The following is a 72089-nucleotide window of genomic DNA, read 5'->3' on the forward strand; positions in this document are numbered from 1 at the left end:
AGTATTTGTTCACTATAGGCAACTGGGTTAGCCATCTGCAGAGATACCAGTGACTGGGTCCGACGGAGGGGCAAAGTGGGGAAAGAGACAACAACCTTCCCAGACTGATCTATTTGCTAGGTAGCTCCTCCTGACTCCACGCAGCACTGGAGTAAGCCATATCACAGGAGTCACCAGACCTCTGTGATCCAGTTCCCAGAGACCTCTTGAACTCTCCCACCTGAGACAGGTGCCGAATGAGACAATCGATTTGGACCTTTTGAACTGAACTAATAGACTGAGGACTTTTCAGGCGGTGGCCTGGGTATGCAGTTGTAGGAAGGTTTGATATTCCTTTTTCTTTTCCAATTGATGCCAGAGGTGGGCGGGTGGAGTGACTTAATTCCTGGTTTTTCCACACAGCTGAGACTTCAAGCCAGAATAAATGTTACAATAGGATCGAACAGAAACCAGCTGAAAACAAGACAGAACAACTTAGCTCCACCACACAAGACAGGGCCCCAGTTTCTCAGGCCACAACACTGTACCGGCCCTTGATAAAGCCCCAGGGGAAAAATCAAAGGGAGTAAAATAACCATGCGACGGAATCAGCAGAAAAACCCTGGTAACATGAATAACCAGAATAGATCAACCCCCCCCAACAAAACATATGGCACATGTGATTGAAGATCCCATTCATAAACAACTGGCTGAGATGTCAGAAATAGAATTCAGAATTAGCATTACAGACAAGATTAATAAAATGGAATTAGGAATTCGAGGAGAAATTAAAAATTTGTCTCAAGAATTTAACGAATTTAAAGACAAAACCAGCAAAGACTTAGACACACTGAAGAAAGAACTTACAGCCCTCAAAGATATGAAAAATACAGTAGAATCCCTCAGCAACAGAATGGAGCAAGCAGAAGAAAGGATTTCTGACATTGAAGAGAAAGTCTTCAAACGCCCCCAATCTCTCAAAGAGGAAGACAAATGGAGAGCAAAAATGGATCATTCACTCAGAGAACTCTGGGATAATTCAAAGAAAAGCAATATACGAATAACTAGGATTTCTGAGAATGATGAAGTGGCCTCGATGGGCACAGAGGCCCTTCTGCATAAAATTATGAAAGAAAATTTTCCAGACATGCCTAGAGATTCTGAAATTCAGATAGCAGACAGCTTCAGAACCCGAGCACGATTCAACCCCAATAAGTCATCCCCCCGGCATATCATAATTAGCTTCACTAAAGTTAATATGAAAGAGAAGATTCTCAAAGCAACCCGGTAAAAGAAAACCATTATGTACAAAGGAAAGAATATTAGAATAACTGCAGATTTCGGGTGGTCATCGGCTTTTAACTTCCTAAAGCAAAATAACTTTCAACCCAGGATCTTGTATCCAGCTAAACTGAGTTTCATTTATGATGGAGAAATTAAATACTTCAATGATATTCATATGTTGACAAAATTTGCCATAAGTAAACCAGCTCTTCAGGATATTCTCAGACCTATCCTCCACAATGACCAACCCAATCCTATACCACAAAAGTAAACTCACTCAGAAACTTCGGATCAAACTCTAACTTCCACACTGGCGAAAAGATTAAAAATGTCCACTGGACCTTTGAAAAACTTGATACCCAAAATTCCACCAGAATTATCAATACTCTCCATTAATGTGAATGGCTCAAACTGTCCTCTAAAGAGGCATAGGTTAACTGACTGGATACAAAAACTCAAGCCAGATATTTGTTGCATACAAGAGTCACATCTTAACTTAAAAGACAAAGGTTTTGGCACAGTAACTGAGATAACGCCGGAAAGGCTATGTTAACCACTGTGATAAATATGTGTCAAATGGTCTATGAAGCGAGTGTATGATGCCCCATGATCATATCAATGTATACAGTTATGATTTAATAATAATAAAAAAGACAAATACAGACTCAGGGTGAAAGGATGGTCATCCATATTTCAGGCAAATGGTAATCAGAAAAAAGGAGGTGTTGCAATTTTATTTGCAGATACAGTAGGCTTTATACCAACAAAAGTAAGGAAGGAAAAGAAGGGTCACTTAATATTAGTTAAGGGTAATACTCAATATGACGAGATCTCAATTATTAATATCTATGCACCCAACCAGAATGCACCTCAATTTATAAGAGAAACTCTAACAGACATGAGTAACTTAATTTCCTCAAGCTCCATAATCGTCGGAGATTTCAACACTCCTTTGGCAGTGCTGGATTGATCTTCCAGCAAGAAGCTGAGCAAAGAAATCTTAGATTTAAACCTAACCATCCAATATTTAGATTTAGCAGACATCTACAGAACATTTCATCCCAACAAAACTGAATACACATACTTCTCATCAGCCCATGGAACTTACTCCAAAATTGACCACATTTTAGGTCACAAGTCTAACTTCAGTAAAGTTAAAGGAATAGAAATTATTCCTTGCATCTTCTCGGACCCACATGGAATAAAACTTGAACTGAGTAACAACAGGAATCTGCAAACTCATACAAAAACATGGAAGTTAAATAACCTTATGCTGAATGATAGCTGGGTCAGAGATGAGATTGAGAAAGAAATCGCCAATTTTTTGGAACAAAACGACAATGAAGACACAAACTATCAGAACCTCTGGGACACCGCAAAGGCAGTTCTAAGATGGAAATTTATAGCAATACAAGCCTTCCTCAAGAGAATGGAAAGAGAGGAAGTTAACAAGTTAATGGGACATCTCAAGCAACTGGAAAAGGAAGAACATTCCAACCCCAAACCGAGTAGAAGAAAAGAAATAACCAAAATTAGAGCAGAATTAAATGATGTTGAAAACAAAAGAATAATACAACAGATCAACAACTCAAAAAGCTGGTTTTTTGAAAAGGTCAATAAAAGAGATAAACCTCTGGCCAACCTAATCAGGAAAAAAAGAGTAAAATCCCTAATATCATCAATCAGAAACAACACAGACGAAATAACAACAGACTCCTCAGAAATCAAAAAATCCTTAATGAATATTACAAGAAAGTTTATTCTCAGAAATATGAAAATCTGAAGGAAATTGACCGATACTTGGAAGCACGTCACCTTCCAAGACTTAGCCAGAATCAAGTGGAAATACTGAACAGGCCCATATCAAGTTCAGAAATAGCATCAACCATTCAAAACCTCCCTAAAAAGAAAACCCCGGGACCAGATGGTTTCATGTCAGAATTCTACCAAACCTTTAAAGAGGAATTAGTACCTGTATTACTCAACCTGTTCCAAAAGGTAGAAAAAGAAGGAAGACTACCCAACACGTTCTATGAAGCAAACATCACCCTGATCCCCAAACCAGGAAAAGACCCAACAACAAAAGAAAATTATAGACCAATATCATTAATGAATATAGATGCAAAAATATTCAACAAGATCCTAACAAACAGAATCCAGCAACACATCAAACAAATTATACATCATGACCAAGTTGGTTTTATCCCAGGGTCTCAAGGCTGGTTCAATATACGTAAATCTATAAATGTAATTCAGCACATAAACAAATTAAAAAACAAAGACCATATGATTCTCTCAATTGATGCCGAAAAAGCTTTTGATAATATCCAGCATCCCTGCATGATCAGAACACTCAAGAAAATTGATCTAGAAGGGACTTTTCTTAAACTGATAGAGGCCATCTACAGCAAACCCACAGCCAATATCATATTGAATGGAGTTAAATTGGAATCATTTCCACTCAGATCAGGAACCAGACAAGGCTGCCCATTGTCTCCATTGCTTTTCAACATTGTAGTGGAAGTTTTAGCCACCGCAATTAGGGAAGAAAGGCGATCAAGGGTATCTATATAGGGTCAGAAGAGATCAAACTTTCGCTCTTCGCAGATGATATGATTGTGTATCTGGAAAACACTAGGGACTCTACTACAAATCTCCTAGAAGTGATCAAGGAATACAGCAGTGTCTCAGGTTACAAAATCAACATCCATAAATCGGTAGCCTTTATATACACCAACAACAGTCAAGTTGAAAAAGCAGTTAAGGACTCTATCCCATTCACATTAGTGCCAAAGAAGATGAAATATTTGGGAATTTACCTAACAAAAGACGTGAAAGATCTCTATACAGAGAACTATGAAACTCTAAGAAAAGAAATAGCTGAAAATGTTAACGAATGGAAAAACATACCATGCTCATGGCTGGGAAGAATCAACATTATCAAAATGTCCATACTACCCAAAGCAATATATAATTTCAACGCACTCCCTATTACAGCTCCACTGTCATACTTTAAAGATCTTGAAAAAACAATACTTCGTTTTATATGGAATCAGAAAAAAACTCGAATAGCCAAGACATTACTCATAAATAAAAACAAAACAGGAGGAATCACACTACCAGACCTCAGACTTTAGTACAAATCAATAGTGATCAAAACAGCATGGTATTGGCACAAAAACAGAGAAGTAGATATCTGGAACAGAATAGAGAGCCAAGAGATGAATCCAGCTACTTACTGTTATTTGATCTTTAACAAGCCAATTAAAAACATTCAGTGGGGAAAAGATTCCCTATTTAACAAATGGTGCTGGGTGAACTGGCTGGCAACCTGCAGAAGACTGAAATTGGACCCACACCTTTCACCTTTAACTAAGATAGACTCTCATTGGATTAAAGATTTAAACTTAAATATGAAACTATAAAAATACTAGAGGAGAGTGCAGGGAAAAGCCTTGAAGAAATTGGTTTGGGCGAGTATTTTATGAGGAGAACCCCCTGGGCAATTGAAGCAGCTTCAAAAATACACTATTGGGACTTGATCAAACTAAAAAGCTTCTGCACAGCCAAGAACACAGTAAGTAAAGCAAGCAAACAGCCCTCAGAATGGGACCAGATATTTCCAGGTTATATCTCTGACAAAGGTTTAATAACCAGAATCCACAGAGAACTCAAACGCATTAGCAAGAAAAAAACAAGGGATCCCATCGCAGGCTGGGCAAGGGATTTGAAGAAAAACTTCTCTGAAGGAGACAGGTGCACGGCCTTCAGACATATGAAAAAATGCTCATCATCTTTAATCATCAGAGAAATGCAAATCAAAGCTACTTTGAGATATCATCTAACTCTAGTGAGACTAGCCTATATCACAAAATGTCAAGACCAGAGATGTTGGCGTGGATGTGGAGAAAAGGGAACACTTCTGCACGGCTGGTGGGAATGCAAATTAATACATTCCTTTTGGAAAGATGTTTGGAGAACACTCAGAGATCTAAAAATAGATCTGCCATTCAATCCTGTAATTCCTCTACTGGGCATAAACCCAGAAGACCAAAAATCACAACATAACAAAGATATTTGTACCAGAATGTTTATTGAAGCCCAATTCATAATTGCTAAGTCATGGAAAAAGCCCAAGTGCCCATTGATCCATGAATGGATTAATAAATTGTGGTATATGTACACCATGGAATATTATGCAGCCTTAAAGAAAGATGGAGACTTTACCTCTTTCATGTTTACATGGATGGAGCTGGAACATATTCTTCTTAGTAAAGTATCTCAAGAATGGAAGAAAAAGTACCCAATGTACTCAGTCCTACTATGAAACTAATTTGGGGCTCTCACATGAAAGCTATAACCCAGTTACAACCTAACAAGAGGGGAAAGTGGGAAAGGGAAGGGAGGTAGGGGGGTTGTGGGTAGAGGGAGGGGGATTGGTGGGATTATACCTGTGGTGCATCTTACAGGGGTATTTGCGAAACTTGGTAAATGTAGAATGTAAATGTTTTGGCACAGTAACTGAGATAATGCCAGGAAGGCTATGTTAACCATTGTGATGAAAATGTGTCAAATGGTCTATGAAGCGACTGTATGATGCTCCATGATCATATCAATGTATACAGTTATGATTTAATAAAAAATAAAATAAACTTCATTTCTTAAAAAAAAAAAAAAGAAACACCATACTTAATGGTTAAACATCAAAAGCTTTCCCTCTTAGAAAAGGGAATGAAATGAATGACAGAATGTCTACTATCTTGCCTACTCAACATTGTGCTTGAGGTCCTGCCCATTGCATTAAGGCAAGGAAAAGTTATAGATTAGCCGAGAAGAAAAAACTGGTATTATTTACAAATAAATACGTTGTGATCAAAGAAACCACTATTAATACAGTTTCTTTCTTTCTTTCTTTCTCTCTCTCTTTTTTTTTTTTTTAAAGAGTCTTACCATGTTGCCCAGGCTGGACAAGCAATCCTCCCACCTCCATTTCCTGAGTCACTGGGAATACAGGTATGAGCCACCATACCCAAGAATAATTTTAAAGCATTTAGCAAGATTGCTGAATAATAAAACATAAAGATAGAATTTATTTTTATTCACCAACAATTGTTAGAAATAAATTTTTACAAGATGCATGATTTTGATAACATCAAAATAGGACAAATACCTGGAAGAAATTTAACAAAACATGTGCAAAACATTACTAAATATACTGAGCAAACAAAGGCTGACACAAAAATATGTGCTCTATTAATACATTTATGGAAAGCTCAACAACAAGCAAAACAATATTATCTGTAATTTAGACATTTACGTTAATAACCTAAGAAAGTTCTATCCAAACAGCTACACCAAAATACCATATTCAGTACCATGGCAAAATCACATTTTTAAAGGGAACTAGCACTTGCTGGCAGTCTATTTATTATTTATAAGGTAATGTGCATCAAGCTTTCCAAACAACATTTCTTTTAATCCTTCCATTTCATGGAAGAGGCACCTGAAGATAGAGCCCCTTGACAGCCCCTGCCCAAGGTCAGAATCTGGATTCAAAAATGACCAGCCTAGCAATATCAGCAACTTCTATTTATTTGCATTTTTTATGCTCTACCTCTTATCATTTCATTCCCCTTCAAATGGTAGATGGGATATTCCCAACTATTCTTATCCCCATAATAGGATTACCACCCCTGCCCATTGTCAGGTTTTAGCCCTGGGACACACTTTTACCAATGACAGGTGAGCCGGTGAGACACCAGCCACAAGTTTTAACTAAGCTGCATTTGGATCAGGCCCTCTTTTTCCAGGTCTCTGACAAAGGCACATGCCAGACAGACACTCTTCTTTCTGACACTCTTCTTTAATTAATAGTATTACTAGTATATATTATATATTACTAGTATAATAATATTATTAGTATTATTAATAGTATACTAATTAATAGTATTACTTTAATTAATAGTATTACTATTAATTAAAAAAAAACCTCTGAAAAACAACCTATTGTCTATTAAAGATAATAATTACAGACAGGTATGCATGGTGGCTCACATCTGTAATCCTAGCACTCTGTGAGGCAGAGGTGGGTAGATTGCTTCACCCCAGGAGTTCAAGACCAGCCTCAGCAAGAGTGAGACCCATCTCTACTAAAAACAGGGAAATTAGCTGGGTGTGGTGGTGGGTGCCTATAGTACCAGCTACTTGTGAGGCTGAGGCAGGAGGATTGCTCTAACCCACGATACAAACTTATTTTCAACTTTGAAAATTCAAGGAAAGACCTTTTTTTTTTTTTTTTTAAAAAAGACAGACTCACTCTGTCACCCTGGACAGAGTGCTATAGCATGCATCACCTTTCTTCACAGCAACTTCAAACTCTTAGACTCAAGCGATCCTCTTGCCTCAGACACCTGAGCAGCTGGGACTAGGGCACCCCGCAGTGCCACACCTAGCTAGCTTTTCCATTTTTAGTAGAGACAAGGTCTTGCTCTTGCTCACGCTGGTCTCTAACTCCTAAACTCAAGGGATCCTCCTGCCTTGGCCTCCCATAGTGCTACGATTATAGGCATGATAAATCATGTGCATGTCCTGGAAACCTGTGAAAATATCAAACCTCAGAACTTTGCTCTTTCTGTGCAATAAAATCTCAGGGTCCTCAGTTCTGAGTAACATGACCTTGTGTAACAGACTCTGTGCCTATTTCCTCTTCCACTGAAGAATTTAATACTATCTACTTCTTGGGCTATTTAGTACATTAAATAAGGTGACATATATAAAGCACATGACCCAGTTCAGTGCCCATAGCTCAGTGAGTAGGGAGCCGGCCACATATACCAAGGCTGGTGGGTTCGAGCCTGGCCTGGGACTGCTAAACAATAATGACCCCCAACTGCAACCAAAAAATAGCCAGACATTGTGGCAGGTGCCTGTAGTCCCAGCTACTTGGGAGGCTAAACAAGAGAATCACTTAAGCCCAAGAGTTGGAGGTTGCTGTGAGCTGTGATACCACAGCACTCTAAGAGGGCTACATAGTGAGACTATGTCTCAAAAAAAAAAAAAAAAACACGACTGATAAACATCCAATAAATGTACCTTTCATTATAGCTATTATGACAGAAACCTAATGTAATTTTATCTATGAGAGAAAGGAATACATCATCAATGAAGCACCACTAACCACACCTCAGATTCCGGGCCATTTAAGACCCTCAGTCCACAGACTCAACTATAAAAAGACCCTACAGCACTTTTAAAGCTCCTCACAATTATATTAGGTACCACCTGGATAATCCAGGATAATCTATTTTAAAATAAACTGAGTGGCAATCTTAAATTACATTTGCAATTTACCTTTACCTTAATTTACCTTTATCATATTAACACATTCACAGGCTCCAGGCATTAGGTTAGTATAGATATCTTTAGAGAATATCTTAGTCTTTGTATAACTATAAAAGAATATTTAAGGCTGGGTACTTTATAAAGAGGAGGTTCATACAGCTCACGGTTTTGTAAACTAAGCAGTTAAGTGGCATGTGGCCTAGACCTGGCCTCTGGTGAGGAGTTTGTGGTGGCGGAGAAGAGCAAAAGAGAAGAGAACACTTGCAAGAAGCCAGGAATATCCTGGCTTCACAACCAGCTCCCACAATAAATGACCCATCCCCGCGAGAAAACTGGCCCGTCCCCGCGAAAGCAAAATCGCACTACCACAGAGAACACCAAGCCATTTATGAGGAATCACCCCCAGTAACCTAAACACCTCCCACTAAGCCCCACCTCCCAACACCAACGTACTGAGGATAAATTTTCTTTTTTCTTTTTGTGAAACAGAGTCGCACTAGCGCCGTGGCGTCACAGCCCACAGCAACCTCAAACTCTTGGGCTTAAGCGATTCTCTTGCCTCAAGCCTCCACAATGCCTGGCTGTTTTTTTGTTGCAGTTGTCATTGTTGTTTAGCTGGCCAGGGCTGAGTTTAAACCCACCAGCCTCCAGGCATGACACCAGCGCCCTACCCACTGTGCTACTGGCACTGAGCCCTGAGGATCAAATTTCAACAGGAGCTCTGGTGGGGACAAACTCTGTCCAAACCATAGCAAAGGGCCATTATTCTACTACCTATTATGCTGTGGTACTTCATATAAAATAATTCAATATTTAATGACCTGGCTAAAACCCACAGCAGAATACACTGTGAACATCTCTTTTCTAATCTTTTTTTTTTTTTTTTTTTTTGAGACATAGTCTTACTATGTTGCCCTCAGTAGGATGCCATGCCATGGCATCACAGCTCACAGAAACCTCAAACTCTTGGGCTCAAGCAATTATCTTGCCTCAGCCTCCGAAGTAGCTGGGACTAAAGGTGCCTGCCACAATGCCCGGCTATTTTTTTTTTTTTTTTGTGAGACAGAGCCTCAAGCTGTCACCATGGGGTAGAGTGCCATGGTATCACAGCTCACAGCAACCTCCAACTCCTGGGCTCAAGCAATTCTCCTGCCTCCACCTCCCAAGTAGCTGGGACTACAGGCACCCGTCACAATGCCTGGCTATTTTTTGGTTGCAGCCGTCATTGTTGTTTGGCAGGCCAGGGCTGGATTCAAACCCACCAGCTCAAGTGTATGTGGCTGGCGCCTTAGCCATTTGAGCCACAGGCACTGAGCCACAATTATTTTTGTTGTTGTTGTAATTGCTGTTTGGCAAGCGCGGGTCGGGTTCAAACCCACCAGCCCCAGTGTATGTGGCTGGTGCCCTAACCACTGAGCGACAGGCACCGAGCCATCTTTCCTAATCTTATACTCTGACTTTCCCTGTGACTGATCAACATTCAGTCTCTTAAAGCAGAAATGTCCTTATCTATAGGAAGTGTACATAAATGAATAAATGCTCTCCATGTTTATTCAGTACTGCCTGAGGGCCAACTCCCATGGAAATGCATCAGACACAGTTTGTCCACAAGGCACCCACCCACTAGAGGTAGGGATGAAGGAGAGGGTACAAAATGGAATTCCAAAAAACTGAAATCAGGGCTACTTGAGGGACCTTCGAAGTTCTGCGGAGCTGCAACTGAGGTTGCTGGTGAAGACTTTCCTGAAGAAGGCATTCAGGTAGAATGTTTATGGATGAAAAGAGGATCAAGGGATGAAGGCATAAGGCTCAGCATGGAGTACAGGGTGTAAGGAAGCAGCCATCAATGCTAGTGTGCATAGATGGAGACAGAGTAAGGAAGTGACTATGAGTTGCTGCATTCTACTGGAGAACATTATTTAAGAAATTAGAGGGAAAGGTAGAAACCAGCCTAGATGCTGAGAAGGGACCACAAAATCTAAGAGGAAAGAAAAAGTGGCCAAAAATGGGCAATGAGTTGAAAATAGGCAGATTCCATTAAAAATCAGCCTCTAGTCACCATTAAGTCATGATGAAAAAGGCAAGATCAGTGTCACTAAGAGAGGCCAGAAAACAAACTGCAACAAATTGGGGGAGGGGGGGATAAGAAAGAGAATGGAAGAAGGGAAAAAGAAGGAGCACAACAGGGAGATAAAGGACAAGATGGCAGGAGATGAGTGAGAGGAAAGGGAAAAGCAGGAAGGAAGGAGGGAACTTTTCAGAGCTCCACCAGTAACTGTACTTGTACATTATTGTATAAGAAATGAATGTTAGTTAAAAACTCTGTGACTGTTTATAAGATTCTCTTTTTAGTAGTCAAGTATTGAAAAGAACCAGTATGTAGGATGATCCTACAACAGGTCAGGCGTAGTGGCTCATGCCTGTAATCCTACCACTCAGGGAGGCCAAGGCGGGGGGAGTTCTTGAGCTCAGGAGTTTGAGACCAGCCTACACAAAATCAAGAAAAATGCATCTCTACTAAAAACAGAAAAATTAGAAAATTAGCCAGGCATTTTTTTTTTTTTTGGTGTTTAGGAATTTGTTTCTTTTTTTTATTTATTAAATCATAGCTGTATACATTAATGCACTCACGGGGTAGAATGCGCTGGTTTTATATACAATTTGAAATGTTTTCATCAAACTGGTTAACATAGCCTTCACAGCATTTTCTTAGAGGATTCTTTCTTTTTTTTTTTGTATTTATTTATTTATATTATTATTAAATCATAGCTGTATACATTAATGCAATCATGGGGCACCATACACTGGTTTTACAAACAGTTTGACACATTTTCATCACACTGGTTAACATAGCCTTCCTGGCATTTTCTTAGTAAATGTAGAATATAAATGTCTTAACACAATAACTAAGTTTCACATGTACCCTTGTAAGAGGCACCACAGGTGTAATCCCACCAATCACCCTTTCTCTGCCCATCCTCCCCCCTCCCTCCCCTCCCTCTCCCCCTTTATCATATTCTTAGGTTATAACTGGGTTATAGCTTTCATGTTAAAGCCATAAATTAGTTTCATAGTAGGGCTGAGTACATTGGATACTTTTTCTTCCATTCTTGAGATACTTTACTAAGAAGAATATGTTCCAGCTCCATCCATGTAAACATGAAAGAGGTAAAGTCTCCATCTTTCTTTAAGGCTGCATAATATTCCATGGTGCACACATACCACAATTTATTAATCCATTCATGGATCCATGGGCACTTGGGCTTTTTCCATGACTTAGCAATTATGAATTGGGCTGCAATAAACATTCTGGTACAAATACCTTTGTTATGATGTGATTTTTGGTCTTCTGGGTAGATACCTAGTAGAGGAATGATAGGATTGAATGGCAGATCTATTTTTAGATCTCTAAGTGTTCTCCAAACATCTTTCCAAAAGGAATGCATTAATTTGTTTCTTATAGGGCTCATCACCACAGGTAAACTCACCTCCTCTTCAGGCTTCCAGCTGTGAGATCTGAATCTGAGGGCTGGAAGCACTGCTTCTCAGTAAGGAGTCTCCGCATTTTACAGCTTACACAGTGGCTCCTAAGGCACACTTGTGCAAAAAGAGCACTGCCTTTTTTAGATAGTGTATCCTCTTTCTTGAAACCATGGCCTTCCTGTATTCTGACAATTTGTTCTTCAGAAAATGGTACCTCCAAAGTCATAATTAATTTCTGGAGCACTTTTCATGTATTTGCCCCATTCTAAGCATATTCCATGTGTTGGGTCACACGGTCTTCACAACCACCTTTTGAGGTAGCCTTTATTCCCATTGCTGTGAACTGTTTCGGTGTTCTTGGAATTGGCACTCAGTTGAACTGCCTTGGGGAGAGCCTGAGCAGGAGTGCGGAGAACCTTAGGCATTGTCTGGGGCCCCAGACTGAGCCACTGAGCTGGGCGCAGGAAGCCATTGTGAAAGAACTCTAGCCAGGCATTTTGACAAGTGCCTATTGTCCTGGCTACTCAGGAGGTGAGTTTGACGTTGCTGTGAGCTATGATAACACCACGGCACTCTACCCAGGGCAACAGAGTTAAGACTCTGTCTCAAAAAAAAAAAAAAAATCTACAATCATCTTAGACACATTTGTAGACCAAGGAAGGAGAAGAACAAGCAGAAATAGATGTTAAACAATATAGGACATGAACAAAATGCTAGCTAAAGTAACTTCTGGAGGAGGTAAAATGGGTCAGAATCAAGAACACAGGTGGAAGGGTCAGCCTTGAGTGGGCTGTGGAGGATCCTTTTCTATAGAGTGGGTAGACATACCACTACCCAAAAAACTTAGAAGGGAGGAGGCCAGGAGCCATGGCTCATGCCTTAGAATCTTAGCACTTGGGGAAGCCAAGGCAGGTGGATTGCTTCAGCTCAGGAGTTTGAGACCAGCCTAGCAAGATCAAGGTCCTGTTTCTACTAAAAACAGGAAAAAGTAGCCAGGCATTGTGTCAAGCACCTGTAGTCCCAGAGACTTGGGAGGCTGAGAGGTAAGACAGTCACTTCAGCCCAAGAGTGTGAGGTTTCTGTGAGCTAGGACACCACAGCAGTCTACCCAGGGAGATAGAGTGAAACTGTCTCAAAAAAGGGGGGGAAGGAGAGGAAATTGCTTTCTATTCTTGGAGGCAAAAGGTAGATTCAGAAGGGGTAAGTTCCAAAGCCACAGATGCTGGTGGGATTTCAAACTAATACAACCTTTTGGAAAAACAGTATGGACAATCTTCAAAGAGCTAAAAAAGTAGACCTTCCATTTGATCCCACAATCCCATTACTAGGTATCTATCCAGAAGAAAAAAACTTACTTTTAACATAAGACATTTGCACTTGAATGTTTGTAGCAGCTTAATTCATAATCACAAATATGTGGAAATAACCCAAGTGCCAGTCAACCCATGAACATGAATGGTAGTATGTATAACATGGAACACTATGCATCCATAAAAATGGAGACTTTACACCTTTTGCATTTTCCTGGTTGGAGCTGAGGAACACTCCTCTTAGTAAAGTATCTCAAGAATGGAAAAAACAGGCTGGGCACAGTGGCTCAAGCCTATAATCCTAGCACTCTGGGAGGCCGAGGCTGGTGAATTGTGTGAGCTAAGGAGTTCACCAGAGCTAAGGGAGACCCCGTCTCTACTAAAAATAGAAAAACTGTGTAGTGGTATACAGCTGTATTCCCAGCTACTTGGGAGGTTGAAGCAAGATGATTACTCAAGCCCAAGAGTTTGAGGTTGCTGTGAGCTATGATGTCACGGCACTAACCCCGGGGCAACTGAGACTCTATCTCAAATTTAAAACAAGAGGAATAGAAAAACAAGCATCCCCTGTACTCTATACTAATTTGAAACTAGTAGATAAACAATTAGGGGCCCACAAAGAAGAAAAACACAATTAAATTCGGGAAGGGGGAGAAGGCACTCAGTGAACTGCCACATAATGGGTACAATGTAAGAGTTTATGGTACACCTCCTGAGTGAAGGACTCAACATCCCCTACTCTCACTAACAAATGCAAAAAATGTATCCTAATTGCATGTACCCTTATATTAATCTGAAATTTAAAAAAAAAATAGGAAGGAAGGCTATGAAACAGAAAGGGAGTGACAGAGTCTCACTTGGTAGAATGCGATGGTATCATAACTCACGGCAACCTCAATCTCCTGGGCTCAAGCAATTCTCTTGCCTCAGCCTCCTGAATAGCTAGGACCACAATGCCTGGCTATTTTTAGAGACGGGGTCTTGCTCTTGCTCAGGCTGGTCTTGAACCTGTGAGATCAGGTAATCCACCTGAGCTCAGGAGTTCACCGGAGTTCATAGTAGTAAGTGGTCTCAGTTATAGTTTAACCTTGAAGCAGCACTGTTACCCTAAGTAAGTCAGTTAAACTTCCCAAGCTATACCTCTAAAAGATGGGGATTTGATAAAAATGATCCCACTGTCCATTTTAGCTCTACATTTCAGTAATTTCAAGAACAGACAGAGCTCCTAACATAAGCCTGATGTCAGCTTACCTACCAAAACCAAAAGCAAAAGGAGAACAAAACTCAATGTGTATATAATTTAAATACCCTTGGGTCATTTTTACAGCTTGCTGGGTAACTGCAACAAACAGATGGTAACTGCTAACAAGGGGTGCATTGGTCCATAATTGATGTTTTTACAGCTCTTTGCTATTTATAAACAGTCTTCACACATGAAATGTTCTATGTGATCCCCACAACAGCCCTGTGAGATAGGTAAAGCTACTGCACTATTTTATCCATTTTCTAGTTGACAAAACTGAGGCTTGTAGAGGTTGATGATTTAGTTACTCAACGCACCAAAGCAGAGAATGACAAACCTACTTGAATCTAGGTTCTCAGGACTCCAAATCACTGTTTGTTGTTTTCATGCTGTTTAGTGCTCTTAGACACTGACACACAGGAGTCAAAAGGAAATTGCAAAATTTTATTCTTTTAACTGATCCTGGCAATATACCATAAAACCTCTATAAATTGACCACCCAAGGGACTATAACAAATTTGTCAATATACAGAGGTGGCCAACATAAGGAACTAGGCCTACTGTACACTGAGAACATGTGATGCATGTCCAGTCTATGAAAATTAGGTCAATGTGAGGTGTTCAGTGTAGGGAAGTGGTCAACTATGTAGGTTTTATTGTTTACTCAAATACATCTACAACTTTAATTTCCAAGTGATAAATGACTAATTGTACTCCAAAGGGCAAAGATGGAAAGGATTAGGATTCAACTATTTCCTTTTTTTTCTTTTTTTTAAGAGACAGAGTCTCACTTTGTTGCTCTCATTAGAGTGCTGTCAAGTCACAGCTCACAGCAACCTACAGCTCTTTGGCTTACGCGATTCTCTTGCCTCAGCCTCCCGAGTAGCTGGGACCACAGGGCACCCACCACAATGCCTGGCTATTTTTGTTGCAGTTTGGCTGGGACCGGGTTCAAACCCACCACCCTGGGTATATGGGGTGGGCACCCAACCTACTGAGCCACAGGTGCTGCCCAGGATTCAACTATTTCAATGTCCCCATTTTCAGGATGAGGAAACAAGAATTCCCTCCTAAGACAAATGGAAGCACAGCCAACACTAGAACTCAGGGCCTCTGCTAGCCCTGGGGCTCTCAGCAATTTCCAAGTCTTCTGAAGCTTCAAACAAAAGTTAACAACAGAACTGCTCCTTAAAAATGAAATGGTTCAGGTGGCGCGGTGGGCAGTCCAAGCCGGGATGGGCTGCGGGCAGCGGAGGCGCAGAGGACACGAGGCAGTGGGAGGGAGCCATGGAGCCTGGTGAGCAAGTTAACACTTGGAATTTAAAATGAAGAAATAGAGGAGGAGCAAGATGGCGGCCGAGTAACAGCTTCCTTGCATCTGGGCACCGTGAGTCTGGGAAGATAGGACTCCAGGCATCTCTGGCTGGTGGGATCTGCCTATCATCACTCCTGTGAGGATACAGGGAGTCAGCGAGAGACTTCTGGACCCCAAGAGGAGGACTAAAACAGTGGAAAAACGGCAAGGCGTGTGTTCAATCCGTCTAAACCCGCCCGCGACTTTAAGTTCAGTAGCAGTGAGACTGAAAACCAGAAAGACCTTACCTGTGAACTGTTTTGGTGTCTTTGGATGTGGCACTCAGTTGAAATGCCTTGGGGAGTGCCTGAGCGGGAGTGCAGAAAACATTGGCCGCTGTCTAGGACCCGAGTCTGAGCCGCTGAGCCAGACGGAGCTAATAGTGTTTGGCTGTGGGTCACAGGGAGCCATTGTGAGCGATCTGCCCCAGCAAGCTCCGCCCTCAGGGTCGCAGAGCTAGAATCGGGTGGGAGCTGGTAAACCAGTGACCAAGTAGCCTAAGGGTAGGGTCTGAGCCGCCTTGCAGCCCTAACCCTCAGGGGAAGAGTGAGACCGGTTTTGGCACACTGGGTAAGTGGACAGCCACTTCAGCAGTGACTCCAGCGACAAGCACTTTCCTGGGAAAGCTTCTGCTCAGCAAGTTTACAAGTTCAAAGTGCCTTTTAAGTAGGCTGAAGAGAGATTTAGGGTGTCTACCTGCCGGGGTTTGAGAAATCAGCAGCCTCCAGTGGTATAAGAACTGTGATTAACATCTCATACCCCAGAAGACCACGTGTTGCCCAGACAATATTCAATAACATGTACATACTGCTTTGTTTTTGGTTGTGTTTTTTGTTTGTTTTTGTTTATTTTGATGTTGTTGATGTTATTTTGTTTTTTAATTTCAACCTTATCCATACAGCTCCTTTTTCTTTCTCAATTTTTCTAGTTTAATTATAATTTCCCATTGCTGCCTTTTTCAATAACTAGAACTTCATTTTTGCTAGTGTTTCTACGGCTATTATTTGGATTTTCACCCAATTTTATCCCGTAAAGTATTCTGTTTGCTTGTTTTGGTTTGATTTATAGTATTTTTGTCTTTTCTCTCTACTTGGTGGAGGTGGGGTACTGTGTCTGATCAGGTTAGCACAGAGCTGCTGACCTCAAGGGAACCACCCAACTGGGCATCCCCAGAAGGTGGGGTTTTTTTTAAGGTTGTGTCGAAGTACCCTACTGTACACCTATATTGCTCTGTCTCACTCTTTCTGTGCCTCTCTTCCTTTTTCTTTTTTATTTTTATTTTTTGGCTTTCTTATTTTATTACGTTATTTTTTATTTATTTATTTTGTTGTTGTTGTTGTTGTTGAGACAGGGTCCCACCCTATGCCCCTGAGCAGAGTGCAGTGGGCGTGGTAGCTCACCACAACCTCAGACTTGGGCTGCGGGCACACCGCTGCCTCAGCCTCCGGAAGCCGCTGGGATTACAGGTGCTCGCCGCAGCGCCCGGCTGGGTTTTTCCATTTTTTTCATGAGTCGGAGTCTCACTGAGTTCAGGCGAGTCTTGAACTCCTGAGCTAAAGCGATTCTCCCTCCTCAGCCTCCCACAATGCTGGGATTACAGGCGTGAGCCACCGCGCCTGGCTGTGCCTCTCTTCTTTTTGTCAATATTCCTTTTACCCACCCCGTCTCCTTTCTCTATTTTTCTTTTTTTCTTATAACTCGGTCCTCCTTTCTTTCATCCCTTTTTTGCTCTTCAACCTTCTCACTTTTCTGCTCCTGTAACCCTTAGTCCACAGGCAAGAGAACTTAAAGAGCAAGAGGAAGTGAAAGCAAAATTAGGGCAAGGAAACAGATAAAAGAAATCACTCATGAGGAAGAATCAGCAGAAAACTCCAGGCAACATGAAGAACCAGTCCAGAACAACCCCACCAAGGGACCATAAGGAAGCTACTGCAGAGGATTCCACCTATACAGAAATGTTAGGAATGACAGAAAGGGAATTTAGAATACACATGTTGTAAACAATGAAAGAAATGATGGAAACAATGAAGGAAACTGCTAATAAAGTGGAAAATAACTAAAAGGAAATCCAAAAACAGAATCAAATAAGAGATGAACGATATGAAGAATATAAAAAGGATATAGCAGACCTGAAGGAACTGAAACACTCAATTAGGGAACTTAAATAAGCAATGGAAAGTATCAGCAACAGGTTAGACCATGCAGAAGAAAGAATTTCAGAGGTAGAAGACAAAGTTCTTGAGATAATTCAGATAGTAAAAAGAGGCAGAAAAGAAGAGAGAGAAAGCAGAACATTCACTGTCAGAATTATGGGACTTTATGAAGCATTCCAACATACGAGTTATAGGAATTCCAGAAGGGGAAGAAGAATGCCCCAGAGGAATGAAAGCCATACTAGAGAATATTATAAAAGAAAATTTCCCAAATATCACAAAAGATTCTGACACACTGCTTTCAGAGGGATATCAGACCCCAGGTCGCCTCACCTCTAACCGAGCTTCTCCAAGACACATTGTGATGAACCTGTCCAAAGTCAAGACAAAAGAAGAGATTCTGCAAGCTGCCAGGAGTAAGCGCCAGTTGACCTACAGGGGCAAATCCATCAGAGAGACCGCAGACTTCTCTAATGAAACTTTCCAAGCAAGAAGACAATGGTCATCTACCTTTAATCTACTTAAACAGAACAATTTTCAGCCGAGAATTCTGTACCCTGCTAAGCTAAGCTTAAAAATTGACGGAGAAATCAAATCACTTACGGATATACAAACATTGAGGAAATTCGCCACAACAAGACCAGCTCTACGGGAAATACTTCAACCTGTTCTGCACACTGACCACCACAATGGATCAGCAGCAAAGTAAGAACTGAGAAATTAAAGGACAGAACCTAACCTCCACACTGATGCAAAAGATAAAACTAAGCAATAGACTCTCACAAAATAAGATGAATAGACTACTACCACACTTATCAATTATCTCAATAAATGTTAATGGCTTGAATTCCCCAATGAAAAGACATAGATTTCCTGATGGGACTAAAAAACACAAGCCATCCATTTGCTGTCTGCAAGAAACACACCTGGCTTCAAAAGACAAATTAAAGCTCCGAGTCAAGGGTTGGAAGACAATTATTCAGGCAAATGGAATTCAGAAGAAAAGAGGAGTTGCAATCTTATTTTCAGATTCATGTGGACTTAAAGCAACTAAAGTCAAAAAAGACAAAGATGGTCACTTTATACTGGTAAAGGGAAAAATACAACAAGAAGACATTTCAATTCTAAATATTTATGCACCCAATTTAAATGCTCCCAGATTCTGGAAACAGACCTTACTCAATCTGAGCAATATGATATCTGATAATACCATAATAACAGTGGACTTCAACACTCCTCTTACAGAGCTGGCCAGATCCTCTACACAGAAATTAAACAAGGATATAAGAGATTTAAATGAGACCCTAGAACAACTGTGCTTGATAGACGCATATAGAACACTCCACCCCAAAAATAAAGAATATACATTCTTCTCATCACCCCATGGAACATTCTCCAAAATTGATCATATCCTGGGACACAAAACAAATATCAACAGAATCAAAAGAATTAAAATTTTACCTTGTATCTTCTCAGACCATAAGGCATTAAAGGTGGAACTCAACTCTAACAAAAACCCTCGACCCCACCCAAAGGCATGGAAATTAAACAATCTTCTGTTTAATAACAGATGGGTGCAGGAAGAAATAAAACAGGAAATCAATAACTTCCTTGAGCATAACAACAATGAAGACACAAGCTACCAAAACCTGTGGGATACTGCAAAAGCAGTTTTGAGAGGAAAATTCATCGCTTTAGATGCCTACATTCGAAAAACAGAAAGAGAGCACATCAACAATCTCACAAGAAATCTTATGGAATTGGAAAAAGAAGAAGAATCTAAGCCTAAACTCAGTAGAAGAAAAGAAATATCCAAAATCAAATCAGAGATCAATGAAATTGAAAACAAAAGAATCACTCAGAAAATTAATGAAAAAAGGAGGTGGTTTTTTGAAAAAAATAAATAAAATAGATAAACCATTGGCCAGACTAACGAGGAACAGAAAAGTAAAATCTCTAGCAGCCTCAATCAGAAATGAAAAAGGGGAAATAACAACTGATCCCACAGAGATACAAGAGATCATCTCTGAATACTACCAGAAACTCTATGTCTAGAAATTTGACGACGTGAAGGAAATGGATAAATATTTGGAATCACACCCTCTCCCTAGACTTAGCCAGGAAGAAATAGACCTCCTGAACAGACCAATTTCAAGCACTGAGATCAAAGAAACAATAAAACATCTTACAACCAAAAAATGCCCTGGTCCAGATGGCTTCACTCCAGAATTCTATCAAACCTTCAAGGAAGAGCTCATTCCTATAGTACAGAAATTATTCCAAAAAATTGAGGAAGAAGGAATCTTCCCCCAACACATTCTATGAAGCAAACATCACCCTGATACCAAAACCAGGAAAAGACCCAAACAAAAAGGAGAATTTCAGACCAATCTCACTCATGAATATAGATGCAAATATTCTCAACAAAATCCTAGCCAAGAGATTACAGCTTATCATCAAAAAAGTCATTCATCATGATCAAGTAGATTTCATCCCAGGGATGCAAGGCTGCTTTAACATACGCAAGTCCATAAACGTTATCCACCATATTAACAGAGGCAAAAATAAAGATCACATGATCCTCTCAATAGATGCAGAAAAAGCATTTGATAAAATCCACCATCCTTTTCTAATTAGAACACTGAAGACTATAGGCATAGGTGGCACGTTTCTAAAACTGATTGAAGCTAACTATGACAAACCCACAGCCAATATTTTACTGAATGGAGTAAAACTCAAAGCTTTTCCTCTTAGAACTGGAACCAGACAAGGTTGTCCTCTGTCACCTTTACTATTCAACATAGTGCTGGAAGTTCTAGCCAATACAATTAGGCAAGACAAGGAAATAAAGGGAATCCAAATGGGAGCAGAGGAGGTCAAACTCTCCCTCTTTGCTGATGACATGATCTTATACTTAGAGAACCCCAAAGACTCAACCACAAGACTCCTAGAAGTCATCAAAAAATACAGTAATTTGTCAGAATATAAAATCAATGTGCACAAGTCAGTAGCCTTTGTATACACCAATAACAGTCAAGATGAGAAGCTAATTAAGGACACAACTCCCTTCACCAGAGTCTCAAAGAAAATGAAATACCTAGGAATATACCTAACGAAGGAGGTGAAGGACCTCTATAAAGAAAACTATGAAATCCTCAGAAAGGAAATAGCAGAGGATATTAACAAAGGAAGAACATACCATGCTCATGGACGGGAAGAATCAACATTGTTAAAATGTCTATACTTCCCAAAGCAATCTACCTATTCAATGCCATTCCTATCAAAATACCAACATCGTACTTTCAAGATTTGGAAAAAATGATTCTGCTTTTTGTATGGAACCAGAAAAAACCCCGTATAGCTAAGGCAGTTCTTAGTAATAAAAATAAAGCTGGGGGCATCAGCATACCAGATTTTAGTCTGTACTACAAAGCCATAGTGCTCAAGACAGCATGGTACTGGCACAAAAACAGAGACATGGACACTTGGAATCGAATTGAAAACCAAGAAATGAAACTAACATCTTACAACCACCTAATCTTCAATAAACCAAACAAGAACATACCTTTGGGGAAAGACTCCCTATTCAATAAATAGTGTTGGGAGAACTGGATGTCTACATGTAAAAGACTGAAACTGGACCCACACCTTTCCCCATTCACAAAAACTGATTCAAGATGGATAAAGGACTTAAATTTAAGGCATGGAACAATAAAAATCCTCAAAGAAAGCATAGGAAAAACACTGGAAAATATTGGCCTGGGGAAAGACTTCATGAAGAAGACTGCCATGGCAATTGCAACAATAACAAAAATAAACAAATGGGACTTCATTAAACTGAAAAGCTTCTGTACAGCTAAGGAGACAATAACCAAAGCAAAGAGACAACCTACACAATGGGAAAGGATATTTGCATATTTTCAATCAGACAAAAGCTTGATAACTAGGATCTATAGAGAACTCAAATTAATCCACATGAAAAAAGCCAACAATCCCATATATCAATGGGCAAGAGACATGAATAGAACTTTCTCTAAAGATGACAGACGAATGGCTAACAAACACATGAAAAAATGTTCATCATCTCTATATATTAGAGAAATGCAAATCAAAACAACCCTGAGACGTCATCTAACCCCAGTGAGAATGGCCCACATCACAAAATCTCAAAACTGCAGATGCTGGCGTGGATGTAGAGAGAAGGGAACACTTTTACACTGCTGGTGGGACTGCAAACTAGTACAACCTTTCTGGAAGGAAGTATGGAGAAACCTCAAAGCACTCAAGCTAGACCTCCCATTTGATCCTGCAATCCCATTACTGGGCATCTACCCAGAGGGAAAAAAATCCTTTTATCACAAGGACACTTGTACTAGACTGTTTATTGCAGCTCAATTTACAATCGCCAAAATGTGGAAACAGCCTAAATGCCCACCAACCCAGGAATGGATTAACAAGCTGTGGTATATGTATACCATGGAATACTATTCAGCCATTAAAAAAAAATGGAGACTTTACATCCTTCGTATTAACCTGGATGGAAGTGGAAGACGTTATTCTTAGTAAAGCATCACAAGAATGGAGAAGCATGAATCCTATGTACTCAATTTTGATATGAGGACAATTAATGACAATTAAGGTTATGGGGGGGGAACCAGAAAGAGGGATGGAGGGAGGGGGTGGCGCCTTGGTGTGTGTCACACTTTATGGGGGCAAGACATGATTGCAAGAGAGACTTTATGTAACAATTGCAATCAGTGTAACCTGGCTTATTGTACCCTCAATGAATCCCCAACAATAAAAAAAAGAAATGGTTCAAATTTAAGTAATTTGAGGCGCTCAGTTTCTTGTTTTTATATGTGCAAACCATATGGACACTGCCTAATAGTGGTATTAGAATTCTCTGGAGCAAATTCTCTTCCCAAATGTGAGTGTTTGTAATGACAGTCATGCCTCATTTTACTACAAAAGAGAAGTAAATGTGTCCAATAAGGAATTCATCTGAACTGAGTTTTAAATCAATTAAAATGGCTTCCATTACTATTTTCTACCTACAAAGTGTTTTCTGGACAAATTAAATTTGAAAATCTGAAAAAATGAAATGAAAATATTTTGAAGAGGACCATATTGTCTATGTATTCCCATTTTCCTCCTTTGGGAATATTGTAATGAGTCAGCAGGTGCTTATTACCTAAATTGCTTTTTTTTTTAAGCCGAAAAATGTTTAATGTTTAAACAGAAGACACCATGAGACTAGATGAGGACAAGCTAGTAATGCACATTATGAAATTGCAGGTCCCACTGTACATGTTTCCTGTAGGAAAAACCGTATGAAGCTTCCATTAGACAATAGGGACTCGAAGACAAAAATGCCTGAGGGGAAAAAAAAGGAGCTCTTCTCAGATGAGCTGATAATCTGATTTCCTTCCTTCAAGGCCTCTGGGGAACTCTGGGATCTTACTAATGAGACTTGCCAAGGAAAGGATTTCTACTAAGGAAAAGAGACCAGCAAATCTTTATGGTGAACTCCTAAAGACTAAATGTGACAGATGGAACTACTCTCCTTTGCTCAATTCTGGGGAGGAGGAGGCTAAGATGTTAGGCTGAGGGTTTCTAGAAGGCAGAGTGAGATCTACAATTCCACAGGGGTTTGGAGCTGTTTTTATGAGAGTAGGAGTGTTCCCCTCAAATACATAACCAATTTTCTGTGCAAAACAGTTGCCAAGAATTTGAAATTAAGGAGACAGGATAAGTCAAAAGCCCCAAAGGACAAAATTCAATCTCTTTTCAGGGCTAAGACAATAAAGATCCTCCAGGCTTTCAATCAAAATACCAGTAGAGGCCAGGGTGGTGGCTCACACCTATAATCCTAGCATTCTGGGAGGCCAAGGTGGGTGGCCTCCTTCAGCTCAGGATTTCAAGACCAGCCTGAGCAAGAGTTGAGAACCCATCTCTACTTAAAAAATAGAAAAACTAGCTGGGCATTTTCGTATTCTTGTAGTTCTCATGTGTAATAATGTTTTATTTTATTCTGCACATTATATTGTAAACAACCTTATAGCTCTAGATTATATTTTACTCCATGTGTCTCAAAAGAAATAAACAGGCGGCACCCATAGCTCAGTGGGTAGGACGCCAGCCACTTGCACAGGGGCTGGTAGGTTCAAACCCAGCCAGGGCTGTTCCAGCCACAGCTGGAACAATGATGACAACTGCAACAATAACAACAAAAAATAGCCAGGCGTTGTGGCAGGCACCTGTAATCCCAGTTACTTGGGAGGCTGAGGCAGGAGAATCACTTAACCCCAGTAGTTTAATGTTGCCATGAGCTGTAATGCCACAGCACTCTACCCAGGGCAACATCTTGAGACTCTGTCTCCAGAAAAGAAAAAAAAAAAAATCCACGAGACCCATGCTGGACAATCACAGCTGGATTGAATCTTTCTAAAACTGTAAACCGAACGAATAATAATAACAATAATAATAATAATAATAAATAAATAAAACTGCAAACTGGCCTTGACTTAGCTCAGTTCTCAATGGAGTGAGGGTGACCAGCCCCTCACTGTATTTACCTACTAGAGGAAAAGAGAGAAAATCTTCCATGGAGTAAAATATAACCTAGAGCTAATAAGTTTCTTTTCAATGCAATGTGCAGAATAAAACATTATTATACATGAGGACTACAAGAATATATAACCAATATTCAAGAGAAAATTAAGACTATAGATGCAGAGTCACAGATAATCCAGGTATTAAATTTTGTAAACAGGACCTTTAAAATTACTATAATCAGTTAGAAGAGAAAAAAGAGGAAATAGGTGAAAAGAATGGAGAATTTCAACAGAACTAGAAATGATTTTTTTTTTGAGACAGAGTCTCCCTATGTTGCCCTCAGTAGAGTACCGTGGCATCACAGCTCACAGCAACCTCCAACTGTTAGGCTTAAGCAATTCTCTTGCATCAGTCTCCCAGGTAGCTGGGACTACAGGTGTCTGCAGCTATTTTTGTTATTGTTATTGTGTTGTCATTTTTGTTTAACAGGCCCAGGCCGCCAGCCTGGTGTATGTGGCCAGCTCCCTAACCACTGAGCTATGGGTGCCAAGCCTAGAAACGATTTTTAAAAAAAAATCTAATGGACAGACTAAAAAATAAAACATCTGAAATAAAAAAATACAATATCTGAAATTAATTCATTGTATGGATTTAATAACAAATGAAATATAAAACTAGTAATCCACCAGAAAAACTTAATCACTGTCCTAAATGGCTAGTTCATCAAATATCAGCTCTACATTTATTTATACTTTCTTTTTATTGAGCAATAATAATAATGCAAAAAAAGTAACATTTGCATTGTCAAATAAGAGTATGTCTATTATAAATTGCTTTGACTCTGAGGTTCAGTATGGTAGAGTCATGAGTTAGGTTTGTGTGGGTTTGAAAGAGATTAGTACATACACATTCATTATGTGTACATTAGTGTCTATCGGTACATATATGCCATATAATAATACATCAGTAAGGCTCGGCACCCATAGCTCAGTAGTTAGGGTGCCAGCCACACACATTGAGGCAGATGGGTTCACTAAACAACAATGACAACTTCAACAAAGAAATAGCCAGGCATTATGGCAAGTGCCTATAGTCCCAGCTACTTGGGAGGCTAAGGTAAGAGAATCACTTAAGCCCAAGAGTTTGAGGTTGCTGTGAGCTGTGACACCACAGCACTCTACTTGAGGATGACATAGTGAGACTCTGTCTCAAAAAAAATAATACATCAGTAAATGTAACTTAGGAAAAATTCATATTACACATGTTGGGAACATAGTACATAAAATGTTTGACTGTTTCCTATGACATCAAACTAGCTCTTTAAGAAAAAAAGAAAGCAAGGTCAGGTGTGGTGGCTCATGCCTATAATCCTAGCAAACCGGGAGGTCAAGACAGGTGAGTCGCCTGAGCTCAGGAGTTCCAGACCAGTCTGAGCAAAATTGAAACCCACCTCCACCTCTACTCAAAATAGAAAAACTAGCCAGGCATTGTGGCAGGTACCTATGTCCCAGCCACTCAGGAGGCTAAAGCAAGGAAAACACCTGAGCCCAAGAGTTTGCGATTGCTGTGAGCTAGGACACCATGACATTCTACCCAGGACAACAAAGTGAGACTCTGTCTCAAAAAAAAAAAAAAAAAAAGAAAGAAAGAAAGAAAAGAAAAGAACAAAGCATGAGTACCCATAAATGCTATCTCAATCAGTATCCTATTTCAGTCTGTTAAAACACATCTTGATTTTACAAATTATTTATTGTCAGATAAAATTACTGATTTGCTTCAAATTGTTATGGTCGTCTAAAAATACTGAACTATGACCACTTGAGTTTACATTATTTAAATGAACAACAAATACTATATAGAGATCCAGTAAAAAACTGTTCTATAAAGAAGATATGGTGAGATAAGAACAAAATCTTTTGTTCTCTGAGAAATAAAAGGAAAAGGACGCCATTAAAAAATGTTTTGAGAAGATTTTGTTTGTTTATTTTATTATTATTTTTTTTTTTTGGAAACAAGTATCACTATGTTGCCCTCGGTAGAGTACCATAGCGTCAACAGCTCACAGCAACTTCAAACTCTAGGAAGCAATTCTTTTGTCTCAGCCTCCCAAGTAGCTGGGACTACAGGCATCCACAATGCCTGGCTATTGCTTAGTTGCAGTTGTCATTGTTTAGCTGGTGCGGGCAGGTTTGAACCCGCCAACCTGGGTCTATGTCACCAGTGCTGTAACCACCGTGCTACAGGTGCCAAGCCTGAGAAGGTATTTTTTAACATAAGATTCTTGATGGGATGAACAGATGAAAAAAAGAAAAAGGGATTTATTTTTACCCACAAATAGCACAGGTGCTATTTGGACAGAATTTCTCAGGTTGTAGATTTTTCATGCCTCCTACTGTGACAGTGGGAGGTCACTGAGCAGTCACAAGGGATCTTAAGTCCCTTTAAATGCCTCCTATTCTTTTAATGTTTTGGGGTCATTTCACACTTCAGCTACATCTCTAGGATTAGTAGAAATGGGCATAAATGGCATAAAATTTATATCTGCTTTAACCACTTTTAACAACTCAACTAAACCATACAGATGTATACTTAAACCAAGTCTGGAAAAACTCAGACTTATCCATGTGTTAGTATCCCTGGAAAACTGGAATCACATTAAATATATTTTAGCATATCTCAATTAAGTTCCTACATTCTATACTATAACTGTACTTCTTACTTCTTTCTAATGTACTCTAGCCCTCAAAAAGCATTCTTTAAGGGGTGGTAAATCAGATACATTTAAATTCATGTTTCCACTCTGAATAGCTTGTAACAGCTGGAAAAGCACAGACAGTAAGCCTGGGTAAACAACTACTGTTCCTCAGTTAGAGAACATCTTAAATTTTCACACATGGTGAGGAAGAACATGGATAAACAGCCCAAATCAATCAGATCTCTTTTCATTTCATGACACATTCCTCTCTCAGAAAATGCCTTTTCAATCAGCTGATAGACACAAATCAATGGCAAATACATCAGTGCTCCACAGTGAGAAGGTCCCCAATGCTCAAAGCTATCTATAACAGCTTCCAAAATGAAGATAAGATGTTTCTCCTTTCTCTATTACTAAAGAACTCCTTCCTCATCCCACAGAGTGATTGGAACATCCACTTGGTCAGCCCAAATTAGGAAAACTGGGGAGGTCTTAAATATGCTTCAGATGAAAAGGGTAATAAGAGGTAAAACCTGTACTCTCAGCTACCTGGGAGGCTGGGGCAGGAGGATTACTTGAGCCCAAGAGACCCTGAGCAATATAGGGAGACCTTGCCCCTAGAAAGAAAAAGAAACAGAAAATAGGATGGTAGTATCCCTAATTCAGTGGGTAGGGCACCGGCCACATATACAGAGGCTGGCAGGTTCAGACGTAGCAACTGCAACAAAAAAAATAGCCGGGCTTTGTGGCAAGTGCCTGTAGTCCGAGCCATTTGGGAGGCAAAGGCAAGAGAATCATTTAAGCCCAAGAGTTTGAGGTTGCTGTGAGCTGTGATGCCATGGCACTCCACCAAGGGCAACAGCTTGAGACTCTTTTCTCAAAAAAAAAAAAAAAGGGGTGGGGTGAGGGACAGAGGATTTGAGAGGAGGGCCAAAGAAGGATACTAGGAACCACGGTATCTGCTATCTTGGACTTATTAATATTAGTCTTGGCTACCTCTGGCCCAGCCTGGTTTAATCTGCTACTCCGGCTCCCCAAAACGTACAGTAGATTTCTTGCAAAAAATGGATGCAATTATTTTCCTCTTTCTACCCATGCCCCTTGCAAATTGACTACAGCTCCTCCCATTGAGAAAGGGAATCTATAGCAGAACCTCTGTAAGTTGACCACCCAAGGGACTACAACAAACTGGTCAATATATGGTTGTGGTCAACATAAGTAACTTCCATTGAGTACATGTGGTGCATGTCCAGTCTATGAAAATTAGATCAACTTAAAAAGGTGGTCAACTATGGAGGTTATAACTGTATTTCCTTACCTTCTGAATCAGGGCTGGCTTCATGACTTGCTTTGATTAACAGAATTCAGAAGTAACCTTGTGCCAGTTGCAAGTGTAAACCTCAAGTGGACTTACACAACTCCTCACTCTCTTAGAAGGAGCCCGCCTGTGGTGATGTGAACAAGCTGGGGCTACCCTGGTTACAAATTAGGGACCATGTCCAGCAGAGAGGAGCAGAGGCCATCCTAGAAGAAACAGCCCCTAACTTACCCAGCAAATTATAAGACACAAGTGAACCTGGCCCAAATGAGAAGACCTACCTAGATACAAGGAACCACCCACCTGAGTCCTACCCAAATTGCCACCCCACAGAATCAAGTTCTGAACAAATGGTGGCTGTTTAAAACCACTAACTAAACTGACATTGTGGTGGTTTAGCAGGAAAGCATAGGGCCAGGCACAGTGGCTCATGCCTGTAATCCTAGCACTCTGGGAGGCCGAGGCAGGTGGATCACCTGAATTCAGGAATTTGAGGCCAGCCTGAGCAAGAGCCAGAGCCCATCTCTACTAAAAAATAGATAAATTAGTCAGACATTAAGATGGGCTCCTGTATCCTCAACTACTCTGGAGGTTGAGGCAGAACATTGCTCAAGCCTAAGAGTTTGAGATTCCTGGGAGCTATTATGCCATGGCACTCTACCTAGGGCAACAGAGTTAGACTCTGTCTCGACTAAAAAAAAAAAAAAAAAAAAGAAAGCAAAATATAACTGATATAGTAAGGGATGAATCCATTCATCATTCATTATAAATCCATTTGTTCCATGAACATTCATTAAATACCTTCTATATTTCAATAATGCCTCAGTTGGGGAAACAAAGATTAACACTCAATAAATAGTGCCAGAAATTATGGAGGAAATACTCTAACCACACTAAAAGATAAGAAGGTCTAAAGATTCAAAGGAGGCCACATCTGAGCTGGTTTTTAAAGGAAAAATAGTAATTTGCCAGGTAGACAGACTTGGATGTAAGTAGAAGGAGCAACATATGCAAAAACATACATGCAGGAAAAAAACTCAAGGAATGTTCTAGGAATGGAAAACATTTTAAGACAGATGGAGTGTGGGGAGGAAACGGCAGAGGATGGAGCAGGAAAAATAGACTGAAGGCAAATAATGAAGGGTTTCATATTGTAAATCATGCTTAGGGATTTGAATCCCTCTGGTAGTCAGTGAAGAGCTACAAATTGTTTTGAAGCAAGAAATGGCAAGGTTAAATCTGTGTTTTAGGAAAAGAAAGCTGACAAGTGGAAAATGAATTAGAGGGAAGAGTATAAATCAGGGAAATCAGCTGTGAGGCTATCACTACAATCCTAAAACAAGGATTAAAGAACCTGAACGCCAAGGTGAATATTCAGAAGAGACATCTATGAAAGATGTTTCAAAAGCAGGAGAAAGACTCAGAAGCCTTGACAACCAACTAAATATGGAATGTGAGGGTGATGAAATTTGCATGGAAGGATCAGGGACAGTGCCAAGATTTCTACTTCAGAATTAAGAAGGGAAAGCAAAAAAGACCAGACCAGATAGGATCAATGTGTGTTTTGTGTGAAGGTACATGTGGAACATCCAGAGGGAGATGTCCAGGAAAACAGTTAAGGATATAGACCTGAGCCCTATGTTGATGGACCTGGCAGTGGAAGCAGGAAATAAAGATTTGGGGTCTAAAGAACATGGGGAAGGGAGAAGGAGTCATGAAAGTGAATGTGCACAGGGCATTAAGGGAAAGATACATGGAGATAAGGAAAAGCTAATGAATGACAGAATCCTGAGGAACTAAGGAAAGCAGCAGCACCAAACAGCAGAAACCATCCTCGTGGATGGATATAGGTAGGATAGGGAAGAATCATTCAGCAAGCATTACAAACTAAGAAAGTGTTGATACCCACCCATTTTGCTTCATTCATTCCTACAGCTAAGTCATACTTTGCTCTCCCCTATGGTTCCTCCCACTTGAGAGGGAATCTGAGTACTATATATTAGTGCCCAGAATAGACTCCAATAGGGGCCATTTGAGTGACAGCACTGATATCTATGTATCTTATGGAAAAACTCATTTTTTAAAACCCTTTTCTGCCACTTGCTGCAGCAAAGAATATCACAAACTTTCATTCTTAGGGCATATATTTGAAATATGCTTACAGTTAATATACTGTATCCTCCAAACAGATTGTCTCCATATGTTCTTAGTAACTAAAAAGGAGGTTTAGTTACTAAAAAATAACCCCAAAGTAGGTGAAGATTTCTCAAATAGAACACGAAGATCAATAGCCATAAAACTGGCCAGGTGTGGTGACTTATGCCCATAATCCTAGCACTTTGGGAGGCCAAAGCGGGAGGATTCCTTGAAGCCAGGAATTCAAGACCAGCCTGGTCAACATGGCAAGACTCTGTTGTTACAAAAAAAAATTTAAATTTGCCAGACATGGGCTTGGCACCTGTAGCTCAGTGGTTACGGTGCCAGCCACATACACCAGGGCTGGCGTGTTCAAGCCCAGCCCAGGCCTGCTAAACAACAATGACAACTACAACAACAACAACAAAAAATAGCCAGGCTTTGAGGCAGGCACCTGTAGTCCCAGCTACTTGGGAGGCTGAGGTAAGAGAATCACTTGAGCCCAAGAGGTTGAGGTTGCTGTGATCCATGATGCCGTGGCACTCCACCGAGGGCAACACAGTGAAACTCTGACTCAAAAAAAAAAAAAATTGCCAAACAAGGTGACATACATTGGTAGTTCCAGCTTACTCAGGAGGCTGAGGCTGAAGGATCACTTGAGCCAGGAATTAGAGGTTATAGTAAGCTTTGATTGTGCTACTGCACTTCAGTCTAGGTGGCAGAGTATGGCCCTGTCTCAAAATAAGAAAGTGATCACTATCAAAAGATACCATAAATGGCTCAGTGCCCATAGCTCAGTGGTTAGGGTGCCGGCCACATACACCAGGGCTGGCAGGTTTGAACCCAGCCTGGGCCTACTAAAACAACAATGACGACTACAACAACAACAACAAAAAAAATTGTTGGGCATTGTGGCGGGCACCTGTAGGCCCAGCTACTTGGAAAGCTGAGGCAAGAGAATCGCTTAAGCGCAACAAGAGTTGGAGGTTGCTGTGAGCTGTGACACCACAGCATTCTACTGAGGGCAACAAAGTGAGACTCTGTCTCTTAAGAAAAAAAAAAAAAAGACAGTAAAAAAAGTGGCTCAAGCAGCTAAGGCGCCAGCCACATACACCTGAGCTGGAGGGTTCGAATCCAGCCTGGGCCCACCAAAGAATGATGGCTGCAACAAAAAATAGCTGGGCATTGTGGCGGGTGCCAGTTGTCCCAGCTACTTGGGAGGTGGAGGCAGGAGAATCACTTGAGCCCAGCAGTTGGAGGTTGCTGTGAGCAGGGCGACAGTTTGAGGCTCTGTCTCAAAAAAAAAAAAAAAAAAAAAAAAGCAGTAAAAAAAACAAGCAACACACACTAGAACAAAATATCTGTAATACATATATCTGACAAAAGACTCATTTGCACAGAATATAAAAGAATTTTTACAAAGAAAAAATAATTCAAAAATGGGCAAAAGATTTGAATAGGCACTTCACAAAAAGGTATCCAAATGCCAATACATATATGAAATAGCATTCAATATTATTACTCCCTAGGAAACAAATTAAAACCACAAGGATCACCTCACACCCATAGGAAGGATACTACCAAATAAACAGAAAAATCAAGTACTGGTGAGAACATGGAGAAATTGAAAACTTTGTACACTGCTTACAAGGATGTAAAACAGTGCAGCCACTGTGGAAACAGTATGGTGGTTCCTCAAAAAACTAAAAATAGAATTATCGTATGATTCACTTCTGGATATATACCATGAAGAACTGAAAACAGAATTGAAAAGATTATCTGTGCATCCATGTTCATAGCATTATTCACATTACCAAAAGGTGGAAGCAACCCAAGTGTCCACTGACAGATAAACAAAATGTGGTGTCACACATACACACACTGAAATAATATTCATCCTTAAAATGAGATTATAATGCATGCTACAACATGCCTAAATCTTGAGGAGGTTATGCTAAGTGAAACAAGCCAAGCACAAAGGACATATATTGTATAAATCCAATTACATAAAGTAACTACAGTAGTCAAATCAATAGACAGAAGGTAGAATGGTGGTTGCCAAGGGGCTAACAGAAGGGGAAAATAGGACATTATTGTTTAATGGATACAGTGTTTCAATTTTGTAAGATGAAAAGAGTTCTGGAGATGGATGGTGACAATAATTATACAACGATGTGAATGTACATAATGCCACTAACTTCATACTTAAAAATAGTTAAGATGGGGCTCGGGTGCCCAACATAGCTCATTGGTTCGGGCACTGGCCACATACACTGGGGCTGGAGGGTTCGAACCAGGGCCCCCCTCCAAAAAAAATAGCCGGGGCTTGGTGCCCGTAGTGCAGTGGTTACAGTACCAACCAGATGCCAACCACATACACCAGCGCTGCCGGGTTCAAACCCAGTCTGGGCCTCGTAAAACAACAATGACAACTATAACAAAAAAAAATAGCCGGGCATTGTGGCCAGCGTCTGTAGTGCCAGCTACCTGAGGCAAGAGAATCGCTTAAGCCCAAGAGTTTGAGGTTGCTATGGAGCACTCAACCGAAGACAACATACTGAGACTCTGTCTCAAAAAAAAAAAAAAAAATAGTTAAGATGGTAAATTGCACGTATATTTATTTTACCACAATTAAAAATAAATATTGTTTTAAAACCCCATAAGGTGATACCAGTATATCCCCACCAAACTAGCTAAAATTAAAAGAACAGATTAAATCAAGTGTTAATTAAAATGTAGAGCCAAGTGGAATTTTTGTACATTACTAGTAGAATTTAAATTGATACAACTACTTTGGAAAACTATTTGCAAAATCTACTGAAGCTAAATATATGCCTACCCTATGCAATTCCATTCCTAGGTATACATCCAGAGAAATGAATGAGCATGTGCACCTAAAGATATAACCAATAATGTTCATAGCTGCTTTATTCGTATTAGCAAAAACCGGAAACAATCTAAAGATCTAACAAGGAAATGGAAAAATAAGTTGTAGTATATACATCCAATGGAATTACTTCTCAACAATAGAAATACTGATACACACAACCACATGGATAAATCTCTAGACATCATGTTACATGAAAGAAGACATAGATAAAAGGGTCTTACTATACAATACTATTTATATTAAACTTAAAAGTAGACAAAACTAGTGAATAGTTTTTAAAAATCACAGTGTGATTACCTTCCAGATGAATACTGACAGAAGCGGCAAAAAAAAAAAAGACTTCTGGAGTGCTGGATACATTCAATGTCTTGATCTTCATGATGGTCACATGTGGTTATGCATATTACATCTCATTAAGCACACTTTAGATTAACACATTTTACACACTTTACTGTATGTTATGTTACACCTCCAAAAGTAAAACATCTCTGCCAGGTGCAGTGACTCATACCTATAATCCTAGCACTCTGGGAGTCCAAAGTAGGTGGATTGCCTGAGCTGCGGAGTTCCAGACCAGCCTAAGACTGAGATCACCATCTCTACTAAAAATGAAAAACTGAGGCAAGGGCGGCACCTGGGGCTCAAAGGAGTAGGGCGCCACCCCCATATACGGGAGGTGGAGGGTTCAAACCTGGCCTCAGGCAAAAACTGCAAAAAAAAAAAAAAAAAAAATGAGGCAAGAGGATCATTTGAGCCCAAGAGTTTGAGTTTACTGTGAGCTGTGATGCCACAGCACTCTACCAAAGGGGACAAAGTGAGACTCTGTCTCAACAACAACAAAAAAAAAAGTAAAATATCTTGGCTGGGCTCAGTGGCTCACACCTGTAATCCCAGCACTCTAGGAGGCCAAGGCTGGTAGATTGCTTGAGCTCAGGAATGCAAGACCAGTCTGAACAAGAGCCACACATCATCTCTACTAAAAATAGAAAAACTAGCTGGGCATCGCTTGAGCTCAGGAGTTTGAGGTTACTGTGACCTATGATGCCACACAACTCTACCTAGGGCAACAGAGTGAGACTCTGTCTTAAAATTAAAAAGAAAAGTAAAATATCTGTAAAACATCTAATGTCACTGTGAGTGTACCATAATTCAAAAAATAAAATCTAAACTTTGCTCTTTTCAACTTAGAAAATCAGACCTTGTTCCTCCTTATATATGTTGGAGGTTGTTAGTTACTTCCCAGTTTCTTTAGTCAGATAATGAATATTAAGTCTCATGCAGTAAAAACTTACATGCTCCTAAATGTCCAAGAGCCTTTCTGAAGCCACTCCTTATCCACAGTCTTTACAATAAGAACCTTTTAGTCTTTAGTCTATACTGAGGAGTCCAAGCTCAATTTGCTTTCTACTAGTTAAGTGTCCAATTTGACTTTTTTAAGCTTCAAGAGCAGCATTCTACTTTGTTTAACACCTTCATTAGCAAGGACTAAACAAATCCCTCCTCAGCTGTAAAGGCAGAATGTCAAAAATCACAAAGTAACACCACATTCCAGCATTGTGATGAACTGCACACCCACCCTCAAGAAGAGAAAGCTTTATTCCCTTTAATAGCCATTTTCATGCACAACTCTTACACAGCCAATGTAACTTTAGCTTCCCAGTTAAAGTACCAACATCTATTGCCCACCTTCTCAGGAAAAGAAAATAAAAATCCACAAAGATAAACACTTTCCCCAGCTCTTGCTTCTTTTACCATTTATAATAATGTGCTACCCAGTGGTTGAAAAAAGGACCTCAATATGCAAAACATTACACTTTAATGATCATCAAAAGAAAACTCTTTTTAATTGTGTTACAATGAATAACTTTTACAAACTTGATCTTCTCTTATCAATAGCATATAACCCATCATTATTTTAACCAAGCAAGCAAATTAGTGGGCCTAGAAAAGCAGCAAGGTAAGTAGGAGGAAAATGATGAAAAGGTTTAAAACAGAAGGGCTTGGTCTAAAAGAAGCCTCCTAATGTCTAAAAGCCTCCTTGGTCTAAAAGAAGCCTCCTAACACTAATACTGATTAGTATTATGTCAAGTCAACAGTGAAACCCAGTATTATTAAAAGCAGATAAAATTCAATCAGTTCAACTGGCTGACTTTGTTAACAGTATCCCAAATGAAAGTATTCAGAATTGGCAGTTTTATACATATAGTGTCAGGAAAAGTGTTTTTGAAAGTATCAAGCAACAACTGGTTTAATTCAAGCCATATAGTCACAATGGAGGGGGAAGCTCTTTTATAACAGTAAAAATTCACTGACATCTAATATTTTTACTTAAATAGATCTTACTTTCTCCACAGTATTACCTCAAAATACATTTCACTTCATAGAAGTTTATATAAATGTCAAAATATTGAATATAAGAGCAAATAGGTTAGTACTACTGGAATGCAATAATTATAAAGCCGGATAGGTGGATTAATTGTCCTACATACCTGTGGTTTTTCAGATTCCTGTGCCTGCTTAGTCGTGTACATTCAACTCTTTATTTTTCAGAAACCACTTCTGGAAGCTCACATTTTGGCTTCTACACTGCCACCTGTAGACATAAAGAAATAAATCATGTATTTTCGTGAACAATGCATCTTTTCTAAGAATCTTAAAAAGTGGCAAAATATCTGCTCCTAAAGACCAAAGTTTTTTCTTCTTTGTAAAGTTTCTAAGGTGTCCTGCTTCACCAATGGTTTAATAAATTTGACTAGAAATTGAAACATACATAAGCCTCGGATTATCAACTGTACACTACTTTAATCAGTTTATTATCAAAGAGAGAGATGGAGTCACAGAACCCAACTTACAGCCATTTCAAGACCTGTCCTTGAAAATTAGAAGACAACTTCATCATTCTGTTAATCAGGTAATTAAGAATTCTGTAAATTACAAAAAGAGAGGGAGAGATACCGGCTACAGCTACCTTATCACAATGTCTACTTTATCACAATGTCATAAGATGTCTATTTAATATACCTCTAATCTGAACTAGAATTTTATCCGATCTAAACAGCAGTTTAGTGAAGTATTTTCTTCATAAAGCCCTATTCCTGATTTGAATGAGTTAGTGCTGTAATGTCTTTCTGAGGCCCCATGATTTTAATACAGGTAGAGCCCTTTTCCTTAAAAAAAAAAAAAAAAAAAAGACAGGAAAGGAATAAACAGGAATAAAAATCCATGACCAACTGCCAGTGAGTCCAAGCAACCATGAGATGTGAGTGTGGTGTGTGTGTATCTCAGAGACAGACGCACACTGAGATTCTGGACTGAACTGCGAATAACAGACACCGACGCGCAGCCTTTTACCTTCTCTAAGTCCCACAGTATACCTAGGACAAGTGCCCCAGATCAAGCACCTTAAGCCAAAAAACTCTAGCACCACTCCCCGTCCCCACCACCTAGGTGAGGCAGCGCCAGAAGCCACCCAGCAAGCGCGCCAGCCAGGCCCTCTATCCTGCAAACCCCGGGGCTTCTTTATCCCCACCAGAGATCTTTATCCCCACTTACCCGTAATTTACTTTAAAGCCTTGAAAGCCTGATTTGGCTTATGGAATTGCAGCAAATCGAAGAAAATCGAATCTCCTTGAGACACTCTCCTCCCTAGGAAGGACATTCACACACAACACCCTTCCTTCCCTCCCAAACCCGAACACATGCTGTACCATCCCAAGAGGGTCTTTGGGGACCCTCCAGAGACCGATGCTGCTCCCAAGTGTTTCTATTAAACCGTTGTCCAAACGTGCACAAGTCGCCAAGGGCATGTGCACAGTCAGCTCTCAGACTAAGTTCAGCAAACCCGTTCTCTCCCCCCAATCCCCATTCTGCCCCTGAAAGCGTGAGGAAGCACCTAGACACAGGCACCAGCCCCGGCAAACAATACTCCAGCAACTCCAGCCTTCCCAGCATACGCCCTGGACAGTCCTACCACCGCTCTCCCTCTCCCTTGGTCCCTACAGTCTTCAGGCAGGAGCGGCGTCCGGATGGTTGCTAGACTTGGACTGTGAAGAACAGGACGACTGGCACACACCACGTAGACTATGGGGCAGAAGGTCGCAGTCCTCAAAGCCCCACCGGTGTTCAGCTTCTAGAAAGTGGTGGGAGGTGGGACGGTGAGACCCGAGGGAGTGAATCTTAAGAGAGGTAGCTTTTCTGCACCTTTTCCCCACCTTAACACAGCGCGCGCACAGAAGCACGCACACCATAGAACCATGTACCTTCCTCCTGCCCCCAGATCTGCCCAGCCCTAGTACCCGAGCACAGGAGCCCGGAGTGAGGTCATCCGGCCCACAGCTGCCCGGGAAGCGCGCAGGGCGCCGCGCTCAGGACTACCCACCTGCGCGCAGGATAGTCGCTGCCGCGGGTGCGCCCGCCGGTATGCCATCTCCCGCTGGAAGAGATGGCTGCAGTCCGACCCCGGGACTGCATGTGCCTTCTCGCTCCCTTAAAGCGGCGGTCCTCGTTCCCCTTCGTCCCAGGTGGCGAGCAGCCTAACTAGCCCACAGGTTCTACCACTGTCCCTCAACCCGCCAGAGCCCTAGTTATCCTCTCCGCCCCTTTCCCGCCAGCCCCGCGCAGTGCTCCGCCTCCTGCCCGCCCATCCCTGCCGAGGCCCAGCCGGGGACAGTGGGCCCCGCGCCTCCTGCAGCAAATCCCGGGTCCCTGATGGGTTTGGGAGGAGGAAAGGGGGCTTCCCTGGGATCCACCCCCACCCCAAGCTCCTAACTCTCTCCCCACTTCCCAGGCCCGCGGCCAAGTAGGCAACGTGCGCTCAGCCCTCGCTCTTCCGGCGTCTCTGCACTCCCGGTGTGGCACCTTCTATGGCCCAGAGGGTGTCTAGTGTCTTAAGCGGGAGGAGGATTAGTGAAGCGGGGTGGAGTGAGCCTTGAAAGAGAAGGCGAAGAAATTACCATGTCAATTGCCAGGAGATGCAAGTTGCTGCTTGTGCCTTATTTCTATTACTTAACTACCTGGATGTGCTGCTTTACTTGTTACAGCCGCAGTTATATTCAGAGGCCTGAGTATAAGACATCCAAGCTAATTGCTTGTGGGGCTGTTGGTTTGTTTCTATTTTAATTTTTAACGATGGCAAAAGACAACAGATTCACTCTTTTTAAAAAGTTACTTTACATACATGTAAAATATATATAAAACCACATTTCTAATTTAAAAAAAATAGCAAAATAACAACGGTTGTGTTTTACAGAAACAGATCAGTGTGTATGTGTTATTTAAATCCACTGTAATTATATTAATTCGTTCATTTTAAAGTGTATTTTAGGTATTTCTTAAAACGAGCCCAGAATTTAGGGATTAGGAACCCCTGAGTTTTAATTTGGCTTTTTGTCATAGTTCTTAAAATGTCGATTTCATGGAAATTACTAAATGTGGTTATTTAGGAAAAAATGGATCCTTTTTCTTTCGGGTTGGCAGCAATTTTAAATCTGGCAAAGGACAGATTTTTTTTTTAAGCCAAGAAATAATAAAATTCTCATTCATTTTCTGGTGATGGACTATCTGGTCTGGTAGCTTTTTCTTTTGTGTTTCTCTTTAATGCAATTTCCTTTCTGATAGTTCTTATATTATTTTCTTCAAAAATTCTTCCCTAAATATAAGTTATAAACACTACAATTTTTCAGCCTTTGTTTTCTTAAAAGAGATAGGAAAATTAATTATAATTCATTATCAAAATCAACCTCAGGCTCATGATACTAAATTTCACACTGATTAACCCTGTTTCTCAACTCTGCTTTTAGTAATTTAACCCACCTACCACTTGAGAACCAAGAGTTTTTTTACGTTTCACCCTTATAAGAATGAAATGTACACTTTTAATTAACATTTTGAACTGAAATTAAATTCATTAAATTGACTAATGAAAAGTGTACTAGTACTGTATGTGCTGCTTCTTAAATGAGAACAATGTGGATGATAAACAGTTCTGAAGAAGAGACTCTGAAGCAAAGAAAACAGTCTTTAGAAAAACTGATTATCCTCTTTTCAAGGGAAGAATGACAAATGCCAGTAATTATGCTAAGAATGACTCCTGCCGCTCTTTGCTTTGGCTTTGTGGCTAGGTCTGCATTTATCTCTCTTGATCATCATAATAAAAAGTACAGTAACTCAGCATTCCGGTGACAATGCTTAGTAAATTAGCAATTTGAAAATGCTTTTATTACCTAATCAATCCAAGTAAATGCCTCGGATAAATCCAGTTTTACTCTTAACATTTTTTTGTGCCTCTGGAGAAACACTTTCAAGAAATAAAAGCAGCTAAGGCAGGCTGCAAAGCAATTGCCAGGCAGATTCTTTGGGCATATGTGTGTTGCAATAGAGTTAGTATTAAATGACCTTTGGGTCTTAAATTATATATCAGATATTGGTTATGAATTGCTCATTGGCTTCTTCTTTAATGAGTTCTTGTGTGTTTGCTCTGCCCTATTTATTCCCCAGAAGCATACTTCATCTTTTTCTCTCTGCCTTATTGACTCTACCTTTACCTAAACTATTTTCATGGAACTCTGACTAAACAATCAGATCCTAATCCGTAGCTCCCTTGACAATCATTTTTGTCCTTTAATAAAATTGAATCTCCTTTGAGGTTTTTTGTAAGAATATGGGTTGATCAAATATCCAAAAGTAGAAAGAGTACTGCATCAGGCATGGTTCTAACCAAGAGATCAGAATCTCAATCAGAATTCTCAAAACCAGGAGGGTGTGTGCCATTTGAATTAAAAAAAAAAAACAAACCAGCAAATCCATTTTTTTCAGGTCAAAACTAAGCCAACAAAGTCAAAAACTGAATACCTTCCAAGCCTGACTGTTTTATAAGATACATAAAAAGTACAATTCAAATAATTTATCTGTCTTTTCTTTCACCACTACAAATCCTTTGCTCCGCTGACCAAACACTATTACATTTCACGTTTCTCTTTTAGTTCCTGTGCTATTGAGAATTTTTCACTGATCTTTAAATAAGAAAGTGCACTGGACACTCCCTTTATACCCAAGGAATGTCACCCTCCATTTGGTTTCAAAAGTCCTCTTGAAATGTCTGTGAAATTGATGAGGACATATCTGAACATCCCATGTAGACCCATGGTAAGGGAGCTCCAATGACTGGTGCACATTCAAGACAGTGGGATTAAAACAGCACATAGAGGTTTTGTTCTAGCCATTTGATTCTATCAGCATCTCCCTTTCTGATCCTCATCCCAGCAAAAAGTTTGATAATGTGGTAGTTTCCCCCCCATGATAAATTTTCTCTTGATAATTATTTTAATAATTTTTTGTCCATTTACTCTTTGACCATTACTCTTTGACCATAATGCATGGTATTCTCTCCTTTCTTTTCTATGATTACTGAGAATTGATTTATGAGGGAAGGGGATGATAGGGCAGGTCTTTTGCCAGTTTCCTCTTCTGATGCTAAGAAAAGCAGGAATTAAATTTCTTTACTTTGGTTGATTAGGATTTGTGAGAAACATCATTGATTCAAATTTGCAGAATGTCAATTACTTTAATTGGTCTCCTCGTGTTAGAGAACTGTCACCACTTATCTCATAAGACAAAGAGGATAGAGACAATACCACACATATAATGCTTAGATTGAAATGCTGATACTCTAAATTGCTTAAAAATGTGTGTGTGTGAAAGTGGTTGTCTGTATGTATAATTCAAAGCTAAATATAAACCTAAATACTTGTAATAGATCCATTACAGTGAACTAAAATATAATCTTACTCTCCCAGCTGATAGAATCGGCCCCCTCTTGATCAAGAGGACCCCAGAAATACCCTAAAGCTGAGTTGCTGGCCAAGAGTTGAAAGGTCAGACACGCCTCCTCAGGCACCCTTTCCCTTCTTAAAAATATTCTTTGTAACTCAGCAGGAGTAAGGCTTATGCAAAGCAGAGCTTAAAACACACCTGCAGGTCCTCAATTTACTTAACAGATCACTTGAGTCCGGTGGCTTATCTCTGATTAACAGACTTTCTTCTCTTAAAACATTCCAAGCTTTTAGACAAAGCTTCATTTCTTTAGCCAATTACAAATCAAAGAACCTTTAAAACTACCCATAACCTACAAGTCCCACTTAGAAACATTCTGCCTTTTCAGGACAAACCAATGTATAACTTCCAGGCATTTATTTGTGACTATATGTGTAATTCCTGTCTTCCTGAAATGTATAAAATCAACCTGTAACTCAACCACTTATTCAAGACTTCTTGGATGTGGCTCCAGGCCATGGTTCTCAAATTTGGCTCAGAATAAATAAACCTCTTTAAATTATTTCCCAGATTTTGGGTTATTTTCCATTGACATTACAAAACCTTTGGTAAGCTATCTCCTAAGGTTTGGAGGTATGTGATAAACTGATGAATACCTTTTTTTTTTTTTGAGACGAGTCTCACTTTGTCACCCTTGGTAGAGTGCTGTGGTGTCATAGCTCACAGCAACCTCAACTCTTGGGCTTAAGTGATTCTTTTGCCTCAGCCTCCCAAGTAGCTGGGACTACAGGTGCCAGCCACAACACCCAGCTGTTTTTAGAGACAAGGTCTCACTCTGGCTCAGGCTGGTCTCAAATCCATGAGCTCAGGCAATCCACCCACCTTGGCCTCCCAAGTGCTGGGATTACAGGTGTGAGCCACCACCCCCAGCAAATACCTCATTATTTAACTTATAAGAAAGTACCTTTCTTATCCAGATCTTCCTATAAATTCCCAGCACCAACTATTTAAGTACATCATTTCATGGTAAAAAAGGAAAAAAGAGATAGAGAGGGCCAGAGACAAAGAGAAGAATAGGAAGAAGGAAGAGAGAGGAGGGAGAAGGAGGAGAAGAGGGAATGGGGAGAGAGAGAGGAAAAAAGCATAAAAGAAAGAGTAATGCCAGTGTGATAAGGTGAACACATGTATGACTGGTTAGCCCAACTGATAAGTACATTTGTTTAGTAAGATAATGGTTTTCTCCCCCCCCACACACACACCAATTTGCTTTGTTCTGTTTCATGCTGTCAATCAAAGCCCTGCTCTTAGAAATGGACAAATGTATTATTGGTTACCAGGTGTTGTGATTGGAATTGTGTCCCCCCAAAAGATATGGTGAAGTCCTACCCCTATGGTGCCTGTGAATTTTAACTTAAATTAGAAAGAGGTTATTGCAGATGTAATTAAGATGTAAGTTATGATGAAGTCAGACTGGAGAGAAGTCAACTCTTAATCCAAAATGACTGGTATCAGGCCAGGTGCAGTGGCTCATGCCAGCCTGTAATCCTAGCATTTTCAGAGGCTGAGGCAGGTGAATTGCCTGAGCTCAGGAGTTTGAGACCAGCCTGAGCAACAGCCAGACCCTGTCTCTACTAAAAATAGCAAAACTACCCGGCATGGTGACGGGCACCTATAGCAATAATCCAGCCTCCTCAGGAGGCTGAGGCAAGAGAATCACTTGAGCCCAAGAGTTTGAGTTTGCTGTGAGCTATGACACCATGGCACAAGAATTTTGGCAGGCACAGCCATTCAAACCAAGGCAGGTGGGTAGAGAAGAGATGAAGAGGAAGAGAAGAAGATCGCAAAACAAAGAGCCTCAGAGCTTTGTGTAGTAGAAGTCTACATAAAGGAGAAGTCCTACCTTGTTCTTATTGTAACATAGGAATGTAACGTACATCATCTAATAGTTTTATTCTTTTTACTTCTCCAAGTCCAGCAAGCATTTGTGGTCCTAAGGAGTGGTGGAGAGGTTTGGAGGGACTTTTACCCTGTGCATTAACCTTCACCAACTCTCACTCCCTCTCCAGCCATCCCTCTAAAATACATAAGCTGGATAAATACAATGTGTTTGATATGCAAATGTAACTTTGAACAAGGCTTAAACAGCATTTCTACCACCTCCAAATTCCAATCAGATTCAACCAATCTAGGCTCTTCCTTGATAGAAATGCTAGAGCTGCCCCCCAATAGTGCAGAACTCATTTTAAAATGTGTGCCTGGGACAGACTCTAATATTAATCTACAAGCAATAATCAGAAATCCATCCCCTTTGTATAAATTATTCATAAAAGAGAACCAATTACTTTCAAAAGAAGACTGCACCACTTGAAGATGAATAGAGTGGTTCTTCAGGTAGAAGTGCCAAGAGAAATAAAAAGGAAAGTGTCAATTCTCTGAAGAAAGGAAAGCTGGAGTAATTCTCTGTATGTCTATTGTGGGATCTTAACACCTTGACTCCAAAACTTGAAAATATTTGAAACAGTCCAGAGCTGTCTGGGGCTTGACTGGATTTATTCCCTCATGAAAATGTACAGAAGTCTTCCAGCTATAGTCCACAAATTGAATCGAAGTGTTAACAATATTCCATGGTGGTCCAAGAAGATGCAAGGAATAATTTCTATTCCTTTAAATTTCATGAGGTTAGACTTGTGACCTAAGATGTGATCAATTTTGGAGTATGTTCCCTGGGCTGATGAGAAGTATGTGTATTCAGTTTTGTTGGGATGAAATGTTTTGTAGATGTCTGCTAAATACAAATGTTGGATGGTTAGGTTTAAATCTAAAATTTATTTGCTCGGCTTCTTATTGGAGGATCTATCCAACACTGCCAAAGGAGTGTTGAAATCTCCAACTATTATGGAGCTGGAGGAAATCAAGTTCCTCATGTCTGTTAGAGTTTCTCTTATAAATTGAGGCGTATTCTGGTTGGGTGCATAAATATTAATAATTGAAATCTCATCATATTGAGTATTACCCTTAACAAATATGAAGTCACCATTCTTATCCTTCCTTACTTTTGTTGGTTTAAAGCCTATTGTATCTGCAAATGGACTTGCAACACCTGCTTTTTTCTGATTACCATTTGCCTGAAATATGGATGACCATCCTTTCACCCTGAGTCTATATTTATCTTTTAAGGTAAGATGTGATTCTTGTATGCAGCAAATATCTGACCTGAGTTTTTGTACCCAGTCAGCCAACCTGTGCCTCTTTAGAGGACAGTTTAAGCCATTCACATTAATGGAGAATATTGATAAGTCTGGTGAAATTTTGGGTATCGAGTTTTTTGAAAGTCCAGTGGACATTTTTAATCCTTTCACCAGTGTGGAAGTTGGAATTTGATCCGAAGTTTCTGAGTGAGTTTACTTTTGTGGTAGAGAATGTGGTATATGTACACCATGGAATATTATGCAGCCTTAAAGAAAGATGGAGACTTTGCCTCTTTCATGTATACATGGATGGAGCTGGAACATATTCTTCTTAGTAAAGTATCTCAAGAATGGAAGAAAAAGTATCCAATGTACTCAGCCCTACTATGAAACTAATTTATGACTTTCATATGAAAGCTATAACCCAGTTACAACCTAAGAATATGGGGAAGGGGAGAGGGAGGGGAGGGAGGGGGAGGATGGGCGGAGGGAGGGTGATTGGTGGGATTACACCTGTGGTGCATCTTACAAGGGTACATGTGAAACTTAGTAAATTTAGAATATAAATGTCTTAACACAATAACTAAGAAAATGCCAGGAAGGCTATGTTAACCAGTGTGATGAAAATGTGTCAAACAGTCTATAAAACCAGTGTATGGTGCCCCATGATTGCATTAATGTAGACAGCTATGATTTAATAAAAAAATCAATGCTAAAAAAAAGTGTTAACAATAGAATGAAAATAAATTTTATATTAAATTTTTCACAATTTTTGGTCCATTAAGAAATGTAAATAATTCAAAATGTTAGTGGTACATTCATGATATTTTTGGCATGATATGTTCAATAAATAGTCATTCTTCTTTGTAATGCACACCAACTCCATCAACTACTAAACCTACTTCATGGTATAAATAAGGTGACTGATTCCATTTCTAGAGATACTGCTCAGCAGTTGCATCCCAGGACACCAAACCTTCTCTAGGTCCCTAAGGTAACCAATTCCAGTCAAGATTTAGCACAAAATTTCCCCAGCACACAAGGTCAGGGTGATTAGATATTCCCTGAACTGCAACCCCTACCCTCCACTGAACTCCAAGCTCCAACAGCCCCATTTACTGCTTTATATATCTCTATAGAATCTATTATCATCTAGTAATCTTTATATTTTATTCATTTTTATTCTCCACCTCTCCCCACTAGAATATACATTCCCGAAAGGCAGGAGTTTTTGTTTATTTTGTTTACAGCTATGGCCCTGGTAACTAGGATAGTGTCTGGCACATTGCAGGTGCTTGGTGCTTAATAAATACTGTATTTGTTGAAAGAGTTATTGATGCAAACATTATAACTTCATATATTACACTGAATGGGATTGACCAATGTTTAAAGTATTAACCCATGTACTTATAGGAAAGCCAATTCTTTTTGTTTATTTGTTTTTTGACATAGGGTCTTGCTCTATCACCCAAGCTAACAAGAGAGTAGTAGTGTTATCATAGCTCATTGCAGCTTCAAACTCCTGGGTTGGACTGAAGCAATCCTTTTTCCTCAGTCTTTCAAGTAGATTGGACTACAAGAGTCCACCACCACACCTGGCTGATTTTTGTGTGTTTTTGTAGAGATGAAGTCTCACTAGGTCGCTCAGGCTGGTCTTGAACTCCTGGCCTCAGGCAGTCCTTCCACCTCAGTTTCCTAAAGTGCTGGGATTACAGGTATGAACCACTGTGCCCAGACCATTTTTTGACTTACTTTATTGAAACAAAGATTTGATAATAATGAAAGATGGTGTACAACATGAAAACGCTTCCTATGAGCATGAGCACTTTACATTCTCTTTCTCTTCATCATCTCAGTTTCTATTTGCCAATATATTAACATAGATACACCTGGTAGTTTCTGAATCACAGGACTTGTCCACCTAAGACCTTCCTTTTGCATCATTTGGGCTCTTCCTGTGGTTTCTGTGCAGCAACCTAAATGTTCCAACAACAGAAGTGGAGAAGGGAGTCTTTCACAGGAAATACTCAAGATTCAGCCAAGGCCCCTTCTAGAGAGGGAGGACAATAGAAAAATCCACCTTGGATTTTGAGTTTTATATCCACTTTTCTCTTTAGTCTCTGTCACTCCTTTTGGTGCCTACAGTGTCTCTGACGCCTACTAGTAGATAATTCACTTTGGTTCCAAACAAATGACCCACTGCCTTGGCCTCAGCAACATGTCTCACAGTTTCAACTGCACCTGAAAGGAAAACCTAATGGTGGCTCCTCCTTCCTCACTTATGCATGGCATAGAGTAAACCAACCCCTAAGCCTGTTTATTTGAAGAGCAGTGGACCAATAAAAGGGCAGTGTCCATCCCTGTTTCTCTAATCCCTGTTTCATATGTAGCTGGATGTTGCAGATATGGTGGTAGGTGCTTCCTTCATCACACTGCTTAGCCCACCTGACAAGTCTCCATTGAGACAAAGCAAATGGGTAGGATTGGAAGATCATCTGGGAAAGCAGAGAGCAGCATTCCTGGGTGGGGCAATAGCTAGTCTCTTTATCTATCTATCTATCTAGACACAGAGCTTCACTCTATTGCCCTGGGTAGAGTGCCATGGCATTATCATAGCTCATAGCAACTTCAAACTCTTGGACTCAAGCAGTTCTCCTGCCTCAGCCTCCTGAGTAGCTGGGACCACAGGCACTTGCCATGACACCAGGCTAGTTTTTAGTAGAGACAGGGTCTGGCTCTTGCTCAGGCTGGTCTTGAACTCCTCTACTCAAACAATCCACCCAACTTGGCCTCCCAGAGTGCTAGGATTACAGGCTTGAGCCACTGTGCCAGCCCAAGCTGGTCTTTTTAAAGGCTCCAGGTTCTCTCATCAGCACAGTGTGTCAGCTGTTTATTGGCAAGCTTATCTGATACTTCTTTATTAGTGCACTTATTTCAGTGCTGCTTACACCAAAATCACCTGGGAAGTTTTGTAAAAAATATACTAATGCCCAGACCCATGGCTTGCTACATAATTAGCCAGACCCAGTGAAAAATGAAAATGTAGGGCTGCTTATTCAAAAAATACTAAGAAAGGCTTGGTTAAGGTGCTGGCCACATACACTGGGGCTAGCAGGTTCGAACCCGGACTGGGCCTGCTAAACAACAATTACAACCACACACACACAAAAAAATAGCTGGGCATTGTGTCAGGCGCCTGTAGTCCCAGCTACTTGGGAGGCTGAGGCAAGAGAATTGCTTAAGCCCAAGAATGTGAGGTTGCTGTGAGCTGTGAGGACACAGCACTCTACCGAGGGTGACATAGGGAGACTCTGTCTCAAAAAAAAAAAAAAAAAAAAAGCACCTACTAAGAATATAAAGACAACAAAGCATCGGACCAAACTCAGGGCTCTAACTGTACCCCAGTGCAACTGCACAGGTTGCACACCTGTGAAGCCAGTCCTGCCCAGACTCCACCCCCAGAAACTCAGATCTTATTAGGCTTAAGTGAGGTCCAGGCATTCAAGTTATTTTAAAGCCCCCTAAATATTCTTCATATGCAGCTAGGATTAAAAACTGATTCTAGCTCAGGGAATCATGAAATACAAAAGGTTCTTAGAATTGACACCTGTATACAAACTTATCTCTAATTCAATAAGTCGAAACCCTCACTCTGGAACATTTTCAGCTTACCCAGAGTGAAATCATCATGACAACATTCTTTAGAAAAATTTTTAACCCATACATAAGTTATAAGCTGTAGTCATGAATCACCTTTTGATTCTTTTTAGAAAACAAAACTGTCAAGAAAATGGCATATTTTCTCTTATAGAAAATTGATATAATTTGAAGTGTTATTACTCATCATCATTCACATTAAACTTGAAATAAAGCTAAACAAGAATATTGCTAAATGGAAATTATCACATCAACAGAATTCACAATGATACTTTCAAAATGCCCAAACTAGTGTCAAACATCTTACCCCACCTCTCTACACTGAACAATAAGAAGCAAGTATGTACTATTCTAAGAATTTCATCTGGGAGAAAGACTCTCCAAGAAAAGTCCGTGGACCGTCCCTAAAACCAAGCCAGTCTCACTACTGTAAGCCTCTCTAGAGAATCTTTTCATCCTTTCTCATCCATTGGGACCAAGGTCTTCCTCAGAAGAGAATCTTGAAAAGTATGCTCCCTACTGCCTTGGTTATAAAGGTCATTGCTGAACTTGAAAGATAATCCAAACTTAAGGCCCTCCTCATCCTCTTATTCAGGTCCCATACCTCTTGTTAAGAACTTGTGTTCTCAATTCAGTTCTGGAAACCACTGAGTGCCACATCAGGAAAGGTTTGTGACCTTTCTATATTCACAACTAGCTCTACTTGATTTAGATCTTCCATGAGACAACTTGATAGTTCTTCATTTAGTAGCACTTCAGGAACAAAAAGAATGCTGACCAACATTTCCAGGTTACCCACGATCAACAGGGTTTTAACACTGAAAATCTGACATCTTGGGATACTGTTGGGTCACCTTAGATGGGTCACCCACAATCACTTCCAAAGTCTCCAGAACCTAAAAATAAGCATATGAAGAAAGTTTTTCTTGTTTTTCTCTGGGAATTTGTTTACCTGTGTGTTAACTAGTAGCAGATGTGCTTCTGGAAGGGCTCTGCAGCGCCTGCTGCTGATATTCTGGCCAGACCCCTTCAACTCTCCTTTATGGGTTCTGTGTACCCAAACCCCAGCTGCTGCAAGCTTTGCTCCTAACTGCTCACACCTGCAGCTTTCTTCAGAGACCTGCCCTTGGGCTGCTAGATCCACTTCTTTGGACCTGCTGAGAGCCTGGCAGGTTTATGTCCCTCCCTACGCCACCCCCCATCCTGGGCTGCCCATAAGCAATAACTAACTGGTACAGAAGTATGAAAGCTCTCCCTCCTTTGCCACAGGGAAACAAACTCTGAGATGTAATTTACACTTCCAAACTAACTGTGGGATCAAGCTGAGGCTGGGATATCACCTGAACTCACACCTCTGACTTCTTTTCTTTTCTTGTCCTACTTCCCCCACTCCCCTAACTGGTTTCTTCTGAAAGTATTTTCTTCATAAATAGCTTCTACTTAAGTCCTTATTGCAGTCTCTGCTCTGGGGAACCTGACCCAACTCAGGCTTGATTCAGGAAGGGTTTACATGAATGATAAGGCATAACAAACACCAATAAGTAAAGTGGGTCTTTGCTTAGATATTTGCCAGAGGAAAGGAAATCTGTCACTATAAAGTTAAAGGGTAGGCTCGGCACCTGTTGCAAAGTGGTTACGGTGCCAGCCACATATACCTGGGGCTGGCGGGTTCAAACCCGGCTGGGGCCTGCTAAACAACAGTGACAACTACAAAAAAAAATAGCCGGGCGTTGTGGCGGGCACCTGTAGTCCCAGTTACTCGGGAGGCTGAGGGAAGAGAATCGCTTAAGCCCAAAAGTTTGAGGTTGCTGTGAGCTGTGATGCCACAGCACTCTACTGAGGGCAACATAGTGAAACTCTGTCACTAAATAAATAAAGTTAAAGGTTAACAATGAATCATCAACCCAGCAGTTAGTCCTACTTCATTCTGCCAATAGAAAATATTTCTGAAAATCTCAAGTGAACTTGGGTAATTCTTCCATTCTCTCATTGCATTTACCAGCACTATAGCAATTATTTTATGGTATTATAGTATTTTGTGGGCTTAGTCTTGTCATTTTGGAAGATTATGAGCCACTAAATGGCAGGAACAAAGTATTTTCTTTCTGAATCACAAACAAAATGGTAACTTATGGCACAGAATACTTGCTTACATAATAGATAACAACATAAAAAATGTTTAGCACTGTGCTTGCACTAATGTACACAGCTATGATTTAACAATAAAAAATGTTTAGCACTTTTGTTAATTCTAGTAAATATTCATTTCATTGACTATGAGTTGGGATTCCAACAATAGGAAAGAGAAGGCACACCCAGATGGAATTCTCAAGAAAATTTAATAAAGAGAATGTTTATAAAGGTTAAGGCAAGGCAATGAGAACCGACAATGGATGGCAAAACACCCTGGAACTAACTAGTAAGGGGGGAAACTGCTGAAGGGACAAGTAAGAGGGGTAAATTACAGAAACCCATCAGCACCTCTAGCTATTGCAAAGCACCACTACACAGAAGCCAGAAATGCAATAGAATTCGATCAATCACTGCTAATCTGCAATTTGGCATTGTGGAAGTCAGAACAACTAAATTCTCTGATCTTTCTCACCTTCTGCTCTCATTTCCCTTCCTGGTGACTTCCATTGGTCAAATCCAACTGGAAGCCAGCCAGCAAAGGAACCTGGGATATGCAATCTAAAGGAGTACACATCAGAGTGAAGTAGGCAAGAGAATGATCTGGAAGGGCAAGTAGGGAGTAACCTGAACAATGAATAACCCCCCAAACCTTATGCCAGGTATGGTACTTGACCACATTTAAAAGGAAACAATGGATGATAGCTATTGTTCTGTCTTTGCTCCAGAATACTCTTCATTTACAGTTTCCCAACCATCCATTCTGTTTCTTCCTCTCTCTCTTTCTTAGGTTGTTGGCTCTGTACATATTCCTGCATCTACTGACATTCATGGCACCCTTTTGCACTTTTCTTAGTTTCTTGAACTTTAGCTTTCTAGGAGGTTCTTGGCTTTTTGTTAATGATTCATTTTTGCATTTTCTGAAGTTTCCAGGGAGAAGCTCTCTACTTTGGCTTCAGCTTTATGGAACCCTACCCACCACGGGGCTCAGTTGAAATTCTAGTGTTTTAAAACAACAACAACAAAAATAAAACCTTCAAGCTATGGAAAAACAAAGGAAGAAAACCTAATGTTCAAGTAAAAGTAGCTTTTATAGCTACTCATAGACTGATATAAAATGGTGACTTCGACATGGGGCATGTGCCCAGAGAATTCTGGGCACAGTGGCTCACACCTATAATGCCAGCACTCTAGAAAGCCAAGGCAGGTGGATTGCCTGAGCTCAAGAATTTGAGACCAGCCTGACCAAGAGTGAGACTCCCTTCTCTACTAAAAAAAAAAAAAAAAAAAAGAAAAAAAACAAACAGAAAACAACTAACTGGGTGTCGTCCCAGCTACTCAGGAGGCTGAGGCAAGTGGATTGCTCAAGCCCAAGAGTTTGAGGTTGCTATGAGCTAAGATACCATGGTACTCTAACCAGGGTGACAAAGTGAGACTCTCTCAAAGTAAAAAGAAAGAGAGAGTCTCAGTGCCTGTAGCTCAGTGAGTAGGGAGTAGGCCACATACACTGAGGCTGGTGGGTTCAAACCTGGCCTGGGCCAGCTAAACAACAATGACAATTGCAACCAAAAAATAGTGGGTGTTGTGGCAGGTGTCTGTAGCCCACCTACCCAGGAGGCTGAGGCAACAGAATCGCTTAAGCCCAGAGTTTTAGGTTGCTGTGAGCTATGATGCTATAGCACTCTACCGAGGGTGACATAGTGAGACTCTGTCTCAAAAAAAAAAGACAGAGAGAGAATTGTTAGCTTTGAGACGGTCATTTATCAGAAAGAACTCAGCTTAGACAACCTAGATATAAGGTTGATCTATAAGATCCTTCTATGTAGCCAAGAAATGGGCATATTTTTTTTTTTTTTATTGTTGGGGATTCATTGAGGGTACAACAAGCCAGGTTACACTGATTGCATTTCTTAGGTAAAGTCCCTCTTGCAATCATGTCTTGCCCCCATAAAGTGTGACGCACACTAAGGACTCACCCCCCTCCCTCCATCCCTCTTTCTGCTCCCCCCCATAACCTTAATTGTCATTAATTGGCCTCATATCAAAATTGAGTACATAGGATTCATGCTTCTCCATTCTTGTGATGCTTTACTAAGAATAATATCTTCCACTTCCATCCAGGTTAATACGAAGGATGTAAAGTCTCCATTTTTTTTAATGGCTAAATAGTATTCCATGGTGTACATATACCACAGCTTGTTAATCCATTCCTGGGTTGGTGGGCATTTAGGCTGTTTCCACATTTTGACAATTGTAAATTGAGCTGCAATAAACAGTCTAGTACAAGTGTCCTTATGATAAAAGGATTTTTTTCCTTCTGGGTAGATGCCCAGGAATGGGATTGCAGGATCAAATGGGAGGTCTAGCTTGAGTGCTTTGAGGTTTCTCCATACTTCCTTCCAGAAAGGTTGTACTAGTTTGCAGTCCCACCAGCAGTGGAAAAGTGTTCCCTTCTCTCCACATCCACACCAGCATCTGCAGTTTTGAGATTTTGTGATGTGGGCCATTCTTTCTGGTGTTAGATGGTATCTCAGGGTGGTTTTGATTTGCATTTCTCTAATATATAGGGATGATGGACATTTTTTCATATGTTTGTTAGCCATTCGTCTGTCTTCTTTAGAGAAAGTTCTATTCGTGTCTCTTGCCCATTGATATATGGGATTGTTGGCTTTTTTCATGTGGATTAATTTGAATTCTCTAAAGATCCTAGTTATCAAGCTTTTGTGTGATTCAAAATATGCAAATATCCTTTCCCATTGTGTAGGTTGTCTCTTTGCTTTGGTTGTTGTCTCCTTAGCTGTATAGAAGCTTTTCAGTTTAATGAAGTCCCATTTATTTATTTTTGTTGTTGTTGCGTTTGCCATGGCAGTCTTCTTCATGAAGTCTTTCCCCAGGCCAATATCTTCAGGGTTTTTCCTGTGCTTTCTTTGAGGATTTTTATTGTTTCATGCCTTAAATTTAAGTCCTTTATCCATCTTGAATCAATTTTTGTGAGTGGGGAAAGGTGTGGGTCCAGTTTCAGTCTTTTACATGTAGACATCCAGTTCTCCCAACACCATTTATTGAATAGGGATTCTTTCCCCCAAGGTATGTTCTTGTTTGGTTTATCGAAGATTAGGTGGTTATAAGATGTTAGTTTCATTTCTTGGTTTTGAAATGGGCATAATTTTTCCAAAGGGCAAATTAATACGGAGCCACACTCCTTCAGTTTTTCACTTTTTGCATATATCTCTCTACAAGCAAGTAGAAATAGCTACAGAACCATCAGTGGTGTGGACATTGTGATGTGAATTAACTCTGAGTACTGGCAGATAGAAAACAATTTTCTGCAGTTTTTCATATGAAAAAATTAGTAATGTAACGTGGATCAGCATGTGTTGAGCGAGGAATGAATTGGCCACCATGGTCAAAAAGTGGAAAGACGATGATACATACAAAAGGGGCATTTCCTTTAGCCAGACCTAGATAAGGTTTTCAGTGAGGAGAAATTAAAAGTAAATATCAGAACTACAATGAGTCTTTAAATAACTTCCTTTATTCCACATCATTTTGTTACAATGTTGATGCAAAAAAATCAATTCCCAGCCAGGGTCACTGTCAGTATTCCAATTTCCTCCCACATCCCAAAGTTACGCATGTTAGGTGAACTAGTGTGTCCATGTGATCCCAGGATGAGTTGAATGTATGAATGTGTGTGAATGTGCCCTGCAATATGAATGTGTCCTGGGCAGGGTGGGTTATGGCTTAGTGCCCTAAGCTTCTGAGATGGGCCTTGGCCACCAGCCACCCTCAACTGGAATCTGGGGGTTGGAAAATCAATGAATGAATGAATGAATACAAATGATTGTAAAATAAAAATATGTAAAGTCTGTGATAATCACGCAAATGAAAAACAATAAATGATGCTGTATGAAAATATTCAGTACTATTTGTCATTGATTTTGAACTGCATGGTGGTAGAAGGTACCCTTTACAATGTTCAATTTCCAAAGACTTATGCTTTGATTTAACCCACCACCATTATGATTGCCTTCACTCACTGATTCACAAAAAATTGGATAAATCATTATCTTACTTGTTTTTATTCATTTTTCTTAAATCAGTGCTCTCATTTATTTCAACATTTAATATTAAAAGTGTTTTGGGTCTTCATATTGAGAAGTTTGGTAAAGCTTTTGTGACCAAAAATACGCTGTAGGAAGTTAACTCTTGTTTGTATCAGTTAGTTTCTAGTTTTGTTAAACATTGTTTTACTTAAAGTCACAGTTTCCAAGAATCTATCAAAGATGTTAAGTGAAGACAACTGTAATTAATTGTGATAGTTACATCTCTTCTTCTTTTATAAACATTATTATTATTATTGAGACAGAGCCTCAAGCTGTCACCCTGGGTAGAATGCCTTTGCATCACAGCTCACAGCAATCTCCAACTCCTGGGCTCAAGCGATTCTCTTGCCTCTGCCTCCCAAGTAGCTGGGACTACAGGCGCCCGCCACAACGCCCGACTATTTTTTGTGTATGTGGCTGGCGCCTTAGCCGCTTGAGCCACAGGCACCGAGCCTTCTTCTTTTATAAACATATTATTGAGAAAACTTTTATATGTGGCAAGTTTTATCATTTGCAATACGAAAGTGTAAAAAGTATTTATATATATTTTTTTTTTGAGACAGAGTCACGCTATGTTGCCCTAGGTAGAGGGCCATGGCTTCACAGCTCAGCAATTTGAAACTCTTGGGCAGCTGGGACTATAGGCACCCACCACAATGCCTGGCTATTTTTAGAGATGGGGGTCTTGGTTTTGCTCAGGTTGGTCTCGAACCTGTAAGCTCAGGCAATCCACCGTCCTCCGCCTCCCAGAGTGTTAGGATTACAGGCGTAAACCACCATGCCCAGCTAAAAGTCTTATTTCAGAAGAAGTCAGAGTCAGAGTGCTTCCATTTGTCTGTAAATCTCTTACTTGCCAACATTAACAAACACTGTCTAATAACTTCACTAACTAAATGATCGTGCTCAGAAAGCAAACACTCCCTCAAGAAAACATGTTATAGATTATCATTTGCTGCACAAAAGCACCACTTGATCAAGAGAGAATGTATATCCAATATTTTCATCAGTAATGCTGATGTTCAATTCATTCAACACATCATATTTGAAAATTTACTCTCGGATAGGCATTAGGCAGACAGCTGGAAAAGGTAACTGTCACAGAATTTTGCTGTGAAGAATTAGGAATTTAGATCAGGGATCTTTCATAAGTCTGGCAATTAGAATTTATACTGAGCTATTCTAGAGGTAAGATTATGCCAATAATTTTGGGATGGATGATAACATTCAACTTTTATTTTGAGACAGTTTCCCTTTGTCACCCTCGGTAGAGTGCTATGGTATCATAGCGCACAGTAACCTCAAACTCTTGGGCTGAAGTGATCCTCTTGCCTCAGCCTCCCAAGTAGCTGGGTTACAGGCACCCTGCCGTAAGGCCTGGCTATTTTGTTGTTGTTGTTGTTTCTTTTTTTTTTAGACAGAGTCTCAAGCTGTTGCCCTGAGTAGAGTCCCATGACATCATCATAGCTAATAGCAACCTCCAACTCTTAGGCTCAAGCAATCCCTTCCTCAGTTTTTCTATTTTTAGTAGTGACTGGATCTCACTTTTTTTTTTTTTTTCTTGAGACAGAGTGTCCCTTTGTCGCCCTTGGTACAGTGCTGTGGTGTTACAGCTCACAGCAACCTCAAACTCTTAGGCTTAAGCTATTCTCTTGCCTCGGCCTCCCAAGTAGCTAGGACTACAGGCACTCGCCACAACGCCTGGCTATTATTTTGTTGCAGTTGTCATTGTTGTTTAGCAGGCCCAGGTCAGGTTCGAACCCACCAGCCTTGGTGCATGTGACCAGTGCCCTACCCACTGAGCTACAGATGCCACCTGGGATCTCACTTTTGCTCAGGCTGATCTCAAACTTGTGAGCTCAAGCAATCCACCCACCTCAGCCTTCCAGAGTGCTAGGATTATAGGCATGAGCCAGCACACTCAGCCGACATTCAACTTTTAATAATAATTTTAGAAACTAAAAGAAACAGATATTTTGTCTAGTTTCTTTAAGAGTTTCCTTTTGGCCAGCAAATCATAAGGCCCATGTTGCCAAGCAGTACATAGTATTAAAGCCAAGCGCTCCATTTCATCCTGCAACTTGAATGTGGTAGACAGAATAACAATCCCTAAAGATATCCACATTCTAACCCCCAGATCCTGGACATGTATTACTTTCATGGCATGACATGGCAAAAGGGACTTTGTAGACGTGAATAAATTGAGATGGGGGAGATTTTCCTGGATCATCCAGGTGAGCCCAATGTAATCAATCACAGGGGTTCTTATGAGAGGGAGACTAAGTTGATCAGAATCAGAGAGAAGATGTGAGGACAGAAGCAGAGATGAGAGAGACAGAGATAGAGATTGTTAGAGATAAAGATTAGAAGATGAAACGCTGCTCGCTTTGAAGATGGAAGAAGAAAGGGGCCACCAACCAAGGAATACAAGTGGCCACTAGAAAGTGTAAAATGCAAGAAAATGTATTTTCCTCTGGAGCCTCAAGAAGGAAACCAATTCTGCCAATGCCTTGAGTTTAGCCTTATAAGACATATTTCAGACTTCTGAACGCCAGAACTGTAAGATCATAAATCTGTGGGTTTTTTTTAAACCACCAAGTTTGAAACTAATATAATAGCTGACTTAGAAATGTTCATGAGAGATGGCAGTGATGAAGTCACCTTTGAATAACTCTGAATAGATGGTAACTGCAGACACAGCTGACCCAAAGGAAGCTCTGAGGCCCACAAATCAATCATGCCTTGTGACAATTTAAAAAATGGCCACATTTTTCTTTTCGCACATCTCACTTGAAGAGATAGAGTACGTGTTCCCTACCCTTGAATCTACATCCCCTTGAGACTGCTTTGACCAATATAGGGAGGAAATGCTGATAAATGATGATTGGGGCCAGGTCATAGAAGGCCACATAGTTTCCAATGAGAAATGTGACTATTCTTATGTTCTTTTTCACTCTGTGAAACTATAATTTGATAAATGATTACATGTTTTAAAGAAAGTATCAGCAAGAATTAAACAAATTTCATCAAAAAGAAAGAAACTAAGTTGCACTGAATTGAAGATTCCATTTCAAACAAATTATGGATAATATTCATCTTGTTTTAAGACATTGTATCAATCTTGGTGCTTATTTTCTCACCAGGTTTGGACATATTTCTTCTTTTCACTCTGTGTATTGCCATTTTTATGTTACAAGAATTTAATGTGAGTGCCACTTCCTTCATTTGCTATGATAAAAGAAGTGGGGGGGTGGGGCAGGCATGGTGGCTCATGCCTGTAATCCTAGCACTCTGGGAGGCCGAGGCAGGTGGATTGCCTGAGCTCACCAGTTCAAGACCAGCTGGAGCAAGAGCCAGACCCTGTCTTTAAAAATTGACAGGCATTGTGGTGGGCTGTTGTAGTCCCAGCTACTCAGGAGGCTGAGGCAAGAGAATCGCTTGGCCTAAGAGTTTGAGGTTACTGTGAGCTATGACGCCACAGCACTCTACTGAGGGTGACAAAATGAGACTCTGTCTCAAAAAGGGGGGTTAATAATTTTCATTCTCCAATCTGGAACCTAAGATTCAGGGTTGGCTCCTGCAATGATGATTTTTTAAGAATTATTATTTCCGTGTAGTCTCATCTTCCAGGCTGTACTGCCATCCCTTCTAAGGCAGACTTTCCCTTTCTACCCACCACCTCTCAAGTATTTGTAAAATTATGGATTTATCCTCTAACCACACTTCTTTATTTTTTTTTTAAGATGCATTCATTATTTTTTTGTTGTTGTTTGAGACAGTCTCAAGCTGTTGCCCTGAGTAGAGTGCTGTGAAATCATAGCTCACAGCAACCTCCAACTCAGGTTCAAGCAACCCTCTTGCCTCAGTTTTTCTATTTTTAGTAGACATGGGGGTCTTGCTCTTGCTCAGGTTGATCTCGAACCCATGAGCTCAAGCAATCCACCTGCCTCAGCCTCCCAGAGTGCTAGGATTACAATAGGCGTGAGCCACCATGCCTAGCCTAACCACGCTTCTTTAAACACTTCTCTGTACATTCTTCGTGTTCCTTTCTAGCTTAGGGAAGCAATCATTTTTCCTGCAGCTGTTTGGACATATCAACAGCCAACTCCAAAATTATACCTGATAAAATGTTTGTTCAACTTTGATTAATTGGAGAGATGAACTTTGCTTGTAGCTTCAGTGAACATAATAGGTTCTTTGTGAAGACATAATAGGTGGTAGCTCTATATAAAGCTAATCACCTAAAACCTCATATGTAGAGCCAGAGCCCCCGTTCAGGTTTAAAAATCTCTGAAATGTGATTTCTATAGGTAGCTTATGACAGTGACTATGAAAGATTTATAATTTAGATAGACTTTTCTTGGAGATTTAAAATTTTGATATAATTTCAAACTTAAGGATCTCTTGTATACCCTTTCCCCAGATTCACTAAATACTGTAGTTTACTTTTTGCCCCTTTTGCTTAATTATCCATTCTGTCTTTCCCTCTCTAGATAGATAGATAGATAGATAAACAATTTTTTTTTCTAAACCATTTAGAGTAATTTGATGATCTCATATCTAAAGGAACATGTCCTGGGCCAGGCACGGTGGCTCACACCTGTAATCCTAGCACTCTGGGAGGCCGAGGCAGGTGGATTGCCTGAGCTCACAAGTTCCAGATCAGCCTGAGCCAGAGTGAGACCCTGTCTCTAAAAATAGCTGGGCATTGTGGCTGGCACCTGTAGTCCTAGCTACTTGGGAGGCTGAGGCAACAGAATCACTTAAGCCCAAGAGTTTGAGTTGCTGTAAGCTGTGACACCACAGCACTCTACCAAGGGCAACAACGTGAGATTATGTCACAAAAAAGTAATAATAATAAAAATAAAATAAAGAAACATGTCCTAACTTCAGGGTATCTGAAAGTTTCCAAAAAACGTGTTTCCTCATAAAATCCTGAGTATCTTTCAAAGGAAAGCTTGAACACACTGCTATAATCAGTTCAGATCTATACCCATTGCATGCATTTTATACTGGTCATTCCTCGGGGTGGGGGGGGGAAATTCCTCCCTCCACTATTACAGAAGTTCAAATTTTGTCCATATAAGAGGAAGAAGAAGAGGAAGAAGAGGACTCTGAATTCAGGACTGGAAGGAAGCCAAACATTTAACTCATGAATTCACTTTGTGCTTATGTTCCCACAGTCTGGTATGTTTAAGTTTACTAAGTCTTTCTAGATTTTCTGAAAGTGTGATCTAAAATGATCCTAAACTAGACTTAGATCTTTGTTTTATCTGCACAAAAATTAGGAGATTGTCACTTTCTTTTTAGTTTAGACAGATCTTTTCACATTAGGGAGATCCTTATAAGATTTATTTCTTTTCTAGACTTTGGTAAAGTATACTTCTTGCTATACCATGCTTGTCCAAGCTTTTGAGAAGTAGATCTATACTATCATCTTCCAGGAAAACATTGTCTTATTTCTAATTTCTACAGTTCCCTTACTTTCCCCTCAACTTCCTAATATATTATTTTATTTGCCTTCATATTTATTTGAACATTAAAATCCATTTTAATATCATTTATCTATTCTTTAGCTTCACTTGAGCTACTTAGACATTGAAATCAACAAAATTAATTGTTTATAGTGCCTTATGTTTTTCTATTTGAGAGCTTAATAAATTCTATTTCCCCCAATGCTAAAACACACAATTTAAAAATCATTTTAAATGACAAAATGTAGTTTTTAAATGTGTGGTAGAATAAAATCTGTTATTACCAAATAAATTTCAATCTACTTTGTACAGGAAAGATGCAAATTGGATGGTTAATTGAAGGCATTTGATAAATAGCAAAAGTAAAGTTGGAAGCACGGAGTAGATAGAAATCATTGGATTGGAGCAGCTATTTTATCAATGATATTGTTGAAACTCATGGCATACTAAACTAGGAGCTACCTTGAACACCCACAGACTTAGATATATTCATAGGTGTATAATGATATCTGAGGCTATTATAGTGATATTGATTTTTCATTTCATTTTCCAATTCTCTATTGTTAGTATGATATACCTCTGAGGTACTTGAAGTTCAGCTCCAGACCACTGCAATAAAGTAAATACCACAATAAAGCAAGTCACACGAATTTTTTTGTTTTCCCAGTGTATATAAAAGTTATGTTTACACTATACTGTAGTCTACCAAGTATGCAACAGCATTATGTTGTTAAAAAGTATGTATCTTAATTTTAAAATTCTATATTGCTAAAAAATGCTAACAAAGTAAGCACATGCTGTTGGAAAAATTGTGCCAATAGACTTGCTCTATACAAGATTGCCACACACCTCAATTTGTAACCATTGTAATATATGTAATTGTTACAATTGCATAAAGGGCAATAAAATGATATGTGCCTGCATAGAGAATTATAATTTATTTTTGTATATTTACCTTGTACCATATAACCTTGCAAATTCACTTATTCTACTAGTTATTTCCCCTGTAGATTCTTTAGTGTTTTCTATGCAAACAATCGTGATATCTATAAAGTTTAGTTTTATTCTTTCCATGTATATGTATATATATTTTTTGAGACTGAGTCTCACTTTGTCATACTTGGTAGAGTGCCATGGTGTGATAACTCATAGCAACCTCAAACTTTTGGGCTCAAGGGATTCTTTTGCCTCAGTCTCCTGAATACCCGGGACTACAGGCACCCACAACAATGCCCAGCTATTTTTAGAGCTGGGGTCTTGCTCTTGCTCAGGCTGGTCTCGAACCCATGAGCTCAGGCAATCCACCCAAATCAGCCTCCCAGAGTGCTAGGATTACAGGTGTGAGCCACTGAGTCCGACCCCATATATATTTCTTTTGTTTTTGAGACAGAGTCTCACTTTTTTGCTCCCAATAGCATGCTATTGCATCACAGCTCACAGCAACCTTAAAATCTTGGGCTCAAGTGATTTTCTCTCTCTCTCTCTCTTTTTTTTTGAGAAAGAGTCTCCCTACATTGCCCTCAGTAGAGTGCTGTGTTGTCACAGGTCACAGCATCTTCAAACTCTTGGGCTTAAGCGATTCTCTTGCCTTAGGCTCCCAAGTAGCTGGGACTACAGGCCTCTGCCACAACACCTGGCTACTTCTTTTGGTTGTACTTGTCAGTGTTGTTTAGCCGACCCACGCCAGGTTCAAACCCACTAACCCTGATGTATGTGGCTGGAGCCCTAACCACTGAGCTACAGATGCTGAGCCAAGAGATTCTCTTGTCTCAGCCTGACAAGTACATGGGGCTATAGGCACCTGTCACAATGCCTGGCTAGTTGTTTTTGTTTTTGTTGTTGTTGTTTTATTTTGTTCTCTATTTTTAGTAGAGATGGGGTCTCACTCTTGCTCAGGCTGGTCTCAAATTCCTGAGTTCAAGCAACCCACCTGCCTCAGCCTCTCAGAGCACTAGGATTACAGATGTGAGCCAATGCACCCAGATTCTTTCCATGTTTTCATGTTTTTATTTCCTTTTCTTGCCTTGTTGCACTGGGCTAGAATTTTTTAAATAATGCTGAATCAAAGTGGTAAAGGCAGATGTCTTTCCCTTGTTCTTGATCTTATTGAGGGAAGTGTTTACTATTTCACCATTAAGTATGATCTTAACTGTAAATTTTTCATTAATGCTCTTTATCAGGTTGCAGAAGATCCCTTCTATTCCTAGTTTGCTTAGAAGACCCACCACTTGATACTACCTGACACACAGCTAAACAATTACCCAAAATAACAAAAATCAAGACTGATTTGGCTTGGCAGGGTAGCTCATGCGTGCAATCCTAGAACACTAGGAGGCTGAGGTGAGTAGAACTCAGGCTCATGAGTTCAAGACCAGCCTGAGCAAGAGCAAGAACCCATCTCTACTAAAAATAGAAAAAACTAGCTGGGCTCAGTGCCCATAGCTCAATGGTTAGGGCGCTGGCCACATACACCAGGACTGGTTGGTTCTAACCCCACTTGGGCCTGCTAAACAACAATGACAACTACAACAACAACAACAAAAAATAGCTGGGCATTGTGGCGGGTACCTGTGGTCCCATATACTTGGGAGGCAAGAGAATCAATCCCTTGAGCCTAAGAGTTTGAGGTTGCTGTGAGCTGTAATGCCATGGCACTCTACCAAGGGCTACATAGTGAGATTCTGTCTCAAAAAATAAATAAATAAATAAATAAATAAATAAATAAATCTAGCTGGGCATGGTGGCACATGCCTGTAGTCCCAGTACTTGGGAGACTGAAATAGGAGGATTGCTTTAATCCAGGAATTTGAGGTTGCTGTGAGCAACAATGACACCACAGCACCCTATCCCGGGCAACAGAGTGAGATGCACTCTAAAAAATAAAAAAGAAAGACTGCTTTGGAAAAATTAGTATATAACATTACTATATTTTACCTTTCACTTTTGAGTCTCAAGCAAACCCAAAGCTCTGTGAACTCTCTTTTTCCTGCCCTCTGAACTTCATTCTAGAACCTCTTAGCCCTTTTGAAGGAGAGATATCTCCTAAGCAGAAGGTATTGGTTCACGCAAAAAATGCTTCACACGCTGTTAAAACTCCAGAAAAGTATCACCCAAAGCCAAAGCTAGGTCTTTCAAGCCATTTAATCTTCCTACTAAAAGCTGTACTGTCAATCTAGTGGAGGAAAATAAAATGGGGAAAGCAAAAGAGAGGGAATTCTCAGCTCTTTTGCTCCTAGGTGCCTCTGTGAGTAAGATTCTTTTAAGTAGATGTGAAGGTCACTGCATTAGGTCTACAGACGGATGGTGAGGATGCACGTGGTATAGTGAAAAGAGTGGCAGCAAGGAAACCTGGGTTCAATTCTGTGCTCTGTTCCTCATTAGCCATTTGACCTTCAAGAAGGCTCCCTGGTGACCTTCCCAGCCTCAGTGTCCTTATCTGAAAAATGCATGGGTTGAACCAACATATGAACTGTAAATGTCCTCTGACCACTTTGATTCCAAATTAGAACAACTAATGATTACAAAATGATGAATCTGCTAGATAGCAAATGCAAATACTCTGCACAACTGTTTACTAGATAAGTGGAGTCACATTCACCAAAAGGTTATCAAGCTAGGTTGTGACATTACATATTGATTACTCTGCCCCAGGAAATGTCTCCACATTTATCTCCTCAGCAGGATCACATCTTCCTAGCCAGTAAGAAATTTATAGGGTAAGGCTTACTAATCTCTCACACAGGAAACAGGAAATGTTCCCCTTTAGCTTTGTCAGGGAAGAAATGGGTAGAAAATGTCAAGTTATAGCACTGCCCAGGAAGAGGTGAGGAAACAGGGTAGGGAGAAATGGCAGCTGAAGGATTCCTTCACTTTAAAGGGGAAAAAATAAAAGGCAACACTCCTGAATTAATGGGAGTGCTTAATTTGGGGAATTTCCTGGAGCTTCAAGGTGTCCAATGAGTACAGAATAAAATTAGGTGGGCACTAGATTACTGCAGTTAACAGGCCTAGGCCAATAGTTTAAAGTTCCATCATTTCCCTATTGAAGCCAATATGCTACTGGCTTTCTGGGAAAGTGCAGATTTTATTTAATTCAATAAAAGTCATTATTGAAAGTATAATTGTGGTGATTTTCCATCTATAGATGGGGGTCTATGTCCCCTCCATTTGAATCTTGGCAAGATTGTGACTGATTTAAACAATAGAGTTCAGAAGAAGTGGTGCTATGAGACTTCTAAGGCTAGGTCAACAACAGCATCTTCTACCTTGGTTGCAGAACACTCTCCCTGGAGAGCTAAGTTACCACATAAGATGTCAGATTATTTTGAGATATCATGCTTTAAGGAAGCCCATATCACATAAAGGTGTCATATAGCATAGAGCAGAAAGATTCTCCAGTCATCAGAATCAGCTGGTCTCAGTCTCCAAGTTATCCCAGACTAGAGTCAGACATATAAGTGAAGAAGCTTCTAGATAATTCCATTCCTTAGGCAGTCAAGCCACTCACAGCCATCTGTGTCTTCCCAGCTGAGGCCTCAGACGCGTGGCTGAGAGATAAACAACACCTTCTGTCCTCTGCCTGAATTACTGACCTACAGAATCCATCCATGAGCATAATAAAATGGTTGTTGCTTTCTGCTACTAAGTTTGGGTGATTCATTACATAGCAATAGATAACTCGGATAATAATCAACAAATTCAACTTAATCATTAAATTTAAAAACTAAATCTTTGCCCAGAAAGTATCCCTCAATCTTTTATTTGGGAAGTAAGATGGTATCTCTTATCCACCATGTGCCCCATCCACCCAAATGAAAACATATTGGAGGATTTAATGAGTATGTTGATATGTGAGGCAGTTGATATTTACTCAGCACCCATTCAATATACAAGTCAGAATAAGTTGAAAAGCAATAATATGGAACACAATACACATTCTGTCCTTTAGAAATTTGCATCTGGGAGGCGGAGCAAGATGGCGGCTGAGTAACAGCTTCCTTGCATCTGGGCACCGTGAGTCTGGGGAGATAGGACTCCAGGCATCTCTGGCTGGTGGGATCTGTCTATCATCACTCCTGTGAGGATACAGGGAGTCAGCGAGAGACTTCTGGACCCCAAGAGGAGGATGAAAACACTGGAAAACCGGCAAGTGGTCACGTGTATTCAATCTGTCTAAACCCGCCCACAACTTTCATAGGCACAAGAACTTAAAGAGCAAGAGGAAGTGAAAGGAAAATTAGGGCAAGGAAACAGATAAAAGAAATCACTCATGAGGAAGAATCAGCAGAAAACTCCAGGCAACATGAAGAACCAGTCTAGAACAAACCCACCAAGGGACCATGAGGTAGCTACTGCAGATGATTCCACCTCTAAAGAAATGTTAGGAATGACAGAAAGGGAATTTAGAATACACATGTTGAAAACAATGAAAGAAATGATGGAAACAATGAAGGCAATTGCTAATAAAGTGGAAAATAACCAAAAGGAAATTCAAAAACAGAATCAAATAAGAGATGAACGATATGAAGAATATAAAAAGGATATAGCAGACCTGAAGGAACTAAAACAGTCAATTAGGGAACTTAAAGATGCAATGGAAAGTATCAGCAACAGGTTAGAACATGCAGAAGAAAGAATTTCAGAGGTAGAAGACAAAGTTCTTGAGATAACTCAGACAGTAAAAGAGGCAGAAAAGAAGAGAGAGAAAGAAGAACGTTCACTGTCAGAATTATGGGACTTTAAGAAGCGTTCCAAAATACGAGTTACAGGAATTCCAGAAGGGGAAGAAGAATGCCCCAGAGGAATGGAAGCCATACTAGAGAATATTATAAAAGAAAATTTCCCAAACATCACCAAAGATTCTGACACACTGCTTTCAGAGGGCTATCGGACCCCAGGTGGCCTCAACTCTAACCAAGCTTCTCCAAGACACATTGTGATGACCTTGTCCAAAGTCAAGACAAAAGAAAAGATTCCGCAAGCTGCCAGGAGTAAGCGCCAGTTGACCTACAGGGGCAAATCCATCAGAGTGACCGCACAATTCTCTAATGAAACTTTCCAAGCAAGAAGACAATGGTCATCTACCTTTAATCTACTTAAACAGAACAATTTTCAGCCGAGAATTCTGTACCCTGCTAAGCTAAGCTTAAAAACTGATGGAGAAATCAAATCATTTACGGATATACAAACATTAAGGAAATTCGCCACAACAAGACCAGCTCTACAGGGAATACTTCAACCTGTTCTGCACACTGACCACCACAATGGATCAGCAGCAAAGTAAGAACTCAGAAATCAAAGGACAGAACCTAACCTCCACACTGATGCAAAAGATAAAACTAAGCAATGGACTCTCACCAAATAAGACAAATAGAATACTACCACACTTATCAATTATCTCAATAAATGTTAATGGCTTGAATTCCCCACTGAAGAGACACAGATTGGCTGACTAGATTAAAAAACACAAGCCATCCATTTGCTGTCTGCAAGAAACACACCTGGCTTCAAAAGACAAATTCAAGCTCTGAGTCAAGGGTTGGAAGACAATTTTTCAGGCAAATGGAATTCAGAAGAAAAGAGGAGTTGCAATCTTATTTTCAGATACATGTGGATTTAAAGCAACTAAAGTCAAAAAAGACAAAGATGGTCACTTTATATTGGTCAAGGGAAAACTACAACAAGAAGACATTTCAATTCTAAATATTTATGCACCCAGTTTAAATGCTCCCAGATTCTTGAAGCAGACCTTACTCAGTCTGAGCAATATGATATCTGATAATACCATCATACAGGGGACTTTAACACTCCTCTTACAGAGCTGCACAGATGCTCTAAACAGAAATTAAACAAAGATGTAAGAGATTTAAATGAGACCATAGAACAACTATGCTTGATAGATGCATATAGAACACTCCACCCCAAAGATAAAGAATATATATTCTTCTCATCACCCCATGGAACATTCTCCAAAATTGATCATATCCTGGGACACAAAACAAATATCAACAGAATCAAAAGAATTGAAATTTTACCTTGTATCTTTTCAGACCATAAGGCACTAAAGGTGGAACTCAACTCTAACAAAAATGCTCAACCCCACCCAAAGGCATGGAAAGTAAACAATCTTCTGTTGAATAACAGATGGGTGCAGGAAGAAATAAAACAGGAAGTCATTAACTTCCTTGAGCATAACAACAAGGAAGACACAAGCTACCAAAACCTGTGGGATACTGCAAAAGCAGTTTTGAGAGGAAAATTCATCGCTTTAGATGCCTACATTCGAAAAACAGAAAGAGAGCACATCAACAATCTCACAAGAGATCTTATGGAATTGGAAAAAGAAGAACAATCTAAGCCTAAACTCAGTAGAAGAAAAGAAATATCCAAAATCAAATCAGAGATCAATGAAATTGAAAACAGAATCATTCAGAAAATTAATGAAACAAGACGTTGGTTTTTTGAAAAAATAAATAAAATAGATAAACCATTGGCCAGACTAACTAGAAATAGAACAGTAAAATCTCTAGTAACCTCAATCAGAAACGATAAAGGGGAAATAACAACTGATCCCACAGAGATACAAGAGATCATCTCTGAATACTACCAGAAACTCTATGCCCAGAAATTTGACAATGTGAAGGAAATGGATCAATATTTGGAATCACACCCTCTGCCTAGACTTAGCCAGGAAGAAATAGACCTCCTGAACAGACCAATTTCAAGCACTGAGATCAAAGAAACAATAAAACATCTTACAACCAAAAAATGCCCTGGTCCAGATGGCTTCACTCCAGAATTCTATCAAACCTTCAAGGAAGAGCTTATTCCTGTACTGCAGAAATTATTCCAAAAAATTGAGGAAGAAGGAATCTTCCCCAACACATTCTATGAAGCAAACATCACCCTGATACCAAAACCAGGAAAAGACCCAAACAAAAAGGAGAATTTCAGACCAATCTCACTCATGAATACAGATGCAAAAATTCTCAACAAAATCCTAGCCAATAGATTACAGCTTATCATCAAGAAAGTCATTCATCATGATCAAGTAGGCTTCATCCCAGGGATGCAAGGCTGCTTTAACATATGCAAGTCCATAAACATTATCCACCATATTAACAGTGGCAAAAATAAAGATCACATGATCCTCTCAATAGATGCAGAAAAAGCATTTGATAAAATCCAGCATCCTTTTCTAATTAGAACACTGAAGAGTATAGGCATAGGTGGCACATTTCTAAAACTGATTGAAGCTATCTATGACAAACCCACAGCCAATATTTTACTGAATGGAGTAAAACTCAAAGCTTTTCCTCTAAGAACTGGAACCAGACAAGGTTGTCCTCTGTCACCTTTACTATTCAACATAGTGCTGGAAGGTCTAGCCAACACAATTAGGCAAGACAAGGAAATAAAGGGAATCCAAATGGGAGCAGAGGAGGTCAAACTCTCCCTCTTTGCTGACGACATGATCTTATACTTAGAGAACCCCAAAGACTCAACCACAAGACTCCTAGAAGTCATCAAAAAATACAGTAATGTTTCAGGATATAAAATCAATGTCCACAAGTCAGTAGCCTTTGTATACACCAATAACAGTCAAGATGAGAAGCTAATTAAGGACACAACTCCCTTCACCATAGTTTTCAAAGAAAATGAAATACCTGGGAATATACCTAACGAAGGAGGTGAAGGACCTCTATAAAGAAAACTATGAAATCCTCAGAAAGGAAATAGCAGAGGATATTAACAAATGGAAGAACATACCATGCTCATGGATGGGAAGAATCAACATTGTTAAAATGTCTATACTTCCCAAAGCAATCTACCTATTCAATGCCATTCCTATCAAAATACCAACATCGTACTTTCAAGATTTGGAAAAAATGATTCTGCGTTTTGTATGGAACCAGAAAAAACCCCGTATAGCTAAGGCAGTTCTTAGTAATAAAAATAAAGCTGGGGGCATCAGCATACCAGATTTTAGTCTGTACTACAAAGCCATAGTGCTCAAGACAGCATGGTACTGGCACAAAAACAGAGACATAGACACTTGGAATCGAATTGAACACCAAGAAATGAAACTAACATCTTACAACCACCTAATCTTCGATAAACCAAACAAGAACATACCTTGGGGGAAAGACTCCCTATTCAATAAATGGTATTGGGAGAACTGGATGTCTACATGTAAAAGACTGAAACTGGACCCACACCTTTCTCCACTCACAAAAATTGATTCAAGATGGATAAAGGACTTAAATTTAAGGCATGAAACAATAAAAATCCTCAAAGAAAGCATAGGAAAAACACTGGAAGATATTGGCCTGGGGGAAGACTTCATGAAGAAGACTGCCATGGCAATTGCAACAACAACAAAAATAAACAAATGGGACTGCATTAAACTGAAAAGCTTCTGTACAGCTAAGGAGACAATAACCAAAGCAAAGAGACAACCTACACAATGGGAAAGGATATTTGCATACTTTGAATCAGACAAAAGCTTGATAACTAGGATCTATAGAGAACTCAAATTAATCCACATGAAAAAAGCCAACAATCCCATATATCAATGGGCAGGAGATGACATACGAATGGCTAACAAACACATGAAAAAATGTTCATCATCTCTATATATTAGAGAGATGCAAATCAAAACAACCCTGAGATATCATCTAACCCCAGTGAGAATGGCCCACATGACAAAATCTCAAAACTGCAGATGCTGGCGTGGATGTGGAGAGAAGGGAACACTTTTACACTGCTGGTGGGACTGCAAACTAGTACAACCTTTCTGGAAGGAAGTATGGAGAAACCTCAAAGCACTCAAGCTAGACCTCCCATTTGATCCTGCAATCCCATTCCTGGGCATCTACCCAGAAGGAAAAAAATCCTTTTATCATAAGGACACTTGTACTAGACTGTTTATTGCAGCTCAATTTACAATCGCCAAAATGTGGAAACAGCCTAAATGCCCACCAACCCAGGAATGGATTAACAAGCTGTGGTATATGTATACCATGGAATACTATTCAGCCATTAAAAAAAATGGAGACTTTACATCCTTCGTATTAACCTGGATGGAAGTGGAAGACATTATTCTTAGTAAAGCATCACAAGAATGGAGAAGCATGAATCCTATGTACTCAATTTTGATATGAGGCCAATTAATGACAATTAAGGTTATGGGGGGGAGCAGAAAGAGGGATGGAGGGAGGGGGGTGAGTCCTTAGTGTGCGTCACACTTTATGGGGGCAAGACATGATTGCAAGAGGGACTTTACCTAACAATTGCAATCAGTTTAACTGGCTTATTGTACCCTCAATGAATCCCCAACAATAAAAAAAAAAAAAGAAATTTGCATCTGAATTGGATGGATGCACCAAAATACAGGACAAAGGCAAATTTGCTTACCAGAAGGGCATACTAGCCTAGCTCTAGGCAGCATGGCATTGTAGTTATAAGAACAGGCAATGGCAACCCAGGATTTGAATTTTCTTGTTCAAATTCAGTCTCTGACCTCAAGCAAAGTACTAAACCTCTTTGTTCCTCAATTTCCACATCTTCAGGGCCTGTGGCTCAGTCTGTAATCCCAGCACTCTAGGAGGCCAAGGTGGGTGGATCACCTGAGTTCACAGGTTCTAGACCAGCCTCTAAAAATAGTTGGGCCTTGTGGTGGGCACCTCTGGTCCCAGCTACTTGGGAAGCTGAGGCAAGAGAATCGCTTGAGCCCAAGAGTTTGAGGTTGCTGTAAGCTGTGACACCACAGCACACTACCGAGGGTGACAAAGTGAGACTCTGTCTCAAAATAAAAACAAACAAATTTCCACATTTTTAAAATGGGGTATCAATAGTACCTTCTTAGTGGGTGTTTATGAGGATTAAATGAGATGTCTATAAAGCATTTGGAATGGTGCATGGCACATAAAGTCTTAAAAATTTTTGGTGTCATTGTTACTGGAATTATTTTAGAGGGTGCTCAAGAAAAGTCACTTAAATAATCCAGGGACTAAAGGCTTAGGTGTACCCCTGGGCAAAGGGCTTCAGGCTAGAATCTGAGTGAACATCCTGCTTTGCTTCTCCTTTCCCCAGTCACCTCTAGCTCGCCCTTCTTGCCTGCTGTGGGTGTGATGAAAACACTTGAGTTCTGTAGACAGATGTTGAGTCTAACCACCACTAACCACCATGACCTTGGGCAAATTCACTTAACATTCCAGTTCCCCCATAGGTAAATTGGAGAAAACAATACCTACATTTATGCAGTGTGTGAGGAGGAAAAGAGATAAAGAATCTAGAACATACAAAACACAGAATCATTATTTCCAAGTCTTGAAAATAGGAAGTTGGTATTTTAATAGGGATGGCATTGAGTCAGTAGATTGCTCTGGGAAGTATAGACATTTTAACAATGTTGATTCTTCCCAGCCATGAGCATGGTATGTTCTTCCATTTGTTAAAGTCCTCTGCTATTTCCTTTCTTAGGATTTCATAATTTTCTTTATAGAGGTCCTTCACCTCTTTTGCTAGGCATATTCCTAAGTATTTCATTTTCTTTGGGGCTATGGTGAAGGGAGTTGTGTCCTTAACTAGCCTCTTAACTTGGCTGTTATTGGCGTATACAAAAGCAACCGACTTGTGGACATTGATTTTATATCCTGAGACATTACTGTATTTTTTGATGACTTCCAGGAGTTTTCTGGTTGAGTCTTTGGGGTTCTCTAAGTATAAGATCATATCATCAGCAAAGAGGAAGAGTTTGACCTCCTCTGCTCCGATTTGGATGCCCTTTATTTCCTTGTCTTGCCTAATTGTATTGGCTAGAACTTTTAGCACTATGTTGAATAGTAATGGCAATGGAGGACAACCTTGTCTGGTTCCAGTTCTAAGAGGAAAAGCTTTCAGTTATACTCCACTCAGTAAAATATTAGCTGTGGGTTTATCATAGTTAGCGTCAATCAGTTTAAGAAATGCCTATACTCTTCGGTGTTCTAATTAGTAAAGGATGCTGGATTTTATCAAATGCT

General features: G+C 40.0%; 1 long non-coding RNA gene across 2 annotated transcripts; it reads right to left on the reverse strand.

Moving 5' to 3' along the window:
* Window positions 1-15453: 15453 nt before the first annotated feature.
* LOC128577817 (uncharacterized) lies at window positions 15454-38583 on the reverse strand. Of its 2 annotated transcripts, XR_008377632.1 has the most exons (5): window positions 38120-38583; window positions 37294-37870; window positions 36594-36665; window positions 36231-36334; window positions 15454-16089 (listed from the first exon to the last, which is right to left on the reverse strand). It is a non-coding gene; the product is annotated as an uncharacterized LOC128577817 (long non-coding RNA). The 2 variants fall into 2 exon arrangements; XR_008377633.1 differs by lacking the exon at window positions 36594-36665.
* Between the last annotated feature and the right edge of the window lie 33506 nt (window positions 38584-72089).

This window comes from Nycticebus coucang, chromosome X (genome assembly GCF_027406575.1).
Source record: "Nycticebus coucang isolate mNycCou1 chromosome X, mNycCou1.pri, whole genome shotgun sequence".
Lineage (NCBI taxonomy): Eukaryota > Metazoa > Chordata > Mammalia > Primates > Lorisidae > Nycticebus > Nycticebus coucang.